At 41.8% G+C, this 72,089-nt stretch overlaps 3 pseudogenes; all 3 read right to left on the reverse strand.

Moving 5' to 3' along the window:
• Nucleotides 1-17,587: 17,587 nt before the first annotated feature.
• LOC148015415 (thiol protease aleurain pseudogene) lies at nucleotides 17,588-18,570 on the reverse strand (annotated as a pseudogene).
• Nucleotides 18,571-19,843: 1,273 nt separating this feature from the next.
• LOC148015416 (cysteine proteinase 2 pseudogene) lies at nucleotides 19,844-20,655 on the reverse strand (annotated as a pseudogene).
• Nucleotides 20,656-21,933: 1,278 nt separating this feature from the next.
• Nucleotides 21,934-29,911, reverse strand: LOC148015417 (cysteine proteinase 2 pseudogene; annotated as a pseudogene).
• Between the last annotated feature and the right edge of the window lie 42,178 nt (nucleotides 29,912-72,089).

Below are 72,089 nucleotides of genomic sequence, written 5' to 3' on the forward strand. Positions count from 1 at the left end.
ATGTCTCAAACTACTTTGACATGTATCTTGCTAAACATGGGATCAGAAGACAGCTCACATGCAGTTATACAGCGCAACAAAACAATGTTGCAAAGAGGAAAAACATGGTTTTGATGGAGTCAGTTAGAGCTATGCTGAATGAAAAATGTCTGCCAAATGGTTATTGGGCTGAAGCAGTGGTGACTGCTATATATGTGTTGAATCGAACCCCTAGAGCAGGGATTCATGATGTCACTCCGTATGAACGGCTATATGGTCATAAACCTGATATTTCACACTTGAAGGTATGTGGCAGCATTGCATATGTGCATATATCGGATGAGAAGAGGAAGAAATTGGATCCTAAGGCAGTGAAAAGTGTGTTTATTGGATATACACAGGAACGGAAAGCTTATAAGTGTTATGTACCTTCTACGCATGAGACACTCATAAGCAGAGATGTGGTATTTGATGAGTTAGCAACTTGGTATGGGAATCCTGTTGTAGTGCCTATTGATGGCTCACCCAGTATGAGTCATGCTGAAAATACTCCTGCAGAGAGTACTTCCATGACTGGTCAGACAGGTGATGTATCATCTACAATGAGTCCTTGGACAGGACGATTATGGAGTCGCACTATTGCATCCACTGACATGGATATGTCAATGAGGGGGAGAACAGATAAGGGAAAAGAAAAGGTTTTTGAAGATGTAACAAGTCCAGTCACTGCAGGTTATGATTCATCTAGCAGTGACAGCTTAGATAGTGAATTGGGGATTCCGTCTGTTATGACGCCAGGTGCTAGACAGAGCCGTTATGTGCCGCCTCATGAGAGGCAAGCTCACATTGAGCCACAGCTCAGGAGATCAGAGAGGGTCAGACAACCTATTGACAGGTATACTTACACTGGATATTCAGCCCGTCATTATGCTTATATGGCGAAAGTAACAGGTTTTAGAGAACCAAGTAAGTTTGATGAGGCAGTTTCAGATGAGAATTGGCGTGTTGCTATGGATGAGGAATATTCAGCTTTGGCTGAAAATTGTACATGGGATTTGGTACAGTTGCCTGAGGGCAAAACACCTATTGGATGCAAGTGGGTGTATAAGGTAAAATGTAAATCAGATGGATCATTGGAAAGATATAAGGCCAAGCTAGTTGCAAAAGGGTATGCGCAGCAATATGGTCTTGATTATGAGGAGACTTTCAGCCCTGTAGCAAAGATGGCTATAGTTAGAACTGTGATTGCTTTGGCAGCAGCTAGAGGCTGGAAACTATGGCAGATGGATGTAAAGAATGCATTTCTCAATGGAGAATTACAGGAAGAGGTTTACATGGAACAGCCTGAAGGCTATGTACATCCAGAAATTCCAACACATGTATGTCGGCTGAAAAAGGCATTATATGGGTTGAAACAAGCACCCAGAGCATGGAATCTTGCATCAGCAGTTATTTACAGCAACATGGTTTCCGATTGGGAGATGCTGATCATAGTTTGTTTGCGAAGAAGACAGATAGTGGCTATGTTTTCCTAGTTGTCTATGTTGATGACTTAATCATTACAGGAGATGATGAAAATGGGATTGCTGAAATAAAGACATGTTTACAGGCTGAATTTAAGGTCAAGGACCTTGGAGAGCTGAAATACTTTTTGGGGATTGAGGTTGTTTCTACACCTCAAGGCATATGGCTGCTACAGAAGCAGTATGCTCATGACATGTTACAGAAATATGGTATGGCTGATTGCAAGCCTATGGATACGCCTTTGGAGCAGAATGTCAAGTTGCAGATTGATGTTGGGACAGAGATTGAGAATGTTACTATGTATAGACAGATGGTAGGCAGCTTGATCTATCTCACGATCACTAGACCTGACTTGAGTTATGCTGTGGGGCTGATCAATCAGTTCATGCAGAAGCCTCGCAAACCGCACTTGGATGCAGTCAGAAGAATTTTGAGATATGTAAAGGGTACCATAGATCATGGGCTGTTTTATGCATATGGGAAAACCCTTGACTTGATGGGGTACACTGATGCTGACTGGGTTGGTTGCACATATGACGGGAGGTCAACCAGTGGCTATGCATTTGGATTGGGTAGTAGCATGATCAGTTGGCAGAGTAAGAAACAGCCTACAGTTGCATTGTCTAGTACGGAAGTAGAGTATCGTGGTGCAGCCTTAGCGGCCTGTGAAGCTAAGTGGTTACAGAAGTTGTTGAATGACTTGGGAGTACACTTGGACAGCAAAGTCAAGCCGTACTGTGACAATTTGAGTAGTGTTATGTTAGCAAGCAATCCTGTTTATCATGCAAGATCAAAACACATTGAGGTTCACTACCATTTCATCAGGGAAATGGTTTTAGCAGATCAGATTGACTTGGAGCATGTGAAGACTGAAGACTAGGTAGCAGACATCTTTACCAAATCACTTGGTAAAGATAAGTTCATTCACTTTAGACAGCTACTTGGAGTGATGCAGATGATTTGAGTTTTGTTTTTGAGCTTGAGGGGGAGTGTTAGAAATCAAGCTCACCGTCAGTGCGTCTTCATCTATGACCAACATCTATGACAGCTAGTGTGTACAGCTGTCTACATGTGACTACATTAAATAAGTCGGGTTCAGTGACCTGACTAGAGTTAGTCAGTCTAGTCTACACTAGGTCACTTTATCTTGTAGTGTGTGTGCTTTTCAGTTTAGTGTGTGGAAATGAAGGAATGAGCTTGAGAGCCTGAAGGCTCATGGATATGGAGTTTTTTCCCTTTCTCTCTCTCTACTCTTTGAAAAAATATGCATAGGATACATACAACTAGATTGGACAATCACCTTTCATGTTCACATTGACACTTCTAAATTCATTGTAAGAGCGATGTTGTGCCAATCTGGTGAACACAGCTTAGACTATCCTATGAGCTTTGTTAGCAGATAACTCACAAGTACATAAATGAATTATTCGATAACAGAGAGAGAGGGGTTAGTCATGGTATTTGCTGTAAAGAAGTTTCAGCACGATCTTTTGGCTACACCCTTTACCTTCTTTGTTGACCATCAAGACATGCTCTACCTTATTAATAAACCATGCACCACAGGATGCATAACTCAATCGCTACTTCTACTTTTAGAATTTGACTTCTTCGTGGTTGTGCGTAAGGGAAAGCAACATTATATGGCTGACCACATGTCTCACATCCCCACAGGAGAAGCCGCTAGGCAAGGCATTGCAGACAAACTACCTAATGCACATCTATTCAGTCTATCCAGCAAAAGATATTTGTTTAGAGTTGATTTGATGCCTTACTAGGCAGATGACATAGTCCAAGTGCTTGAGCACGGACTCCCTGAACGGCCAATAGAGAAAGCCTGGCTTAGGCAGCTCATTCTCAAAATTGAACCTTATCAATTGATAGTAGGCCAACTCTATTGGCTAGGCAAGATAGATTGTTACGTAGATGTGTGTGCAAGCATGAAATGCATGATGCACTCACAGAAGCACATGACAGAATAGTAGGAGAGCATTTCAGTAGAGACACAACAACCCGCAAGGTGCTGTAGCCTCAGCTATGGTTGCCTACTCTTTTCCAAGACACAGCACGATTCGTAAAGCACTATGATGAGTGCCAAAGAACCAAGGTACTAGTTCGCAAGGTCAAAATGGGGTTAAGTCCGATCATCACAAGGAAACCATTCAAGAAATGGGGATTCGACTTTATTGGGCCAATCACTCTCATAGCACAATACTCACAAGCAAAATACATCATTGTTGCCACCACATACTATCTCACAAAGTGGGTGGAAGCACGAGCTACAAGAAAGAATGACGCTAGGACCACTATCAAGTTCCTTTAGAAGTAGATAATCTCATGATTCGGTTGCCCATTGAACTTGTTAGTGACTAAGGCACACACTTCACCAATGAAGTGATTGCTTATCTCCTATCCACCTTTCTAATCATCCTCGAAAATCCTCACCGTACTATCCTCAGGCTAATGGCCAGGCTGAGTCTATGAATCAAATTCTAGTAAATGTTCTGACCAAAGTAGTCTCTACTTCATGCAGGGACTGGGATAACAAGCTCATGGAAGCCTTATGGGCCTACCACACAGCTTATAAAATGGATATGGAACAGAATCCCTTCATGTTGACCTAGAAAACTAAAGCAATTCTACCTGTAGAGTTCTTCGTTCCTAGCTTGAGAATTGCTCTTCAAGAGAGATGGTATGGAAAGGTGGCATGGACAAAGTGCTTAGTCGACCTACCACACAGCTTATAAAATAGATATGGAACGGAACAAACTCCCTTCATGTTGATCCGAGAAAATCACAAAAAATATTTGTCTAACATTTTGTTGATTTTTTGTACATTTGGAGCTTTGAAATAAAGAAGAGGGTGGGAACAACCTCTTGGGAAATCCAAGAAATCACTGGATGAAAATATTTCATGGACCGGTTTACCAAGGGGGGGTGAAGAGTAAAGATCAATGGAGGAAGGTGGAGGGAAAGTGTATAATGTGAAAAGGAAAGATATGAAATGGATTTGGAGCCATCCAAAGGGCATGTGAGGCTCATAATGTCATGACTTTGGAGCCTTATGACAATTCAACCAAATGGGACCCTTCTTGGAAGCATTAGTGGAAGAAAAATCAGGCACATGATTTTGTAAGATTTTTTAAAAATACTTCCACTCCGATCCAAAAAAACTTTTCAACATGAAAGTTGTAGCGCGTGAGCTGAAGTTTTGGCTGGTATTTTTTTATAATTTTTTGGAGCTATGAGTCGGGAGATATGGCCAAAATGGTGGATGCCAACTTTTTCCAACTGCAGTGGAGACCACCTCCCAATTTAATACACATCCATACTTTCTTCCCCACACTTAACACTTCCATAAAACATCATTCATTAGACCCCCAACCCTTTCCCCTCTCTTATCCTCTCTCTCAAGATAATAAACCATTAGATCTCCCCTCCTAAATCACCCTCAAATCATCCTTAGTTGTAGTAGTAATGTATGAACTCTCATTACTCTCTCTCTATTATTGCTAGATATGATCTTATTTTATGAAGATTCTCTATATTTTTTTATAGGAGAGCTCTTGGAATCAAGCTATGGGGGGGAGAATGGAGACAACTCACCTATGATGGAGCTTGATTAAGTACAAATTGGTCAACAAAACATCTAGATGGAGCTTCCATATTGGTGGAACCGCCTTAATGCATCTTTGGTGGTGTTAATTCCTATTACATCTTAACCTCCTCCCTAAACACCCTCAAGGCCTATATAAAGAGGCCTTCTCCTTTGTAATTTGTAAGAAGAAGAGGAGAAAGAGAAAAGAGGCCTCCTTCAGCCCTATTGAGCCTTCCCCATTCTCCTTCATGAGCTTATGGAATTCCTTCTCTTACTATAGCTTATGTATGCTCTACAATGTAATAAGCCCAGGATATGGGTGTCCATATTGTGTATATTGGTTATGTCCCGAGGGTTCTCCATCTCTTAAGTTTATTGATTCATCTATTTTTTCGTAGTTCTCTCATTCTCACTCACTCACTCTCTCTCTTCCTCTCTTAGTTTTCATCTCTTCTCCCTTACAATCTCCTCTCCCTCTTGCATAGCATCCTAGTCCGCTCTTCCATGACTAGGTGGTGCCCTTATCTCATTCACTTTGTGGCAGAAGGGAGTTTGGCATAGTATAGAGGCTGCCATACCGAATTTCCTTCGTCATAAATTGGTGCCCCCGCTGAGGACATTCTCATCCATGCGGGACGATACAACACATGGTGGTGCATCCTCTAAAACAAGTACTCCAAGTGGCTCTTCTCCAACGCCTTCACCAACTCTTTTTGAAGCTGATCGAAGTCCACGACTCCCACAATGGTCTCCCAAGGAAGCCAAAGAAAGGAAGTATGCCTATCGGATGACGACACGTATGCGGGTAAAAGGTGTTCACCTTAGAAATTCCATTCTCTCACAATGGAAAAAATCATGTTGCCATCAATTGCTAGGTTCTCATAATTGTGGTGAGTGTTTTGCAAACAAAGTAAAGGCTCTTCCGGAAGGTCCTCGTCTCCAAATCATCAAATCCCTCTCTCTCTCTGGCCTAATCCACATCAAAGGAGGACAATTATGCATGAATGGTGTGGAGTTTTGTAGAAGTGGAAAGTATGAAGACTACCTTCAACTGTTGTTAGCTCGAAGGTTGGGTGTGGTTGAAAAGGTGGCCATCACACCTTATGAAATATATGTCGCCGAGGATGGACACACTAAGGCAAGAACAATCACTGGTGAGCAAATTCTCCGTATAGCAAAGTTGGTGGGATCAAAAAAGAAACATTCTGGGAAAAATCCTTCATAATTCAAGAAAGTGCATTCCCTCTACTCCCTTAAGTAGTTTCTACTCATGAATAATAATAATGGCCCGAATTTCTACACCTTCCACTCTGTACAAAACATCCAAGTTAATGTATGCATCAGTAGGAAGATTTTCTTCCAACAGCGTCTTGTCATGTACTTTGGAGCTGAAAGATTAAGGGAGATTCTTGTATCACCAGAACCTATAATCTTCCCAATGCTAGACTACAATGCATCCTTCAATGTACATGTCTTTATCCTATTATAATAGTTTCTCATGAATCACAACGAGTTGTATGGACCTATCCGTCCACTTGCTATGCAAACTGTGCATATTGTAGCTAGCACAAAGCTTAGATTCCAAGGCATTATTAGAAGCATATTGGGGCCTAGACGTCTTGCTGAAATCAATGCATCTGTAAACCCATTCATCCTTCCCCTCATAAAATACAACTTAAGTCTAGACGTGTTCATCTTTGTACTCTACTAAGACAACATGGCATTTCCAAGCTTCTTTGGGCGCAATGGAGAAAATGCATTGGATTTTTTGGACAACCTTGAGATGGCCTTCCTTGTCTCTGGGAGGGATGATGAAGCATTAAAGTTGAGGGCTTTTCCTTTGGTGCTCAAGGAAGAAGCTAGAATGTGGTTCCAAACTCTAAATCCGGCCCAAAGAGCTAAATGGGAAGGATTGAAGGCAGCTTTCTTGCAGAGGTTTCAACAAACTAACTCAGCTGAAGAGTTATGGCAACGGCTTTTGGCCCTCCATCAAAGTGATCCTTATGGTTATGCAACTTATGAGGAAGGGTTTTTGAAGCTTTGGGGGCAGTGGTCAGACTCACTAAACCCTGGAGAGAGAGCTCCAAACTGCCTTCAAAAGGATCGATTTATTTCAGGTTTGTATCCCTTGCTTAGGGAGAAGGTAAAGGTGAAATTTCCAAACACTTTTGAAGATGCTTTGAGAATCACTAGGGAAAAGAATCGAAAGATTCTGTACCAAGCCCAAGCTAGCCAAACAGGTTTGGGAAACAACATCACACCTATGGAGGCCTCTCAAGTTTCCCCAAATGTATCTAATGCACCAGGCCTTGTTAGAGGTCAAGAAGACATGATCCAACAAATAAACAATCTTACTAATCAACTAGAGGGTTTGAGAGTGAATCTTGTGCAAGGTGCAAGAAGACCTATCGAGGGGAATGGTGGGAATCGACCACAAATGCGGCGACAAGCAAGGGAGATGTTGTGTTACAACTGTGGAGAAAATGGACATGGCATGTACAATTGTCCTCACCCTAGAAGATATGATCACCCTGCCAGAGGTCCTCGACAACAAGTAAGCCCTCCTCGTGCTAGGACTCAAGAGCAAGAGCAGTCACGACCTGCAATCTTACAACCACCTTATGTTCAAGCTGAAACCCCTGTTGTTCAACCAAATGTTAATGTCATAAAAATAGAGGAGGTGGTCAGGGATAGAAGGCTCCAAGAAGAAATAGCAAGAGGTAAGATGAAGGTAGATGTAGTAGAGACCATGCCTATCAAGCGGGTACGTGTCCAGACTGAGGCAAGTAAGGAAGCAACCAATGAGGCAAGTACATCACGGGCACCTGGAGATGAAGGGAAGAAGAGAAAGACTCGAACTAGGTCTAAAATTGATATCTCTGACTTCCCTTTGGGTTCTCGGACACAACCTTATGATCTGATAGCAGACGTGAGCTCTCAAGGGCCAAAAGTTACTTGGCCACAATTACTTCATGCCTCTCCAAAGCTACGACGACAATGGTCAAAAATGGTAAGCACAAGGGCAAGGCAAGGTAAAATGGTTAGTGCAATCAAGGCATATGGACTCAAAGATATAGTGCCTATAGTGGAGGCTCAAATTAAAGGTCAACGGATTCGAAAAACATACATTGATAGTGGAGCAGAGGTTTGTGTCATGACAGAAAAACTTATGCATCAATTAGGTTTAGAAGTAATGGAATCCTCAACCTTCAGGGCAAAGATGGCCAACAATGATGCGGTCACATGTGTGGGTGTAGTGAAAGCTTTGAGAGTATCTATTTTTGGAATCACTGCAGCAGTGGATGTTTATGTGATGCCAGTAAAGGGGGAAGGATATCCCCTCATCCTAGGGAGACCTTGGCTTATGGGCATCGGAGCTAGGCAAGATTGGGCAACAGGAAATCTGGAGTTGAGGCCACGTAAGGTGGGTGGCCACGATCAAAAGGTGGTTTACAACTTGAAGAGTGGGCGTCAAGAGAACCTTGAACTAGAAACGTCTGCCGATGAGTGGAGCTCAAGTGGATGTTCCTCATCAGTAGAAGAGGAAGAGAGTTCAAGTGGAGAGAGTGATAGCACTCTCGAAGTTATGGGCGTCACCTTAAAGGAACCTACCTTATCAGAAGACAACCCAAGAATCCAAGGAGAAGATGTGTGGGATGCTAGCCTAGAGAAGATGATATCCAAGGATATAAAGGATGAAGAAAGGGAGGGTTATGTGAATGTTCTCAAGAAGCATGCATCATTGTTTATTTCTGATTATACTCACATTACAGGTGTCACTGCAGTGAAGCATCACATCCAACTCAAAGAAGGAAGCAAACCTATAGTACAAAGATTGAGAAGACTGGAAGTTGTGCAACAGGATGCACTGTTGATGGAGGTGAAGAGACTCTTGAATGTAGGATTCATATACCCAGTGGAAGATTCAGAATGGGTCTCCCCAGTAGTAGTGAGGCCAAAGAAAAATGGTAAGTGGCGAGTATGCATAGATTACAAGCCACTAAATGCTGCAACAAAGAGGGACCACTTCCCTCTCCCATTTCAGGATGAAATCTTGAATGAAGTAGCGGGACATGAGCGGTATACGGTGTGTGATGGCTACTCTGGCTACTTCCAGATTCGCATTGCAGAGGAGGATCAAAAGAAGACCACTTTCATCACACCATGGGGCTGTTTTGCCTTTCGGGTCATGCCCTTTGGTCTCACAAATGCCCCAGCAACCTTTCAACGATTCATGAATATGGTTTTCCAACCTTACTTTGGTAAGTCCATAAGGGTTTTCATAGATGACTTTTGTATTTACAGCTCAAGGAACATACATCTACGCAAGGTTGATGAAGGATTTACTTGCTTAGCTAGGTTGGGTGGACAACTAAATAAGGATAAATGTCACATTGGGGAAAGCAAGGTTACACTACTAGGGCATGTAGTGTCAATTGAAGGAATTGAGGTAGATCCAAATAAGGTAGAAACATTGCTAGCTCTACCTTCCCCAACCTCCATCAAACAATTGGTCTCCTTCTTACAAAAGCTAAGATATTTGGGTAGATTTATACACTTACTCTCTCAGGCCATATACCCCCTGCAGCAACTGACACGCCAAGAAACACTTGTATGGAGTGAACAAAGTGAAGGACATTTTAAGGAGATAAAGAAAATGTTGGGGTCACTTCCTATAATCCTCCAGCCTTGTTGGGAAGAAACATTCTTTGTAAACCCTAGTGTGGGAGAAGAGGCCATTGGTGCTGCTCTCCTACAAAAAGATCCAAAAACATCCTTCATGAGGCCTGTGTATTTTGCCAACTGCCTCATGAAAGCCTCAGAGAAGGCTTACACCTCCATGGAACAACTAGTGTTGGCCCTCATGTTTGCAGTAACCAAATTTCGGCCATATTTACTTCCAAAGAGGTTTGTGATCATCACTGTGGAGGATATGTTTCCCTATGCACTACAACATATGGAAATCTCTGACAAAATAGCAAAGTGGGTGGTCCGACTTCAAGAGTTTGACTATACAGTGCAGGTTGAAAAAACAACTCGGGCATGCTTGGCTGATATTTTGACAAATAGGTGCTATGAGAAAAATCTCGTGGTGAAAAGAAAGAACCTTCCACCACCCCCATCCATAAAAACTCTTGTAGATGCTTATAGCCTCTACTTTGATGGTGCATACAAGAGAACTAAGGATAAGGCAGCCGCAGGCATCGTTGTTTTCTCTCCTTTAGGAGAGAAAATCTATTGTGAAGGAATCATCTTGGAAGGTGTCCACTCTAACAATGAGGCAGAATATCAAGCTTTAATTCATGGTCTTTGTTGGTGTCTTAGTAATTCAATCGAGAGATTGAGTGCTTTTGGAGACTCCATGCTATTGGTAAGGCAGATGCAAGGTACATGGGCATGCAAAAATACAAACCTCTCTAGTAAAATGAGAGAGGCCAAATCTCTTATGAGAAGATTTAGGGAGGCACAAGTACATCATGTGCCAAGAGACCAGAACAAAGATGCCGACCATCTAGCATCATCAAAGCTGAATGAGTCAATGGTGGGAGCAGTGGCTATCAAACCCCCACTTCGACAAGGCAAGGAAGACTTAGAAGATATTCTACATCTCTTAGAACAAGGAGAAGCTCCCAAACACTTGACTAAGGGAGAAAGACAGTGGCTAGCTCGGAAGGCTACAAGATATCGCATAGTAAATGACAGTTTGTATTGTCTTGGTAAGGATGGTGTGCTTAGGAAAGTGCCGTCAAAATGGGAAATTGAAGAAATCTTAAAAGCTTGCCATGATGATGTGTGTGGAGGCCACTTTGCACACGACATCACAAGTAGAAAGGTTCTACAAGCCGGCTTTACTTGGCCCAGTCTACACCGAGATGTCAAATATTGGTGTCAAACATGTGAAGAATGTCAGAAATCAGGACCACGACGGCTCATAGCAGAACCCCAAACCCCAATCAAGGTCTATGGACCCTTTGAGAAGTGGGGAATTGATGCCATAGGGCCTCTACCACGCACTCCATCAGGAAAAGAGTATATTATCATGGGGGTAGATTACATGACTAGATGGGTCGAGGCTATGCCAACTAGAAGAATCACTGCTAAGGAAGTGAGTAAATTCATCTTTGATCAGATTTGTTGTAGGTTTGGTACCCCTCTTGAAATACTATCAGATAGAGGACCAGGGTTTAGAGCTAATGTGGTGGGTGAACTCATGCAAAAGCTAAATATTCAACGACGACACTCTACCCCTTACTACCCTCAGTGCAATGGATTGGTCGAAAAGGTAAATGGAATGATTTGTAAAATCATCAGCAAACAGGTACATTCAAGGCCCCGGGATTGGGACAAGCACCTTAGTGGAGCTCTATGGGCTTACAGAACCTCCTTCAAAACCATGTTAGGGTTCACACCTTTTCATCTAGTTTATGGACAAGAGGCTCTTTTTCCTATTGAGGTAAAATTAGCTAGCCTTCGAGTATTAGGTGGCACAGTAGGCTCTCAAAAGGAGAAGTTACATCAAAGATTACTGGACCTAGAGAGGCTACAATTGGATCGTGAAGAAGCCATCAACCACTACTCCCAGGAAGCTGAGAAGCGTAGAAAAAATTTCAACAAGAAGCTAACAGATAAAAACATCAAGGAGGGATCTTTAGTGCTTCGATATGACAATCGCTTTGATAAAAGAAAGGATGGCAAGTTTCTCTACCGGTGGGAGGGACCGTTTTGGGTCACAAAAAAATTCAACAATGGCTCCTACAAACTTCAAGACATTGAGGGAAAAGTTCACAAGACCAGTGTAAATGGATGGCGCTTAAAACCCTATCACATCAGGGTGGGGTTAGCTCAAGATACCAAAGAGTGTCTAGAGGCATAAATACCTCTAGCCAGGTTGGGGGGGGCTATATGATCCGAGAAAATCACAAAAAATATTTGTCTAACATTTTGTTGATTTTTTGTACATTTGGAGCTTTGAAATAAAGAAGAGGGTGGGAACAACCTCTTGGGAAATCCAAGAAATCACTGGATGAAAATATTTCATGGACCGGTTTACCAAGGGGGGGTGAAGAGTAAAGATCAATGGAGGAAGGTGAAGGGAAAGTGTATAATGTGAAAAGGAAAGATATGAAATGGATTTGGAGCCATCCAAAGGGCATGTGAGGCTCATAATGTCATGACTTTGGAGCCTTATGACAATTCAACCAAATGGGACCCTTCTTGGAAGCATTAGTGGAAGAAAAATCAGGCACATGATTTTGTAAGATTTTTTAAAAATACTTCCACTCCGATCCAAAAAAACTTTTCAACATGAAAGTTGTAGCGCGTGAGCTGAAGTTTTGGCTGGTGTTTTTTTATAATTTTTTGGAGCTACGAGTCGGGAGATATGGCCAAAATGGTGGATGCTAACTTTTTCCAACTGCAGTGGAGACCACCTCCCAATTTAATACACATCCATACTTTCTTCCCCACACTTAACACTTCCATAAAACATCATTCATTAGACCCCCAACCCTTTCCCCTCTCTTATCCTCTCTCTCAAGCTAATAAACCATTAGATCTCCCCTCCTAAATCACCCTCAAATCATCCTTAGTTGTAGTAGTAATGTATGAACTCTCATTACTCTCTCTCTATTATTGCTAGATATGATCTTATTTTATGAAGATTCTCTATATTTTTTTATAGGAGAGCTCTTGGACTCAAGCTATGGGGGGGAGAATGGAGACAACTCACCTATGATGGAGCTTGATTAAGTACAAATTGGTCAACAAAACATCTAGATGGAGCTTCCATATTGGTGGAACCGCCTTAATGCAGCTTTGGTGGTGTTAATTCCTATTACATCTTAACCTCCTCCCTAAACACCCTCAAGGCCTATATAAAGAGGCCTTCTCCTTTGTAATTTGTAAGAAGAAGAGGAGAGAGAGAAAAGAGGCCTCCTTCAGCCCTATTGAGCCTTCCCCATTCTCCTTCATGAGCTTATGGAATTCCTTCTCTTACTATAGCTTATGTATGCTCTACAATGTAATAAGCCCAGGATATGGGTGTCCATATTGTGTATATTGGTTATGTCCCGAGGGTTCTCCATCACTTAAGTTTATTGATTCATCTATTTTTTCGTAGTTCTCTCATTCTCACTCACTCTCTCTCTCTCTTCCTCTCTTAGTTTTCATCTCTTCTCCCTTACAATCTCCTCTCCCTCTTGCATAGCGTCCTAGTCCGCTCTTCCATGACTAGGTGGTGCCCTTATCTCATTCACTTTGTGGCAGAAGGGAGTTTGGCATAGTATAGAGGCTGCCATACCGAATTTCCTTCGTCAATGTTGACCTACGAAACTAAAGCAATTCTACATGTAGAGTTCTTCGTTCCTAGCCTAAGAATTGCTCTTCAAGAGAGGTGGGATGGAAAGGAGACATGGACAAAGCACTTAGTCGAGCTGGAACGCCTATCATAGACTCGGCTTCTAGCCACCCATGCACTAATATGCAAGAAGGCAAGACACAAAAACTAGTTTGACAATCATGTCAAGCAGTGAGACTTTGAATAGGGCAACTTAGTACTACTGTACTCACTCAAGGGACATAAACAAAAATTTAAATTTTGGGGGCTAGGACCTTTCAGAGTTTGCGTCATCAGACAAAGTGGAAACGTAGAACTTGAAACCCTAGAAGGAGAGGGCATAGGCTTCTTCAATGGCATCTACATAAAGAGGTATTACCCTCCCACACACCCACTACATGAGCTTCTAATGCTAGAGTCCCTACCAATGTATGAGTGGCCACTATCACAGAGATAGACGATGAGGATGAGGAAGCCGTAGAACCAGCTTACCTAAGCATAACGGTAATTGCCAAGCAAACACATACCTTCAATGCATTGATGGATGAGGAAGTTGACTTTAATGTCATGACTCACAATCATTGGCTTCAAATCGGCAAACCATAGCTACAGCCCACTAATGCCAAACTCAGCCCGTATGGGGGCTGTTCACATGCACTCTTGGGGAAGTACAAGGTTGCCATCTCTACCAAGTCTAAAAGCATGCCAATGATCTTCTATTTGTTGCCAAACACTAAAGATGCACGTACGGAATCACTATTAGGACGCATGTTTAAAAAGCAAACTCATTGCACTGTCCAATACGAATCCTAGTGAATTCATCTTGCCACATGCAACGTACATATTGTCACAACTTTCAGCAATGGCTCCGTAACTCCATCAAAGTCTGCAAATCCACCGATAGAGAATCCCACTATCGAGTCTAAGGAGGGGGGTTGTGACTCGTCACAACCTGCCAAGCTTCAATGCCAACAACCCGCTGAACCCAAAGCAAAAGCCCATGAACACCAATTCAAATGGTCACCTAAACATCAAGCACCGCTTCTTAGGAGCAGACATCCACGCCCTCGCAAGGCTAAGGAAACACACTCAAAACCTAGGAGGCATAGAAGAAGCTACCGATATCGAAAAACGGTCAAGCGGTGATGGGTCCCAAAGACCTTATTGCAAGTGCACGGCTACTATGACGGTAACACTCGTATCTAGGTACCTAAAGCCAAGATGACCAAAGGCACTCCTCAAAATCCACCCTCAAACCTAACCACATGAAACATCCAGACAAGTCAGGCACACAGGCCATAAGAGAATCAGGCTGCTAAGTCCATAGAACCTCCAAAGCCGAGACCACCAATCTATCACCCAAAACCACAACTTGCTATTAACAAACTGCCCAAATCTAGTCCTGCTAGTGCCCCTCAGACCTCAAAAGCACCTAGTAGTGCAACACCCACAGCTCCAACCAATCCCATTGAACATGAGGCCAAGCCACAACCTTAGGAGCAAACCAAGCAACAACCATCAGCCTACTAAACTCTCTAGTTATATCAAACCTCAACCATCTACTTCTAGCCTTAGACCCTCTTATTGTTGGGAGACATGGATCTAGAGCAATGCTAGCTATGGCAGATGAAGATTATAAACATAAAACATAATTGAGATAAAGAATTGTAACTCAAGTGAATTAGGTTCCAAGATAGATTAGATTGGACACATAAACACAATCTTGAGTAACTCGAATTGAAAAGTATCATTCCATTGAAATGAGTTTTAAGTACATGCCTTTATAGCTTTTTGGATAGTACCACTTTTCCTCATCGTGCTCATGGGATTTTGGACATCTCTTCCTAGAGCATTCATCATTGCTTCTCTCTCATACAAAGCCACTTATGGGCAAGCCTTTATGGGAGTACATACAAGCATCATTTGCTATTCTCAACAGCCCCCCTCAAATGATGAGTCTACCCTTGCTGGCTTTTGCCCCCCCTGCATGCACACATGGACCATAAGTCTAGCTCTTTGGCAACCTAGTCAAGTTAAGGCTTGAAACTTTATATATTGGTAGGGTTTTTACATCCACTATGGGAAGCAGATTAAGATCCTCTTTAAAAAAAACATTTTTTTGGTTTACAGCAGTGCAAAATATTTTCTTCATCTTTTTTTTTGTTTTGTTGCTTCTTTGGCAACCTTTGATCTTCTTCATCTTTTTGGACTTCTTTATCTTCATGCTCCTTGGCTTTTGTTGTACTCCTTATCCCCTTTGTCAATATGTGGTATGAGCCTTTTACTCTAGTCTTATTGACACAATCTTTTGCCCAATGCTTTTGTGATGCATATACACAGGTACATTGCTTTGATGCTCCCCCAAAACCATTGTTGGATTTATTGTCACTAGATCTAAGCCATGTTCCTTCGAGAGCTTCCAAGCGTAAGTTCTACTAGTATTTTTGATAGCATATACCATGCATTTGATCACTGACAGTGTTCTGGGTCGCTGAAAAAGCTTTCATCGACAACATCATACACTTGAGCACCCACAGAGTCTCCATTGAACTCGCACACATCATATTCTATCTTATAAGGGTATGCTTAATGCTTCCTGTTCGTATGTGCAAAGGATGCAAATCAATGTGCCAATCGAGAGTCCCAAATGATGCTTGATATATCGACATCTTTCTTAGTCTCGAAGAGATGTTGGTTCCTCATAGTTGCGGAGACGAAACAACAGAAAAAAATAGTAGAAGGAGCATCCTGCAAAGAAGCTCCATTTTTGAGGCAGCCATCTCTCTGCTTTGAGGGAGTCTCCCATGGTTTCCTTTGCCAGGATGATCCATTCATGATTTGTCTGGACAATAAGGGCGTCTCCCTTCTTCTTGAGAAGCTAGTGGCCTTTGGTGGCACCGATAAGATGGGTCTTCACCACTCCTAGGACCATTGCAGTGGGAACAACATTTAGACAGTGGCCTTGATGTTTGATAATCCTCTATCTTCAAGATAGACAGTAAGTGGCTTCGAGAAGGGTCAATGAAGAAGGGAAGAGAAGAGACATGCTAATGCTTGCTTAAGCTTCTTGTGTGTTTCAAAGAAGATGGGAGGGGAGCTAGGTGGATTTTAAGTGAGGAGAAGGATACGAGATGGAGAATAGACCTAAGGTATGGATATGGAAAAGGCCTTAAGGTAGGTTCAACTCCTACTATCCATTCATAATAAAGCAGGGCTAAAGAAGGACTCTACTCTAATGAAGCTAGCCATAGCTCACCATGGCTCTAATACCATGTTGGGAAACAAGGATCTAGACCTATGCTAGCTATGGTGGATGAAGATTATAAGCATAAAATATAATTGAGATAAAGAATTGTAACTCAAGTGAATTAGGTTTCAAGATAGATTAGCTTGGACTCATAAACACAATCTTGAGTAACTCAAACTGAAAAGTACCATTCCATTCAAATGAGTTTCAAGTACATGCCTTTATAGCTTTTTGGATAGTACCACTTTTCCTCATCATGTTTTGGACATCTCTTTCTAGAGGATTCATCATTGCTTCTCTCTCGTACAAAGCCACTTATGGGCAAGCCTTTATGGAAGTACATACAAGCATCATTTGTTATTATCAACAACCCCCCTTAAATGATGAGTCTACCCTTGCTGGCTTTTGCCTCCCCTGCATGCAAACATGGACTAGGAGTCTAGCTCTTTGGAAGGCTAGTTAAGTTAAGGCTTGAAACTTTATATATTAGCAGGTTTTTTACATCCACTACGGGAAGCAGATTAAGATCCTCTATAAAAAAAAACATTTTTTTGGTTTGCAGCAGTGCAAAATATTTTCTTTATCTTTTTTTTTTTGGTTTTGTTGCTTCTTTGGCAACCTTTGATCTTCTTCATCTTGTTGGACTTCTTTATCTTCATGCTTCTTGGCTTTTGTTGTGTTTCTTATCCCCTTTGTCGATTTGTGGTACATGCCTTTTACTTTAGTCTTATTGACACAATCTTTTGCCCAATGCTTTTATGATGCATATACACAGGTACATTGCTTTGGCATTCTAGGTGTTTTGTTGTATTCAAGGTTTGCTATAAAAGCACTCCCAAAACCATTGTTGGATTTAGTCACCAGATCTAAGCATGCTCCTTTGAGAACTTCCAAGCGTCAGCTTCTACTAGTAATTTTGATAGCATATACCATGCATTTGATCTCGCTGACAATGTTCTGGGTCACTGAAAAAGCTTTCATCGACAACATCATACCCTTGAGCGCCCATTGAGTCTACATTGAACTGGCACACATCATCTTCTGTCTTATAAGGGTATGCTTCTTCGGTTTCGAAGACACCCGTGTACTTTACATACTCAAATTCATGAGAGGGAAAGCCTCCATTACATCTATAGTTGTTGTAATCTCCTGCACAATCTACTAGCTACTGCTCACAAAGCAGCACCATCTATCTAGTGGCTTGAGCATGTGCAACTTCCAAAGCACTAGTGGTACTAAATGTCCAGCATGAGCCACAATGCACTTGATTTTTTATAGGGCTCACAATGCCATCATCACGCCAATCTTTCCTTGTAGGAAGGTTAGTAGAGAAGCTCCTCAGGAGGTGGGTACCCTTGGTGGCTGAACAATTTTGTTGCCTAATTCTCAAGTAGGTGTTCCTAAACTCATCCCATGTAACATCAACAAATTGATTAACAACAAGAGCGTACGGGAGCTTCTTGATGTTGGTGGAATTGATAAGCTTAACATTGCAAATGAATGCAGAGAAGCGATGGCGGACCTCTATGGTGGTAGAGTAAAAATGCTTCCCGTTCCTGTGTGCAAAGGATGCGAATCCATGTGCCAATTGAGAGTCCCAAATGATGCTTGATATATCGATATCTTTCTTAGTCTCGAAGAGATGTTGGTTCCTCGTAGTTGCGGAGACAAAACAACAAAAAAAATAGTAGAAGGAGCACCCTGCAAAGAAGCTTCATATGTGAGGCAGCCATCTCTTTGCTTTGAGGGAGTCTCCCATGGTTTCCTTTGCTAGGATGATCCATTCAGGATATGCAGGAACTGGAAAATAAGGGCGTCGCTCTTCTTCTTGAGGAGCTAGTGGCCTTTGGTGGCACCGATCATACGGGCCTTCACCACTCCTAGGACCATTGTAGTGGGAACAACATTCAGACGGTGGCCTTGTCTGACATGTTTGATAATCCTCTATATTCAGGATAGACAGTAAGTGGCTTGGAGAAGGGTCAATGAAGAAGGGAAGAGAAAAGACTTGCTAATGCTTGCTTAAGCTTCTTGTGTGTTTCAAAGAAGATGGGAGGGGAGCTAGGTGGATTTTAAGTGAGGACAAGGATATGAGATGGAGAATAGACCTAAGGTATGGATATGGAAAAGGCCTTAAGGCAGGTTCAACTCCTACTATCCATTGATAATAAAACAGGGCTAAAAAAGGACTCTACTCTAATGAAGCTAGTCATAGCTCACCATGGCTCTGATACCATGTTGGGAAACAAGGATCTAGAGCTATGCTAGCTATGGCGGATGAAGATTTTAAACATAAAATATAATTGAGATAAAGAATTGTAACTCAAGTGAATCAGGTTCCAAGATAGATTAGCTTGGACTCATAAACACAAACTTGAGTAACTCAAACTAAAAAGTACCATTCCATTCAAATGAGTTTCAAGTACATGCCTTTATAGCTTTTTGGATAGTACCACTTTTCCTCATCGTGCTTATGGGATTTTGGACATCTCTTCCTAGAGCATTCAACATTGCTTCTCTCTCATACAAAGCCACTTACGGGAAAGCCTTTATGGGAGTACATACAAGCATCATTTGCTATTCTCAACAACCCCCCTCAAATGATGAGTCTACCCTTGCTGGCTTCTGCCCCCCCTGCATGCAAACATGGACCAGGAGTCTAGCTCTTTGGCAGCCTAGTCAAGTTAAGGCTTGAAACTTTATATATTGGTAGGGTTTTTACATCCACTATGGGAAGCAAATTAAGATCCTCTATAAAAAAAACATTTTTTTGGTTTGCAGCAGTGCAAAATATTTTCTTTATCTTTTTTTTTTTGGTTTTGTTGCTTCTTTGGAAACCTTTGATCTTCTTTGTCTTTTTGGACTTCTTTATCTTCATGCTTCTTGGCTTTTGTTGTGCTTCTTATCCCCTTTGTCGATATGTGGTATGTGCCTTTTATAGTAGTCTTATTGACACAATCTTTTTCCCAATGCTTTTATGATGCATATACATAGGTACGTTGCTTTGATGTTGTAGGTGTTTTCTTGTATTCAAGGTTTGCTGTAAAAGCACTCCCAAAACCATTGTTTGATTTATTGTCACTAGATCTAAGCCATGTTCCTTCGAGAACTTGAAAGCGTCAGCTTCTACTAATGTTTTTGATAGCATATACCATGCATTTGATCACTGATAGTGTTTTGGGTCGCTGAAAAAGCTTTCCTCGACAACATTATACACTTAAGCGCCCATTGAGTCTGCATTGAACTTGCACACATCATCTTCTGACTTATAAGGGTATGCTTCTTCGGTTTCGAAGACACCCGTGTGCTTAACATACTCAAATTCATGAGGGCAAGCCTTCATTACATCTATAGTTGTTGTAATTTCTTGCACAATCTACTAGCTACTGCTCACAAAGCAGCACCATCAATCTAGTGACTTGAGCATGTGCAACTTCCAGAGCACTAGTGGTATTGAATGTCCAACATGAGCCACAATGCACTTGATTTTTTATAGGGCTCACAATGCCATCATCACCCCAATCTTTCCTTGTAGGAAGGTCAGTAGAGAAGCTCCTCAGGAGGTGGGTACCCTTGGTGGCTGAACAATTTTGTTGCCTAGATTTCAAGTAGGTGTTCCTAAACTCGGCCCATGTAACATCAACAAATTGATTAACAGCGAGTGTATGGGAGCTTCTTGATGTTGGTGGAATTGATAAGCTTAACATTGCAAATGAATGCAGAGAAGCGATGGCGGACCTTTGCGGTGGTAGAGTTATAATGCTTCCCGTTCCTATGTGCAAAGGATGCAAATCGATGTGCCAATTGAGAGTCCCAAATGATGCTTGATATATCAATATCTTTCTTAGTCTCAAAGAGATGTTGGTTCCTCGTATTTGCGGAGACAAAACAACATAAAAAATACTAGAAGGAGCACCCTGCAAAGAAGCTCCATCGATGAGGTAGCCATCTCTCTGCTTTGAGGGAGTCTCCCATGGTTTCCTTTGCCAAGACGATCCATTCAAGATCTACAAGAATTGCACAGTAAGGGCGTTGCTCTTCTTTTTGAGGAGCTAGTGGCCTTTGGTGGCATTACTTAGACAAGCCTTCACCACTCCTAGGACCATTGCTGTGGGAACAACATTCAAACGGTGGCCTTGTCTGACATGTTTGATAATCATCTATCTTCAGGACAGACAATAAGTGGCTTGGAGAAGGGTCAACAAAGAAGGGAAGAGAAGAGACCTGCTAATGCTTGCTTAAGCTTCTTGTGTGTTTCAAAGAAGATGGGAGGGGAGCTAGGTGGATTTTAAGTGAGGAGAAGGATATGAGATGGAGAATAGGCCTAAGGTATGGATATGGCAAAGACCTTAAGGTAGGTTCAACTCCTACTATCCATTCATAATAAAACAGGGCTAAAAAAGGACTCTACTCTAATGAAGCTAGTCATAGCTCACCATGGCTCTAATACCATGTTGGGAAACAAGGATCTAGAGCAATGCTAGCTATGGCGGATGAAGATTATAAACATAAAACATAATTGATATAAAGAATTGTAACTCAAATGAATTAGGTTCCAAGATAGATTAGCTTGGACTCATAAACACAATCTTGAGTAACTCAAACTGAAAAGTACCATTCTATTCAAATGAGTTTCAAGTACATGCCTTTATAGCTTTTTGGATAGTACCACTTTTCCTCATCGTGCTTATGGGATTTTGGACATCTCTTCCTAGAGGATTCATCATTGCTTCTCTCTCATACAAAGCCACTTATGGGCAAGCCTTTATGGGAGCACATACAAGCATCATTTGCTATTCTCAACAGCCCTCCTCAAATGATGAGTCTACCCTTGCTGGCTTTTGCCCCCCTGCATGAAAACATGGACCAGGAGACTAGCTCCTTGGAAGCCTAGTCAAGTTAAGGCTTGAAACTTTATATATTGGTAGGGTTTTTACATCCACTAGGGAAGCAAATTAAGATCCTCTATTAAAAAAAACATTTTTTTGGTTTGCAGCAATGTAAAATATTTTCTTCATCTTTTTTTTTTGTTTTGTTTCTTCTTTGGCAACCTTTGATCTTCTTCGTCTTTTTGGACTTCTTTATCTTCATGCTCCTTGGCTTTTGTTGTACTCCTTAACCCCTTTGTCGATATGTGGTACGTGCCTTTTACTCTAGTCTTATTGACACAATCTTTTGCCCAATGTTTTTGTGATGCATATACGCAGGTGCATTGCTTTGACGTTGTAGGTGTTTTCTTGTATTCAAGTTCTACTATAAAAGCCCTTCCAAAACCATTGTTGGATTTATTTTCACCAGATCTAAGCCATGTTCCTTCAAGAACTTCCAAGCATCAGCTTCTACTAGTGTTTTTGATAGCATATACCATGCATTTGATTGCTGATAGTGTTCTGGGTCACTGAAAAATCTTTCATCGACAACATCATACACTTAAGTGCCCATTGAGTCTCCATTGAACTAGCACACATCATCTTCTCTCTTATAAGGGTATGCTTCTTCGATTTCCAAGCCACCAGTGTGCTTGACATACTCAAATGCCTGAGAGGGCAAGCCTCCATTACATCTATAGTTATTGTAATCTCTTGCACAATCTACTAGCTACTACCCTGATGCGCAGATCGGTCGCAGTATGCTCACGTAGTGAATCCCGGAAGGTCCCCAAGAACAATGAACTCTACCTTTTTGCACAAAAAACAATGTAAAGGCATGAACGACAAGAAGCAAGAGACCAATTGGGTTCAATCTCCCCCCATGCCTTGTGTGAGCGCTTCACAAAGCATGTATTTTATGTATATTTCCATCTTCATGCTCAATAATAGCCCAATTTACAAAAATATGACAAGCTTTTTAGCTTTTGAGTTTGCTTTCTACAAAAATAGGAAATAAAGCTAATGGATGGTGCCCATGGAATCTGGAACGCCCAATCTCAATGTCCAAATAGAAATAACATATCCGTGCGCACAGGCGCATACAAATAATAATCAATAATCAATGCCTCAATAGACATGACAAAATATAGGTGTGGCGCCTATCAAAATATAATCCAAAAGTCGAATACTCGCTAGACTCCAATGCTTTCCTCCGCCACTACTGCTATCTCTACACATCAACTGAAGTAGTCACAATCGTTAGTAAAATAATACAATTAAACCGACAAAAGTGAATACCTAGCAATCTTCAGCTACATAAATAAATCAACTCATTAGAAATAAATCCTAACCTTAATTTATTACGAGTGCGCACTCTAAACTCATAAACGGTTATTAATTTAATATGCATTTTGCGGAATCACCCGCTATGGAATCACCCACGTACACACTAAATTAATGAAACGCCCGAAAAGGACAGGTGTCCCCATCAACTTCTCGCACAAAGAATCCTCTTTGTGTATGAGCCCCGGTCATCTAAGTTTACGGAATCCACCGTAAAACCTCACGGAATCCACCATGGAATATGCCTCCTGGCATCATACCCCCGGGGTGGGATAGCAATTGACCTCAATTGCTATTAGCTCAATGTGGAGCTAATAGAGTGGGGAAAGCATTTAAGTCTCTAGTGTGCATCCATTGTGCTTCCTCTACAGGATGGTTCTTAAATTTTACTAGATATCTAGAATACCTTCGGCCAGTTCTAGTGGTCATGTAGTCAGTGTCTATGATGGCTTCTGGTTCAAGTATTTCAGTCTCTTCCTCTAATAAAGGTGGGTTTTCATAAACAGGGTGGACAGGTAATTGGCCTATAAATGGTCTCAATAAACTAATGTGAAATGTATTGTGAATTTTCCAATGAGATGGTAATTCTAACTTGAATGCATTATCATTAATCTTATGAATGATTCTAAATGGTCCATAGAATCTAGGAGCTAATTTGACAACTGGATGTCTATCTACACTTTGCAGTCTACGCTTTTCTATTCTGAGCCAAACATAATCATCAACTTTGAAATTCATGGCTTGTCTTTTCTTGTTGGCTTGTTTGGTATATGATTGTTGGGCTTTAGCAATCATATCCTTAACCTCATCAAAAATACTATAATGCATAGTAGCAATATCATCAGCACTCTGAATTCTATTAGACAAAGATGCAACAGGTGTAGATAATCTATATCCATAAATGACTTCAAAAGGTGCTTTCTTTGTAGATGTGTGTGGTGTATTGTTATATACAAACTGTAATAAATGCAAGTGAGTATCCCATCTCTAAGGTTTAGAGATAGTATATGCACGTAAAAGATCTAAAATGGTGCTGTTTGTGGCTTCTGTTTGTCCATTTGTTTCTGGATGAAATGCAGATGAGAAATCAATCTTTGTGCCTAGATTTGCAAACAGTGTTATCCAAAAATTGTTACAAAATCTAGAATCACGATCTGAAATGATAACTTTGGGCAATCCATGGTTAGTAAAAACAGTTTTCAAAAATAACTGTGCTGCTTGTGATGTTGTAAAGTTTTCTTACATGGAATGAAATATGCTTGCTTACTAAATCTATCTACAATTGTCCAAATCATGTCATGGTTAGATTTAGTATTTGGTAAACTAGTAATGAAATCCATAGAAATATGTTCCCAAGGTTTAGATGGAATAGACAAAGGCATTAATAATCCATACTGTTTACCATGATGTCTCTTTATTATTTGACAAATCAAACATTTAGAAACGAAATTAGATACATCTGCATCCATATGCGGCCAATAAAAATCTTCAGTTAATATGCGTAATGTAGATATGATACCTCTATGACCTTGATATGGGGGACAATGAATTTCATTCAAAACAAAAGATCGGAATGGAATAGTAACACACAGTCTCTTTTCAAAAAACATAAATCCATCATTATATGACAATGACTTAACAGGAATGAAATTATTGTGAATTAATTTTTGCCAATCAGAATGAAAAGTAATATCCTAGTGATATGTATCTTTCATAGCAATCAAAGAATCAAAAGATATGACAGAAATATTATGAATTGCAGGTCTTCTACTCAATGCATCAGCAACTACATTTTCTTTTCCAGGTTGGTATTGAATGATGGGATAAAAACTTTGAATGAAGGAAGCCCATTTGATATGACGGTCAGAAATTTGGGGTTGGCTAAGTAAATGTCTAATGCTTTGCTGGTCGGTCTTTATCATGAAATCTGAACCCATTAAGTAGTGTTTCCATTGTTTTAATGCTTGTACAACTGCTAATAGTTCTTTGTCATATGTGGAATATTTCAGCTCAGAGGGTTTCAGCTTAGAACTAGAATATGCTATTGGATGATTGTCTTGCATTAGTACAGCTCCTATTCTTGATCCGCTAGCATCGGTCACAACTAAAAAGAATGGTCTATTAAAGTCAGGCAATTGTAGAACAGGGGCATTGGTTAATGCACGTTTCAGTAAGTCAAAGGATTTCTGCTGAGTTTCAGTCCATTGATAAACAATTCCTTTCTTGAGAAGTTTTGTTAATGGTAAAGAAATTAATGAAAAATTACGTACAAACTTCCTATAGAAACTAGCAAGACCAAGGAATGAGCGTAACTCATGCACGTTTTTAGGAACAGGCCAATGCAATATTGCATCAATTTTCTTAGGATCAACTTTAATTCCTTATTTTGATACAATATGACCTAAATACTCAATTTCTGTCTTAAAGAATTCACTCTTTTCAGGATTTGCAAACAATTGATTTTCTTTCAGTAATTGAAAAACTAATGATAAATGCTCATAATGCTCTTTTTCACTTTGACTAAACACCAAAATATCATCAAAGAAAACAATCACACAATACTGATATTTCAGAAAGATACGGTTCATCATTCTACTGAAAGTGGCAGGTGCATTAGTCAATCCGAATGGCATGACTAAGAATTCGTAATAGCCAAATTGTGTTCTGAATGCAGTCTTAAATATGTCAGATTTATCTAGCCTCACCTGATGATATCCAGACTTAAGGTCAATTTTACTAAATATAGAAGATCCTTGCAGTTTGTCTATAAGGTCATAAACTCTAGGTATAGGATACCTATTCTTTACAGTGATCTTATTTAAAGCTCGGTAGTCAATACACATACAATAGGTATTATTCTTTTTCTTGACTAAAAGTACAGGTGTACCGAATGGAGAACTGCTAGGTCGAATTAAACCTCTATTTAGTAATTCTTCAACTTGACTCTGGATTTCTTTTTGCTCTATTTGATTGTGCCTATATGGTGCTTTGCAAGGTGGTTGTGTGCCAGGGATTAAATCAATCTTATGGTCTTCTGGACGTGAAGGAGGTAAACCTGGTGGTAGGTCTTCTGCAAAACAGTCCTTAAAATATGCAAGAAATTCCTTATGCCTAGGGTGCATATGATTTTCCTTTGCATGCAATTCATTCACCCAAATGAGATATGATTTAGTACTCTTGCGTAGTGCACGTTTTGCTTGTGTATGCGAAAGCAGTGGAAAAATGTAGATGCATGCATACCATATAATGTAATAGATTTTCCTTGAAAATTAATACTCATTGTGTGCATGGAATAATCTATATTTGGATTATGCTGGTGTCTCCAAGGCATTCCTAGAATAATGTCACTCGACTGTAATGGAACAACTAAGAAATTTCTTCTTTCAATATATGAACCAATTTGAATCTCTAAACCTTGTACTTCTTGTGTGCCATTGTACCTAGTGCCTAAAAATGTAGCTTTTATGCGATAATGCGTAGGTACAGTCTGTAATTTCAATTCCTTTACAAATTTTGCTGAAATAAAGTCATGAGTACTACCATCATCATGCAAGATAGTTCTTTCCTTTCCATGCACCAAACATTTCATAGTCAATAATGAATGTGGAGTAGGCATACCTGGTAAAGTGTCGAAAGTAGTAGTAGTATCATCCTCATCTTCAGTGAAATCAGGCATATCCTCATGCTCGTCTTCGTCCATGGCTCCAAGATAGTTGATATGTGCTGGTGGCTTCTTTGAATGACAATTTGTTGCGAGATGCCCAGGCTGGTGACACTTATAGCATACTATTGGTTTGTCTTTGGTTACATTATTTGCAATGGCTGGAAGTCTGGGTACATTTGGATTTTCTTGTGGAATAGGCTTAGGATTTGGATTGACATTGGATGGTAATGCAGGTGGTTTAGCCCAATTCTTGCGGAAAGATGGTGATGAGAAACGACCTGGATTAAACCTTCTAAAATTGGAATTGAATTGTTTAGATCCATAATTACCATTGGCTTGGAATTGCTCTGGTTGTCTATCTCTTCCGCGTAACTTATCTTCAGTGTCATGAGCTAGGGAGATGGCGTCTTCAAGGGTAGCAGGCTTGAACATGTTCACTTCAGCGTAGTAATGTCCAAGAAGTCCAGACATATACTTCCGCTTATGTGTCGTCTCTGGTACGTCTTCAAGCATGCGTAGCTGTAGGAGTGTATTCCAAAAACGCTCTGTATACTGTGGAATAGGCTCACGATCCCGTTGTTGAAGTAAATCCCATTGCTTGATAGCCTTCTCATGAAATTGCGGTGGAAGGAAATTCTGCATGAACTTCTTCTTAAAATCTTTCCAAGTAGCAGGACTTGCGTACTACAGTCCACCAAAGTGATGCTCTGTCTATCAAATGATTAGTAACACACTTGATTTTATCTTTTTCTGGGTAGGTTTCCTCATGGAAATAGTCATCAAACTGGCTAATGAATGATAAAACAGTCTTTCATTCTCGTATGCCATTGAAAGTGCAAAATTTGAAACTTCGTTTACTTATCTTGGATTCCTTGCGAATGGTTTGTGCTTCAAGAGTGGCGTCGATGGTATGTCGAATCAAATCTTCAGCTTGAGGTTCTTCTTTGTCGGTGGACGCTCTTTGTAATTTTGTCAATTGCGCTTGCAATGCTTGCCTAGCCCTTCGTTCTTCTTCCAATTGCAGCATGATTAGATCCAGCTTTTGTTCCATGGTAGGCTCAGGTAAGTCGTCTTCAGCCATAGGATCATCCATATGTAGGGTTGTCATCCTGTAAAACTCAATAAACCTTTCTCACTCAAAATCAAGTTAGCAGGATGAGCGTAGCTCAAATTCGGGGTTACAAGGTTATGTATTTTTGGGTATTTCTTTCTCAATTTTCAGAAAATCTACAATATTTCCGTCTTCGTTTGCTGAAAATACTTCAACGAACCTGTAGATAGGTAGAATACTTTGCCACGAACAACTTTCCAGTTCAAAATTTTTGCGCAGGAACAAGCCTTCTAGGAGTTTTGAGCACTAGTCAGTTTTGACTCCAGTTGACTATTCTGACTTGCAGAGTTGCAGACTTAGCCGACTTGTAGAGTTGCAGACTTGCAGAACTTAGGCCGACTTGATGAACTTGCAGGACTTGATTGCAGTCGACTTACAGAACTTGACTTCTAATGCGCAGGACCCGGAGTTTGGTGACTTTCTTGCCCTGTGTGACTTGCAGAGCTTAGCTTTGACTTAGGAGATTAAGCTTAAAAAGCTTAATGACTGAGTCGTCAGATTTCGTGGGGGGGGGGCCGTTTTGTGGACATCGCGAAAAACGCGGAAGGCTCCTGAGATACCACGACTAAAATTTTTGAAGCTTGAAGCTTTTTTTTAAAAGCTTCTAAGCTTAAGCTTAAGCCTTGTTGAAATAATTAACTTGGATATGAAGAAAGCTTATCTCTGGTTTTTCCACGACTTGATGAAGGAGATGGATGTGTGGTCCTCCGCCTGCACAGCCTGGTCCTTCGCGAACTGACAGTAGAAACAGGGGTTCTTGATCGCCAGAAGTCTGCCTGTATCGACGGTTCGCGACGAGATTGATTGTAGAGCCCGATCGTTCCTGGAGCTCCGCCTTCGCTCGAGATGGGTAGCGATTGGAAGCTCTTGATCTCAGCTCCGCTTTGATACCACTGATGCGCAGATCGGTCGCAATATGCTCACGTAGTGAATCCCGGAAGGTCCCCAAGAACAATGAACTCTACCTTTTTGCACAAAAAACAATGTAAAAGCATGAACGACAAGAAGCAAGAGACCAATTGGGTTCAAACTCCCCCCATGCCTTGTGTGAGCGCTTCACAAAGCATGTATTTTATGTATATTTCCATCTTCATGCTCAATAATAGCCCAATTTACAAAAATATGACAAGCTTTTTAGCTTTTGAGTTTGCTTTCTACAAAAATAGGAAATAAAGCTAATGGATGGTGCCCATGGAATCTGGCACGCCCAATCTCAATGTCCAAATAGAAATAACATATCCGTGCGCACAGGCGCATACAAATAATAATCAATAATCAATGCCTCAATAGACATGACAAAATATAGGCGTGGCGCCTATCAAAATATAATCCAAAAGTCGAATACTCGCTAGACTCCAATGCTTTCCTCCGCCACTGCTGCTATCTCTATACATCAACTGAAGCATTCACAATCGTTAGTAAAATAATACAATTAAACCGACAAAAGTGAATACCTAGCAGTCTTCAGCTACATAAATAAATCAACTCGTTAGAAATAAATCCTAACCTTAATTTATTACGAGTGCGCACTCTAAACTCATAAACGGTTATTAATTTAATATGCATTTTGCGGAATCACCCGCTATGGAATCACCCACGTACACACTAAATTAATGAAACGCCCGAAAAGGACACGCGTCCCCATCAACTTCTCGCACAAAGAATCCTCTTTGTGTATGAGCCCCGGTCATCTAAGTTTACGGAATCCACCGTAAAACCTCACGGAATCCACCGTGGAATATGCCTCCTGGCATCATACCCTGAAAGTAGCACCATCTATCTAGTGGCTTGAGCATGTGCAACTTCCAAAGCACTAGTGGTACTGAATGTCCAGCAGGAGCCACAATGCACTTGATTTTTAACAGGGCTCACAATCCCATTATCACGCCAATCTTTCCTTATAGGAAGGTCAGTAGAGAAGCTCCTCAGGAGGTGGGTACCCTTGGTGGCTGAACAATTTTGTTGCCCAGATCTCAAGTAGGTGTTCCTGAACTCGTCCCATGTAACATCAGCAAATTGATTGACAACGAGAGTGTATGGGAGCTTCTTGATGTTGGTGGAATTGATAAGCTTAACATTGCATACAAATGCAGAGAAGCAATCGCGGACCTCTGCGGTGGTAGAGCTATAATGCTTCTCATTCCTATGTGCAAAGGATGTGAATCGATGTGCCAATTGAGAGTCCCAAATGATGCTTGATATATCGACATCTTTCTTAGTCTCGAAGAGATGTTGGTTCCTCATAGTTGTGAAGATGAAACATCAGAAAAAATAGTAGAAGGAGCATCTTGCAAAGAAGCTCCATCTGTGAGGCAGGCATGTCTCTACTTTGAGGGAGTCTCCCATGGTTTCCTTTGCCAGGACAATCCATTCATGATTTGTCTAGACAATAAGGGCGTCACCCTTCTTCTTGAGGAGATAGTGGCCTTTGGTGGCATCGATCAAATGGGCCTTCACTAGTCCTAGGACCATTGCAGTGGGAACAACATTCAAACGATGGCCTTGTCTGCCATGTTTGATAATCCTCTATCTTTAGGATAGACCGTAAGTGGCTTGGAGAAAGGTCAATGAAGAAGGGAAGAGAAGAGACCTGCTAATGCTTGCTTTAGCTTCTTGTGTGTGTAACGTGTCCACTAGAATCCTCTAGGACACGTCTTGGCAGTCCATCGGAAGGCTGTCTAGAGAACTCCGCCCGGCACTCCCATGGAATGTTACGGGTTTTGTAATCTAGGTCTTTTCGCGTCTACCACGTAGCGGAAGTGTCCTGGCCGTTTCCCACTTAGGATCGACCGGAATTAAGGTTTTCTAGTTTGGTCATTAGCTAGCAGCAACTAGCGTCAGACCCGAGCGAACTACTTTACGCAGAAACGCCAGGTCCGAAGCGGATTCACGCTGCACTTGGTTCAAAGAGAATGGGAAACGAGAGGGATGCAAGGCTCGACCTCTCTGCCATAAGGCATAGTCCCATTCCGTTCCCCTAAAACAACGTGAATCGGGTAATAGTTAATTCTAAGTCATCGTTCTCGTTACTTGTTTCCGAGATGACGATCATCCTTTGTTCGTCGAAGATTTTGAGAAAAGTTCCCGGCTAACCGGGACCACCCATCCATAGGACGGACCCATGGTCCATCCTCCGCACTTTCCTCGGTTTGTTTTAGTTATGTAATTACCTACCACATTAATTTGACATATAACAAACAGCTTCTTTGATTAACCCTGTTAAACACTGGTTCCTTCACGTAATCTTATCACAGGACATAAAGAAAACAATGTCAAACAACTTCTTTATTATCATTTTATCCTTTTATCTTTGAAATACAAGGAGTTCCGCCCGTAGGCTTGTTCATAATCCGCCCGAAGGCTATCCAGTAATCCACCAGGGATCACTAATCCAAGCTTCTGCCCGTAGACTAGTATGCGGGCCTCGAGATCCAATCTCGAGTCATGTTAGCCTCTTGTGCAGGGCCCGGAAGGCGAGGGATTTACGGCCAGAGCCCCCTCTGGCACCCAAGCGTCCTCCTGCTCCAAGTAGAACTCAACGGAGAGACCTCTCACGGCGGGTTCGGTCCACGTTCCCGGCGCGGTTAACAACCCCCTTGGTTAGGGTCAGGCAGGCAGTCGGGGGTAACTAAAGCTGCCTCTCCCTTCAGGCCTTCAACCTGAAGTATTTAGATATCGTTTCATCCTTTAGTTCATTGAGCAAACAATGCAAACAGTGCTTTCTAAACTGTTACAAGCACAATCAATTCCAGTGGTCGTTTTAGCTGGCAAACTGTTAAGGAGTGACTCCTTTTCTCCGAATGCAACCCGCATTCGATCCGGAATCAATTGCAACTTGGCAAGATTCCTATCGTCCTTGGGTTAGGGTCATACCCTGTCAATACTTTAGGTTTAGTTTATGGTAAATTCCGGCGACCATGTCGCTTTAGTTTATTGATTAATCATTTTCGTCCAAGCAAATGCCTAGCTTCCCTTAACTTGACAAAGTTTCCCTAATGAGGATAGAGTAAAAGGATGACTACCCTTTTCCCCTTGCGAGTTTAAACTGGCGCAAGAACCTGCCAACCTTAATCCACGGAATGGCAAAACTTCTTACGGTCAAACCGCAAAGCTAAGTGACGTTGCAATTTATTGCACAAGTGTCGCCTCCATTCTAAGAGATCATTTCCCCTAAAGAATGGCGTATTCAGGTCACGGAATTAACTTCAGACAAGAAGGAGGGTTTAGGGTGTCTTTTTACCCACCCATCCTTAATTTCACTAAATCGACAGCGTTTAGTCCAACTCAAATCGAGTTTCATCATCTTGAACGCTTGGTCCTTAAGGTAGGAATCCTAGATTATTGTTTACATGAGCATCCAATTAGCTCAACATTTTGGGAATGTGGTTAGGATTATTGGCTTGAAGGTTTCGACTTAGCGACATTTGGACTTGGCCGAATCCTTAACCTAGTTAGTGTTCGGGGTGTCTATCGTACCATATGATTCCTCTGTGGCTAGGTGATTTGGGTAATTTATTATGCTTGTCTCGCGACAAGGATGAATCCTTCCTAGAGACAATAAACTAGATCTAAAAGAGGAAAAATAGTTGCAACTACCACAATACAAGTAAACATGTGATTCATCGCCTCTACGCATCACATGGTTCACAATAACTCTATCTTTCCTTGGTATCGTAAAATTCCATGATAATCTGGGTACTAACTTCCCTAGGACCTACTAGGACTTACATCAAATAATCATGCCTACAACCTTGTGTCTACACTTTAGAATCTCGTACTTTGATAAACCATGCGACCTTTCCTAAATACGGCTCCTGATAAATGAAATTCCTGCATGATGACTATGCAACACGCAACTTTCCCCTAGCTACAATGTAGTTAATGAAGTTCATACCAAACTAAAGCTAGTGTTAACTTATTCCATGTTACATGCTACTTGCAAGTCCATAAGATCATTTTCGTACTCTTCTATTTCTTTTCGGATAATATCTTATGGGTGTTAACTTTTCCTCATGAATCATTACAAGGAAGATGTTGCCTAAAATGCGGCACACGCTTATTCCTACCATGTCTAGTAACCAAATGCAATTATCAACTTCATTTCTTTGCCCTAAGTAATATATGTTTAGACTCATTACTATGATAATGTTCCAAAATAGCAACATGCAGCTAGTCTTCTAAGGCGGACAACTCTCGAAATGCAACCGTTTCAATTTCATGACATGCATCAACCTTATCTAATGTTTAAAGAGATAATTTGTCAAATGTATCTTTAACACTGCCACATGCATTAAAAATAAGCGTAAAATGCATTTTTCCCTTATGGAATTAAGCGTGCTTAAATATTTCTTTATGCGAGAATAAACTCGAAAAAAACATGGACTTGTGGGCTCGGGGAGATATCCACTTGTATGCTCGGGGAAGAAACCTCCACATGTGCGCCTTGTGACTTTGGCTTTGGAGCCATCGTAGATGTAGAGGATTTGGGCTCCAGGGTTTATCCTTACCCTTTATGGTTCTCTAAATTTCCTCCGAGTCTTGGCAAGTAGTCTCAAAATATGTTTACTTCTCCCTTATGTAGGAATACCCCTTTATAGGGTATGGATTTTAAGATCCCGGAAAGCTCGTGGAAACGGGGCTTATGGGACCTAGTGGGAAGGGGGGCTTAAGAAAGCCCCCTTAGAAGCTTCTTAAGAAGCTTCTAAGAAGCTTCCAAGCTTCTGCAGCAACGTCGGGGGGGGGGGGGGGGGGGGGGGGGAGGTCGTGAACCAGGCGGGCGGCGTACTGTGGCAGTCTGGCGGCCGTGGCGGCGGTTATGGCGGCTGGCGGCTGGCGTACTGTGGCGGCTGGCGCGGCGGCTTCCCTCTGTGTGGCGACGACGGCGGCCTGGTCACCTCCTTTACCCGAATGGCAGCAGCAGGGTCCCCTCCTCCCTCTCACAGCCCGTCCTCATGGCGGCGTCAATGGCGGCCAGCGGCATCGCGGCTACGGCACGTCCAGCAAGGCCTCCTTCCCTCTGATCGTACCCTCAGCATGGCGGCCCTCCTTCACGCTACCCTCCTCCTGCACGGCGACTTTCCACTCCCCTCTCCTTCAGCACGGGAGTTCATATAGGCAAGGGGGGGAGAAAGAGGGCCTCCACACACGTGGAGGACTCCTCCTCATGCAATCCGACTCACTCCTCCTTGGCCATTCCTCCCCACACTCCCTCTCCTCCAGCCATGCATCGGCTGGGGGAAGGGATAATAATTAAAAAAATTTGCCTAAAAATCTCCAAATTGCCCCTACCAAGAGGGTGTTTTTGTGAGACTTGTGGTTTTGAACTCCCGGTTTTGATTTACCAATGCGGAGGACCCCATTTCACGCGTGCGGGTCACACATTACACTGCCAATAATTTCAATGCAAGAGATAACCTTTGCACAAGGTTTACGTCGTGTGCGGGACGTCAATATTCACGGGTGGGAATATTACATTCTCTCCCCCTTAGAAGAATCGAGATGTCCTCATCTCGGGATAAACTGGGGATATTGAAGATTGAGAGAGTTTTCTTCCATCCAGGTAGCATCCTCTTCGGGATAATCTTTCCACTGGACGAGGCATTCTCTCAAGGTTCTAGATCTCAATTGTCTCTCCCTGACATCTAAAATCTTTTCCGGTCTTAGTTCAAGGACTCCTTGACTAGGCATTACAACTTGTTGGTCATCAAGTACATGATTTGGGTTGGGTACATACTTTTTTAAGAGACTAATATGGAATACATTATGAACTTTTAGGTTATCAGGAAGTTGCAATTTATAAGCATTGGGTCCTAGGCATTTGAGGATTTTATACGGACCACAATACCTTGGACTTAGCTTCTTGCATTCACCTAGAGATAAAGAGCTCCTCTTGGGGCGTACCCAAATGAAAACCATGTCTCCTTCTCCAAAGACCCTCTCTTGGTGCTTCAAATCCGCATATGCCTTTTGTCTATCTTTGGCTGCTTGTATGTCTTGCCTTATTGACTTTATTTGGTCATCCATGTCCTCCAACATTTGTCTTGAAGCTTCCACTCTTAGGGTAGGATCTGAAAAATTTAGGGGACTTTGACAATCATGACCATACAATGCCTGGAAAGGGGTCATTTGAATGCTCTGCTGGTAAGAAGCATTGTAGGCAAATTCTACTAACGGCAAGTATTGAATCCACCTCTTCGGCTCCCGACAGCAGTAAGCCCTAAGCATATCCTCAATGATTTGATTTACTCGCTCTGTTTGTCCATCTGTTTGGGGATGGTAGGCAGTGCTAAAACAGAGTTGAGTTCCAATAGCTTCAAAGATAGCTTTCCAGAAGTGTGAGGTGAAAAGAGAGTCTCGATCGCTAATGATCCTTCTAGGTAACCCATGTAGCTTGAATATTTCTTTGATAAACACTCTAGCAATGTCGGACGCTTTATAGTTTGTCTTTACTGGAATCAGGTGTGCAACCTTAGTAAGCATGTCAACTACAACCATAATGGAGTTGTATCCTCCTTGGACTTGGGGTAAGCCCACCACAAAATCCATACTGATGAATTCCCATTTCATTTGGGGAATGTCAAGTGGTTGCAATTTTCCTGGCATCATGACATGTTCAGCCTTGATACGTTGGCAAGACAAACATTCAGTGACATATTTGAGGACGTCACCTTTGAGCCTCTCCCAATGGTAGCTCTTCCTAATTGCATTAAGAGTTTTTGCATAGCCAGGATGTCCTGCGAAAGGGGAATCATGAGCTTCCCATAATATCTTCTGCTTAAGTGACTGACTTGTTGGTATACATAGCCTTGTTCTGTAGTAAATAAGTCCATTGTCAATAGAAAATTCATGATACTTGGCCTGTAACTTCAGATTCTGATCCTTGGTAGATATTTCTTTTATCATTGCTTGGTAGGCTAAGTCATGGCATGCTTCCTCTCTAGCTAGTTCGAGTATAGGGTTGCTTGGCATGGATACCTTTGTAGCCAGAGATCTGGCCGTTGATGGATTCTGCAAGATTAGGGAGTTTAGGAATGCCTTGCGACTGAGTGCATCGGCAACTACATTCTCTTTCCCTGGTCGATACTTGATTTCAAAATCATATTCCTCCAATACTTCAATCCATCGACGTTGCCTCATGTTGAGCTCGTTCTGGGTAAAAATCCATTTGAGGCTCTTATGATCGGTCACTAGAGTGAACTTGTTTCCCAACAGGTAGTGCCTCCAAAGCTTTAGAGCATGGATGACAGCTAATAACTCCAGATCGTGAGTGGCATAATTCTTTTCGTGACTCTTCAATTTCCTTGAAGAATATGCTACTGGATGACCTTCCTGCATGAGTACACACCCCAAGGCAAGAATGCTGGCATCAGTTACTACCTCGAACTCCTTATTGAGGTCGGGAAGTTTCAGAATAGGTGCTGATACCAAACATTGCTTCAATTGGTCGAAGCTATTTTGCTCGGGAGTTGACCATGTGATAGAAGTCTGCTTCTTTAGTAAGTCGGTAAGAGGTGCTGCAATCAAAGCATAGTTTTTGATAAAGATCCTATACCATCCTGTCAAGCCAAGAAAACTACGTATCTCTTTGACGGATACTGGTATTGGCCATTCAAGCACATCTCTGACTTTGGCTGGATCTACTGATATTCCTTCTGATGATACTATGAATCCTAGATATTCAATCTGACGTTTGAAGAATGCACACTTCTTCATTTTTGCATATAGCTTATGAGACCTCATTGTCTCCAAAACAATCCGTAGATGAGGTTCATGATCTTCTTCTTGTTTAGAGTAGACTAAAGTGTCGTCGAAGAAGACAAGCACGAAATCATCAAGATATGGTCTAAAAATATCCTGCATTAATCTATTGAAGGTGGCAGGTGCATTTGTAAGGCCGAATGACATAACCAAGAATTCAAAGTGCCCATATCTTGTATTGAAGGCCGTTTTTGGAATATCCTCATCCTTGATCCTGATTTGATAGTAACCTGACCTGAGATCAATTTTGGAGAAGATCTTTGCACCTTGAAGGCGGTCAAGAAGTTCATCTATTCTAGGAATAGGATACTTGTTCTTGACTGTTGATTGATTCAACCCACGGTAATCAATACATAGTCGAAGTGTCCCATCTTTCTTTTTCTGGAATAGGACTGGAGCTCCCCATGGTGAATTGCTAGGCCGAATGTAGCCTTGGTTTAATAGTTGCTTGAGTTGTTCCTTCAACTCCATAGCTTCCGGAATGGACATTCTATAAGGTCTCTTTGCAATAGGCGCAGCTCCAGGTATTAGCCTTATTTCATGATCAACTTATCTTGGAGGTGGAAGTTCAGTTAATTCCTCAGGGAATACGTCAGCATATTCTTTTAGCCAAGAGGGTCCCTCATGAGACTCTTGCTTTTGATCTAACTTGTTGAGTTTGATCAAGTAAACAGGTAATCCTTTCCTAACCCCTTTTATGATCCGCGATACTTTGGCTAACTGGATTCTTGGCACTCCCGCTTCACCTTGAGTCGTAACAAACTCTCTTTCAGAGTTTCGGAAAGAAACTTGACCCTTTCCACAGTGGATGTGAGCGTCATTAGGCTTAAGCCAATCCATCCCGAGTAGGCACTCATGGATACCTAAATTCATGACTCTGAATTTGACTGAGGTTTTCTTTCCTCCCAGATAGAACTCCTCCTTAGCAGTTTGCCTAGCGCAAGTTACCTCACGACCGTTTGCCAATTCCACAAGTAGGGTAGGTGCTTCTACTGTGGCTATTCCTAATCTCTTAGCACACGCTGGTGAGATAAAGGAATGCGTACTGCCACAATCAATCAAGGTTTTGAAACCTTTACCTCGATAGTCCGACGGAGTTTGAATCACCGAGAACTGGCGATTCGGCCCCTTCTTGTGTAAAGCAGCATGGACCGTCGCTCTTTCGAATTCCGCTTCCATAGTCGGGTCATCCTCTTCTTCTGCATCACATCTTAGCCTATTGGTAATGCAGGCAGCTCTTCCCCTTCCACGGGCGGCGGCTCCCTGACCGCGGCCAGCACCTTGACGGTGTCCTTCGCTAAGCTTGGGACATTGCCTTTTGAAGTGACCGAGCTCATTGCAGTGGAAACATCGGATGTTTCGGCCATTACCGTGAGTAGGAACAAAGTTGTTGACGTTATTTGTCCTTGCTTTCTTCCTTTGTCCCTGATTGTGGCCTTGAACTCTCTTAACCTGGGGTCTGAATGCTCCTCTGCTTGGATCGCTATAAGACCAATTCTTAATACTCCTTGGTTTAGCTTGCACTTCCTGAATTATAGGTGCCACTCGAATGAGTGCATCCTGAAGATCTGATGGACGCATAGATTCGAGACGGGTATTTACAGGTGGATTTAAGCCCGCGCAAAATTTGGACACCTGCCGTGTCATGTCCATTTGTGGCGCATACTTTAAGAGTGAGACAAATTTAGAGTAGTATGCGTCAAGAGTGAGTCCTAACTGTTTTAGCTCATAGAACTCATTCATTTTCTGTGTACGATATGCAGGCGGAAAATATCTCCCTTGCACGGCTTGCTTTAACTTCTCCCAGGTAACGGACCCCTCTGAAATCCCTTGATCCCTGCACCATTGTTTCCACCATAGTCTGGCTTCACCGGTGAGTTTTAATTTGGCGAGCATGGCCTGATTGGTAGGTGCAGTGCCAGCTGCTTCGAAGTAGTCCTCCATAGATTCAATCCAAATCTCAGCGTCCGACTGGACGAATCTGCCTCTCTCGTCAAACTCGGGTGGCTTAATCTGTTTGAGGAGGAACTTCTTCTCCTGGATCACAGTAGTACTTGATGTAGGGGGCGAATTTGGAACTTGTACCTGGGGTTGTGCCTGAGTAAAAGTTTTCATAACATTATTGTATGATCATTGACTTTAGCTTATCTTTAGTTCAGCTATCTCGTAAATCATGAAGCTACTTAACTTTTTGCAACAACCCTGATGCACAATCGGATAGTGATAAAAAGAAGTCCTTATTTATATTTATATGGCGTAGCCTTATACAACATCTCGTGTGATGATAATCCAATCATTACATTTAGTTTGGGGAGAATAACATTGTATTGTATTTGTCTACAGGAACTGTGTAATAGTAGGGTTTTGGGTCATGAATCTTTAGGAATCGATAATTCATCGGAAGCTCAGGATATCCTTTCCGCTGGAATCCATACTTCCCATGGCGGCCCAATACCTTAATCCTATCAGCTGGAATTACACGGGTTACTTCCTCATATACATATGAGTTTAATTCAACTCTCCGACCTTGAATATGCAAAGTCGAATTTACGTGAGCTTCCACAAAAATGAACAGCTTCACGACTTTCAAATCTTCCAACCACTTGATCCTCTTCAGGTTGGTCTGTAGATAAGCGAACCGGTGGGCAGCTATGTAGTAGATTCCTGAAGACCCAGTCCATCTTCGTTCTATATATAAAGGTGATGGATTATAAATCTGCTCCAAGATGTTCATCATTTCAATTCTCTGCCTATAATGCGAAGAATGCATTGCAGTCATAAACATGATCCGGAACACCAAAAACTTGTTCCACGCCTCGTAATTCTGCAAGACAGTATTGAAGATGAGGAAATGTTTGGGCAGGAACAATTTCTTTACTTCATTTTTTTAAAAATGAAATCTCATGAAAACAATTCCATTGTTGGTCGGCTCTGATACCAACTGTAACGTGTCCACTAGAATCCTCTAGGACACGTCTTGGCAGTCCATCGGAAGGCTGTCTAGAGAACTCCGCCCGGCACTCCCATGGAATGTTACGGGTTTTGTAATCTAGGTCTTTCCGCGTCTGCCACGTAGCGGAAGTGTCCTGGCCGTTTCCCACTTAGGATCGACCGGAATTAAGGTTTTCTAGTTTGGTCATTAGCTAGCAGCAACTAGCGTCAAACCCGAGCGAACTACTTTACGCAGAAACGCCAGGTCCGAAGCGGATTCACGCTGCACTTGGTTCAAGGAGAATGGGAAACGAGAGGGATGCAAGGCTCGACCTCTCTGCCATAAGGCATAGTCCCATTCCGTTCCCCTAAAACAACGTGAATCGGGTAATAGTTAATTCTAAGTCATCGTTCTCGTTACTTGTTTCCGAGATGACGATCATCCTTTGTTCGTCGAAGATTTTGAGAAAAGTTCCCGGCTAACCGGGACCACCCATCCATAGGACGGACCCATGGTCCATCCTCCGCACTTTCCTCGGTTTGTTTTAGTTATGTAATTACCTACCACATTAATTTGACATATAACAAACAGCTTCTTTGATTAACCCTGTTAAACACTGGTTCCTTCACGTAATCTTATCACAGGACATAAAGAAAACAATGTCAAACAACTTCTTTATTATCATTTTATCCTTTTATCTTTGAAATACAAGGAGTTCCGCCCGTAGGCTTGTTCATAATCCGCCCGAAGGCTATCCAGTAATCCACCAGGGATCACTAATCCAAGCTTCTGCCCGTAGACTAGTATGCGGGCCTCGAGATCCAATCTCGAGTCACGTTAGCCTCTTGTGCAGAGCCCGGAAGGCGAGGGATTTACGGCCAGAGCCCCCTCTGGCACCCAAGCGTCCTCCTGCTCCAAGTAGAACTCAACGGAGAGGACTCTCACGGCGGGTTCGGTCCACGTTCCCGGCGCGGTTAACAACCCCCTTGGTTAGGGTCAGGCAGGCAGTCGGGGGTAACTAAAGCTGCCTCTCCCTTCAGCCCTTCAACCTGAAGTATTTAGATATCGTTTCATCCTTTAGTTCATTGAGCAAACAATGCAAACAGTGCTTTCTAAACTGTTACAAGCACAATCAATTCCAGTGGTCGTTTTAGCTGGAAAACTGTTAAGGAGTGACTCCTTTTCTCCGAATGCAACACACATTCGATCCGGAATCAATTGCAACTTGGCAAGATTCCTATCGTCCTTGGGTTAGGGTCATACCCTGTCAATACTTTAGGTTTAGTTTATGGTAAATTCCGGCGACCATGTCGCTTTAGTTTATTGATTAATCATTTTCGTCCAAGCAAATGCCTAGCTTCCCTTAACTTGACAAAGTTTCCCTAATGAGGATAGAGTAAAAGGATGACTACCCTTTTCCCCTTGCGAGTTTAAACTGGCGCAAGAACCTGCCAACCTTAATCCACGGAATGGCAAAACTTCTTACGGTCAAACCGCAAAGCTAAGTGACGTTGCAATTTATTGCACAAGTGTCGCCTCCATTCTAAGAGATCATTTCCCCTAAAGAATGGCGTATTCAGGTCACGGAATTAACTTCAGACAAGAAGGAGGGTTTAGGGTGTCTTTTTACCCACCCATCCTTAATTTCACTAAATCGACAGCGTTTAGTCCAACTCAAATCGAGTTTCATCATCTTGAACGCTTGGTCCTTAAGGTAGGAATCCTAGATTATTGTTTACATGAGCATCCAATTAGCTCAACATTTTGGGAATGTGGTTAGGATTATTGGCTTGAAGGTTTCGACTTAGCGACATTTGGACTTGGCCGAATCCTTAACCTAGTTAGTGTTCGGGGTGTCTATCGTACCATATGATTCCTCTGTGGCTAGGTGATTTGGGTAATTTATTATGCTTGTCTCGCGACAAGGATGAATCCTTCCTAGAGACAATAAACTAGATCTAAAAGAGGAAAAATAGTTGCAACTACCACAATACAAGTAAACAAGTGATTCATCGCCTCTACGCATCACATGGTTCACAATAACTCTATCTTTCCTTGGTATCGTAAAATTGCATGATAATCTGGGTACTAACTTCCCTAGGACCTACTAGGACTTACATCAAATAATCATGCCTACAACCTTGTGTCTACACTTTAGAATCTCGTACTTTGATAAACCATGCGACCTTTCCTAAATACGGCTCCTGATAAATGAAATTCCTGCATGATGACTATGCAACATGCAACTTTCCCCTAGCTACAATGTAGTTAATGAAGTTCATACCAAACTAAAGCTAGTGTTAACTTATTCCATGTTACATGCTACTTGCAAGTCCATAAGATCATTTTCGTACTCTTCTATTTCTTTTCGGATAATATCTTATGGGTGTTAACTTTTCCTCATGAATCATTACAAGGAAGATGTTGCCTAAAATGCGGCACACGCTTATTCCTACCATATCTAGTAACCAAATGCACTTATCAACTTCATTTCTTTGCCCTAAGTAATATATGTTTAGGCTCATTACTATGATAATGTTCCAAAATAGCAACATGCAGCTAGTCTTCTAAGGCGGACAACTCTCGAAATGCAACCGTTTCAATTTCATGACATGCATCAACCTTATCTAATGTTTAAAGAGATAATTTATCAAATGTATCTTTAACACTGCCACATGCATTAAAAATAAGCGTAAAATGCATTTTTCCCTTATGGAATTAAGCGTGCCTAAATATTTCTTTATGCGAGAATAAACTCGAAAAAAACCTGGACTTGTGGGCTCGGGGAGATATCCACTTGTATGCTCGGGGAAGAAACCTCCACATGTGCGCCTTGTGACTTTGGCTTTGGAGCCATCGTAGATGTAGAGGATTTGGGCTCCGGGGTTTATCCTTACCCTTTATGGTTCTCTAAATTTCCTCCGAGTCTTGGCAAGTAGTCTCAAAATATGTTTACTTCTCCCTTATGTAGGAATACCCCTTTATAGGGTATGGATTTTAAGATCCCGGAAAGCTCGTGGAAACGGGGCTTATGGGACCTAGTGGGAAGGGGGGCTTAAGAAAGCCCCCTTAGAAGCTTCTTAAGAAGCTTCTAAGAAGCTTCCAAGCTTCTGCAGCAACGTCGGGGGGGGGGGGGGGAGGTCATGAACCAGGCGGGCGGCGTACTATGGCAGTCTGGCGGCCGTGGCGGCGGTTATGGCGGCTGGCGGCTGGCGTACTGTGGCGGCTGGCGCGGTGGCTTCCCTCTGTGTGGCGACGACGGCGGCCTGGTCACCTCCTTTACCCGAACGGCAGCAGCAGGGTCCCCTCCTCCCTCTCACAGCCCGTCCTCACGGCGGCGTCAATGGCGGCCAGCGGCACGGCGGCTACGGCACGTCCAGCAAGGCCTCCTTCCCTCTGATCGTACCCTCAGCATGGCGGCCCTCCTTCACGCTACCCTCCTCCTGCACGGCGACTTCCCACTCCCCTCTCCTTCAGCACGGGAGTTCATATAGGCAAGGGGGGGAGAAAGAGGGCCTCCACACACGTGGAGGACTCCTCCTCATGCAATCTGACTCACTCCTCCTTGGCCATTCCTCCCCACACTCCCTCTCCTCCAGCCATGCATCGGCTGGGGGAAGGGATAATAATTAAAAAAATTTGCCTAAAAATCTCCAAATTGCCCCTACCAAGAGGTTGTTTTTGTGAGACTTGCGATTTTGAACTCCCGGTTTTGATTTACCAATGCGGAGGACCCCATTTCACGCGTGCGGGTCACACATTACACTGCCAATAATTTCAATGCAAGAGATAACCTTTGCACAAGGTTTACGTCGTGTGCGGGACGTCAATATTCACGGGTGGGAATATTACAGTGTGTTTGAAAGAAGATGGGAGGGGAGCTAGGTGGATTTTAAGTGAGGAGAAGGATATGAGATGGAGAATAGGCCTAAGGTATGGATAAGGCAAAGGCCTTAAGGTAGGTTCAACTCCTACTATCTATTCATAATAAAACAGGGCTAAAGAAGGACTCTACTCTAATGAAGCTAGTCATAGCTCACCATGGCTCTGATACCATGTTGGGAAATAAGGATCTAGAGCTATGCTAGCTATGGCGGATGAATATTATAAACATAAAACATAATTGAGATATAGAATTGTAACTCAAGTGAATTAGGTTCCAAGATAGATTAGCTTGGACTCATAAATACAATCTTGAGTAACTCAAACTGAAAAGTACCATTCAATTCAAATGAGTGTCAAGTACCACCTTTCCTCATCGTGCTTATGGGATTTTGGACATCTCTTTCTAGAGCATTCATCATTGCTTCACTCTCATACAAAGCCACTTATGGGCAAGCCTTTATGAGTGTACATACAAGAATCATTTGCTATTCTCAACACTTATGAGCGGTGATGAATTCTAACTTTGGGCACGAGCTTAGCTGAAAATACGAGGGATGACTTGGTTGCTTGCCTTAGACACTTGGATGCTACTTTCATGACACTGGCTAAAAGCTACGATCGACTAGACTTAGATCTTTTGGAAGAGTCTATAGCAACAGAAGTGCGTACACTCCTTGTCTCTTGAAAGGAGTCAGAATTCGTATTCGTTAAGGCTTTCGAAGTAGCTGAGGAGTTAATTTCCACTGAGATATCCAGAGAATGTGCATTGAAACAACATCTCATTACATCCGCATTAGGAGAAATATGGACTCTCGTTTTTTTCCCTTAAGGGGTTTCTCTCACCTCTCTCTCTCTAAAAAGAGATTCCAAAATAATGTTAGAATAAGAGATCTTCTACAATCAAGCAAATCTCATATTTTTATTTTCAATAGATTTCACCTATTATTGTATTCTCAAAGTGTAGGATAAGGTCACTTTTTCTCAAAATCCTCATAACTAAAAAAATACAATTCTATTTTTTGTAAAAACGGAGCCAATCATTAATGTATGACTCTTTAATGCCCTCATGACTTTTCAACATGAAAATATATTAGAATCATTCTCATTCTTGCTTCTTAAAAGGGCGGAAGTTAAAAAACGATATAAAATGACGTACATATCATATTTTCAGATTATTTTTTACCTAGAGACACCTTTTTGACTCGAGATTTTCCTTGTAAATTTTTATTGTTTTTGGACAAGTATACATCCATTTCTGGGCATTTCTTCATTCCCTCTCAAAGCTCTAGTTTTATCTGAAATTTTGTGTACTCTTTTCCTTCCCTCCAGAATATGGTTTCTTGCATACGCATTCTTCTGAAGCAATACTCAGTACTATCTGCAACACTCTCTACCTTGCTACAAGCAATTTCAAGAGTGGTGTTGATACCATTTGCTGAAATCAAATAATCTCTATCTACAACACTCTCTACCCTACTACAAGCAATCTCCCTCCTCAGTACTGTGCTATAAGATATCTTCCTCTTCAACACTCTATACTGCAAACAATCAAGTGATAATGGAGGTATCTTTATTTTTTTAATCCCTATGATGTTTTTATTATTCATAGTTTTTGTTTAATCCTTAAGTGTCAATTCATAGAGAGAGAGAGAGATAGAGAGAGAGATGGGGGGAGAGAGAGAGAGAGAGAGAGAGAGAAGGGAGGGGGGAAAGAGAGAGGACTGTGTGAGATGAACTAGGAAAATAAGTGATAGAGTGACAGAGAGTAAATTAGGGTAGAAGATAAGATGATGTTATTGTTCTCCACTAGCCAAGCTTCTGTATAAATATGTTTAAATATATTTGATCAATTCTTCTTTTGAGAGAGAGAGAGAGTGTGTGTGTGTGTATTTTGGATAGAACATAACATAAGATTGGATGCTGATTAGAGGTAGATTAAAAGCTAAGATTACACGCAAATTAGGGGTTGATTAGGGTCTATCATGATTGAAATCAAGAAAAAGAGACAAGATCCAACTAGGTAAAAAAGAACACAGATATAGTGAATCAAAGAGATGTAATTGTGTGATTTGAGCCAATCCAGAATTAGTTGTATGCTGCTAGATTGATGCTGACCTACTGCTCCCAGATATTTAGACGTTCTTGCTATTGATCAGAAAATTGGCATCGACTCCTTAACTTACTATTAATCAAAGGGGTGTAATTGTGTAATGTTAAAATTGGCATATATTTTTCTTTACAGGATACAGGTGTACGACGTACCAAGAGAAAGAGAGATATTCACTTTCAATTGGAGGATAAATATGCACCAATGTTCAAAAGAACTGTAGAAAATGATGATGCAATAAGATACAAGATGCAACAAGAAAGAAATGCAAGGGAAAAAAACGTGGACCTTTGGGTTGATGGGTGCATTTATCCACCCGATCCAGTCACACAAAGGCCACCACAATTTGAAGGGCTTACATAATTTGTAAAGTTCGTTTGTGAAGGCAATGAAGGATTGTATGGATACACATGCAGACTTGTCACACAAGGATTAGCAAGGGTTCATCAAGCCTTGACAAATATGCATACAAGATTACAAGGGAATATGCAGTCTTTGATGGAAAAGAATAGATTATTAACTGAGAAGGATAGGGAGAACCAGAGCCTACAACGAGCAATGTCTATCATTGAAGATGCTATGTAAGCTACACATATGCAAAATATGGAGTTATAGTCTAAAGTTATGGACTTGGAGAAGGAGAATCAAAACATAAAGAGGAAGCTCACAAAAACTTTGGAGATTGGGCCCACTTGAAAAAACAAAGAAGCGCGTCAGTGCATCCAATTAGTTAAACCAATTCACCAATTAACCAAAATAAGTGGACAATATCATAGCCAGATATATGCTCAATTTGCTACAATGAGAAATATGTTCCCTCATGCAGAGAATGATACAATTGCTAAAGTCCTAAGCAAGGATATGGTAAAAAATGCATTGGAAAATCATAAATTCACGGACATTGTAGATGGTGCCACAAGTGAACATCTTAGGGATGTGAGCAACTTGTTTACTGCTACAGATGCTCAGGTGTTATGTAACAAGGTGGGAATGAGTTTTGAGTCATATAGTATGTTCTATCAACAATTGGATACATTATTTAAGCAAGTCTTCAAAACTATGCGAGTAATGCCTCTGTCAAAACCATTTCACGTGAAGAAGGCTCGAAAACAACTAAATGAGAAAAATTTAGAACTAATTGGTGAGCCAACGCATCTAGAAAATACACACATATTGAAGAATGGTTCCAAAGAAGTTGCATTTGTATTGAATGCATCCAACAACTTTGTATTGGATATATGTAGGGTTCAGATTGCTATGGTCAAGTTCTACAATATGTCTATGGAAGAATGTAGAAGCAAGCTTAAGTTTGTCCTCAAACTTGATGAGAGCGAGATTATTAAGGGGCAAAAAATTGAACGTGTGAGTATAACACTTATGAATCGAGCATTGGATCCCAACATAGATGAAAACCATCCTTTATACTTCACTGTATAGTCAGAGAATGAAATATGGTGGCTTGCAGCATTTGAAGTACCAAAGGAGGACCAGGAAGTACTTAAAGTTTTTTTAAACCTCACAAATATACCCTACCAGTGTTATTCAATAGCAAAATAATGGAGAAATTTTACACATCGAGGGATTTGGGGACTATCAAGTTGAATGGCATCTTGCAGGTGATTTAAAAACATTGAAGTGTATGTTTGGTTTATCAAATGCAGCGAATGCAAAATTTCCGTGCATATACTACATGCAAACTAGGAAGAAAGGGAAAGATGGAAAGAAAGAATGGCTTGCCAAGGCAGGACAACAAGGTGCTCCAACAGTGATCAAAAAGTCATGAGAAATGGAATGCTAGTTCCAATGGATCCAAACTGGCGCCCTATTTTTTTAACAAGGGTTCACTTTTGCACATTGCATTTTTTTGTTAGAATAATTGAGAAGCTAGTATATGAATATATATGCTTTGCATACAAGATGCAGCCTCTGTCAGAAGTTGATGCTATATGCAAGAAGGTAGAACAAGTCCTCTCTGAAGTTGGATTGCATAGGGGCCAAGTAGAAATAAAAAAGGACGAGATAAAATTAGAAAAGAGTGGAAATATCCTTGTAAACCATGCTTTGGTGGACCCAAGGCTAGGAAATTTATATCTCCACCTCAAGATGAGGAAGGCAATATACTTGTAAAACAACCAGAGAAGTATGAAGCATGGAAAAAGTTGCACCTTGCTGTTCCAGATTGGAGCAATGGGGGATAAATGAGGATTGCTAAGGCAGAAGTGTGGATACACCTAGATAGATTAGCAGCTCTCTTACAAAAGTTGAGATTTAGGTATGGTGATGCCAATACATTTAAAGAGACAATTGCTAAATTTCATAAGTCCATAGTGGAGGCATGGACTACATATAGTATAACACACTATAATGGTCAGTATTCTCACCATTACAAAAAAAGATCATCATTTGGAATTATTTTGTGTTTCTAATATCTCTTCTTGTGCAGCATATACTTGAAGCACATGGTCCATACTTTGCAGATCAAGGAAGTTTGGTAGTATGGTCAACTCAAGGCATGGAATGATCTCATTGGCAAGCTCTCTATGCTTTTCAAAAGGCAACTGATCATGGAGGTGGCATCAATGATTCCAATTCTATGAGGCAATTATTACAATGGTGATATAGGAGACTAGAGATACGATACGAGGAAAAGAAAAGAAGTTCAAAACCTCTCAAGCAAAATTTATAAGTAGGGGAATATATGAAGTGATAAAAGCAAGATATGAAAACACCACAGCTAGACAACGCCATGCAAAATGGTTGGCAACCCAAGAGAGAGATGGCAAGAAATGGAGACCTAGATAAAGATAATACTTTTGATGCATTTAGAGTCCACAAGAGAGCATAGGTACCCAGGATATGACACATCAATACTCCTATCTTTAACAAGAGATGTCTTGCAAATTTTGTTTAAAATTTTGAAGGTTTGTCACTATGTTTTTCAAAGTTGATTTCGAACTATGTTTTTTAATTTTAACGTTCATTTACACTACAGTAAGTTTAAAAGTTTCGTACTTAAGTCAAGTCTCTCCTTTCATTTTTTCCCATTACTCTTTACTCTACTCTCCATCTTTCTATCCTTCATTATCACAACCATGGCACATTCCAAGCTTCCTATCAAGAAGGCGCCTGCAAGAGCAAGAGCTCAACACTCTTTTGAATCTAATGAGCGTACTGTGAGTGACAAAGGTCCCTTGGTGGCCGACAACGGTGGCCCTACTGCAACTAATAATAGTGATGCTACTATGTCCAACAATAGTGGCCCTAGTGTGGTCAATAATGATGGTTCGCCATTGTCCAAAAATGGTGGTCCACGTGCTCCAGTTGCTCCACCTCCCACTACTGCTCTAGCTGGTAATACACGTCCTCCAACACATAAGAAACGAAGATGGAGACCAGGCACAGCTGCGCTATGTGAGATAAGGAAATTCCAAAAGAGTGCCAACTTGATTATTCCTAAGGCACCATTCTCTAGGTTGGTGCGAGAAATACTGCAAGATCTTCAGTTAGGGCATCATCACAAGTTCTTTTCAAGGAACGAGGCAAGGAATGTGGGGCAATGGTCAAGCCGAGCCTTGCTTGCTCTCCAAGAAGTAGTTGAAAGTTACTAGATTGATCTAATGGGTGATTCTCAAGTTTTAGCCATTCATGCCCGACGTATCAATATTAAGCCCATAGATATGGTTCTTGTTCGTAGGATCCGCAACAAGTTTGGTTGTAGATTGTAAGGAGCTTAGTTTTGATTTATCTTTCCAGTAGACCTTCAAATATTTGATAGTAGTGGTCTACAAAATGGAGCTAAATTTTGCCTAGCTCTAGTTGTACTTCATACAATGCACTATCTACCATGTATTTCATGGTTTCGTAATGCTAAATCTGATATTTGTTATTCTATTTTTCCATAATTTGCATTGTGTGTATTTCCAAGCTTTTAATTTTGAAAATAGTTTTGTTAAGGTGTAACGTGTCCGCTTGTCCACTATGGGACACGTCTTAGCAGCCCATTGAGAGGGGAGTCTAGAAAGCGCCACCTGACACTCGCAAGGATTGTCACAGGGTTTGCGATCTAGGTCTTCCCGAGTCTGCTCCGAAGCAGAAGTATCCGTCTGTTCCCACTTAGGACTGACCTGAAGTCAGGGTTTCTTTCCTGTCAGCCAAGTCTCTAGAAAGTAGCTAGTGTTGAGCTCTAGATGACCCACTTTGAGTAGGAACAACAGAGTCGAAGCGAATTTATGTTGCACTTGGTTCATGGAGAATGAGAAACGAGAGGGATGCGAAGCTCAACCTCTCTACCCATAAGGCATAGTCCCATTTCGCTCCCCTAAAACAGCATAAATTGGGATTCTAACTCTAATGACTCTAGGTCTTCACAGTTTCATTATCACGTCTTTTGAGAAAATTTCCCAACTAACTGGGACCACCCTTCCGTAGGACGGACTCAAGTCATGTCCATCGCACTTTCCTCGGGTTTCTTAGTTATCTAATTACCTACCACATTATGTTTGACATGCAAAAGCAGCTTCCTTAATTACCCAATTTAAACAATGGTTCCTTCACGCAACTTAGGCATTGACACAAAAACAATGTCAAGCAAGTTTCTTTTTCAAATATCTAATCTTTATTTATCATAGTCCTAGAATACATCGAGTATCATGCTCGAAGGCTATCCCAGCAATCAACAGGATTGTTGCTCCAAGTTTCACCCGTAGACTAGTACATGGGCCTCGAGATTCCATCTTGAGTCACGTTGGCCTCTTGTGCGAGATCCAGAGGCAAGAAATTTATGGCCAGAGTCTCCCCTTGCACCCAAGCGTCCTCCCGCTCCAAGCAGCACCCACGGAGATACCTCTCGTAGCGGGTTCGGTCCATGTACCCAGTGCGGCTAACAACCCCCTTAGATAGGGCAAGGCAGACAAATGGTGGTAACTGAACCTACCCCTCCCTCCAGGCTATTAACCCAAAGCATTAAGTGTTTGGCCTTAAATTAGTTCCTTGAGCAAAGAAGTTCAAACAATGTACCTAAGTGTATAATCACGATCATTTCTGTGGTCGTTCGTACGACCAACTGCTAAGGTGTGATTCCTTCTTACCGAATGCTCCCAGCATTCGGTTCAGGATCGTTTGCGACTTGGAGAGATTCCGGGGACTTGGCAAGCTAGGTTGCTTGTTTTCCCTTTTTCTTTGGATTAGGGCTTATACCCTACCGACCCTAATTATCCTTACCTTAGGTTTCCTTGTAAAATAGATAATGGACAACCCCGTCGTCCTTGGTTGGTGATCCGAGAAAATCACAAAAAATATTTGTCTAACATTTTGTTGATTTTTTGTACATTTGGAGCTTTGAAATAAAGAAGAGGGTGGGAACAACCTCTTGGGAAATCCAAGAAATCACTGGATGAAAATATTTCATGGACTGGTTTACCAAGGGGGGGTGAAGAGTAAAGATCAATGGAGGAAGGTGAAGGGAAAATGTATAATGTGAAAAGGAAAGATATGAAATGGATTTGGATCCATCCAAAGGGCATGTGAGGCTCATAATGTCATGACTTTGGAGCCTTATGACAATTCAACCAAATGGGACCCTTCTTGGAAGCATTAGTGGAAGAAAAATCAGGCACATGATTTTGTAAGATTTTTTAAAAATACTTCCACTCCGATCCAAAAAAAACTTTTCAACATGAAAGTTGTAGCGCGTGAGCTGAAGTTTCGGCTGGTATTTTTTTATAATTTTTTGGAGCTACGAGTCGGGAGATATGGCCAAAATGGTGGATGCCAACTTTTTCCAACTGCAGTGGAGACCACCTCCCAATTTAATACACATCCATACTTTCTTCCCCACACTTAACACTGCCATAAAACATCATTCATTAGACCCCCAACCCTTTCCCCTCTCTTATCCTCTCTCTCAAGCTAATAAACCATTAGATCTCCCCTCCTAAATCACCCTCAAATCATCCTTAGTTGTAGTAGTAATGTATGAACTCTCATTACTCTCTCTCTATTATTGCTAGATATGATCTTATTTTATGAAGATTCTCTATATTTTTTTATAGGAGAGCTCTTGGACTCAAGCTATGGGGGGGAGAATGGAGACAACTCACACATGATGGAGCTTGATTAAGTACAAATTGGTCAACAAAACATCTAGATGGAGCTTCCATATTGGTGGAACCGCCTTAATGCAGCTTTGGTGGTGTTAATTCCTATTACATCTTAACCTCCTCCCTAAACACCCTCAAGGCCTATATAAAGAGGCCTTCTCCTTTGTAATTTGGAAGAAGAGGAGAGAGAGCAAAGAGGCCTCCTTCAGCCCTATTTAGCCTTCCCCATTCTCCTTCATGAGCTTATGGAATTCCTTTTCTTACTATAGCTTATGTATGCTCTACAATGTAATAAGCCCAGGATATTGGTGTCCATATTGTGTATATTGGTTATGTCCCGAGGGTTCTCCATCTCTTAAGTTTATTGATTCATCTATTTTTTCGTAGTTCTCTCATTCTCACTCACTCTCTCTCTCTCTTCCTCTCTTACTTTTCATCTCTTCTCCCTTACAATCTCCTCTCCCTCTTGCATAGCGTCCTAGTCCACTCTTCCATGACTAGGTGGTGCCCTTATCTCATTCACTTTGTGGCAGAAGGGAGTTTGGCATAGTATAGAGGCTGCCATACCGAATTTCCTTCGTCATAAATTGGTGCCCCCGCTGAGGACATTCTCATCCATGCGGGACGATACAACACATGGTGGTGCATCCTCTAAAACAAGTACTCCAAGTGGCTATTCTCCAACGCCTTCACCAACTCTTTTTGAAGCTGATCGAAGTCCACGACTCCCACAATGGTCTCCCAAGGAAGCCCAAGAAAGGAAGTATGCCTATTGGATGACGGCACGTATGCGGGTAAAAGGTGTTCACCTCAGAAATTCCATTCTCTCACAATGGAAAAAATCATGTTGCCATCAATTGCTAGGTTCTCATAATTGTGGTGAGTGTTTTGCAAACAAAGTAAAGGCCCTTCCGGGAGGTCCTCGTCTCCAAATCATCAAATCCCTCTCTCTCTCTGGCCTAATCCACATCAAAGGAGGACAACTATGCATGAACAGTGTGGAGTTTTGTAGAAGTGCAAAGTATGAAGACTATCTTCAACTGTTGTTAGCTCGAAGGTTGGGTGTGGTTGAAAAGGTGGCCATCACACCTTATGAAATATATGTCGCTGAGGATGGACACACTAAGGCAAGAACAATCACTGGTGAGCAAATTCTCCGTATAGCAAAGTTGGTGGGATCCAAAAAGAAACATTCTGGGAAAAATCCTTCATAATTCAAGAAAGTGCATTCCCTCTACTCCCTTAAGTAGTTTCTACTCATGAATAATAATAATGGCCCGAATTTCTACACCTTCCACTCTGTACAAAACATCCAAGTTAATGTATGCATCAGTAGGAAGATTTTCTTCCAACAGCGTCTTGTCATGTACTTTGGAGCTGAAAGATTAAGGGAGATTCTTGTATCACCAGAACCTATAATCTTCCCAATGCTAGACTACAATGCATCCTTCAATGTACATGTCTTTATCCTATTATAATAGTTTCTCATGAATCACAACGAGTTGTATGGACCTATCCGTCCACTTGCTATGCAAACTGTGCATATTGTAGCTAGCACAAGCTTAGATTCCAAGGCATTATTAGAAGCATATTGGGGCCTAGACGTCTTGCTGAAATCAATGCATCTGTAAACCCATTCATCCTTTCCCTCATAAAATACAACTTAAGTCTAGACGTGTTCATCTTTGTACTCTACTAAGGCAACATGGCATTTCCAAGCTTCTTTGGGCGCAATGGAGAAAATGCATTGGATTTTTTGGACAACCTCGAGATGGCCTTCCTTGTCTCTGGGAGGGATGATGAAGCATTAAAGTTGAGGGCTTTTCCTTTGGTGCTCAAGGAAGAAGCTAGAATGTGGTTCCAAACTCTAAATCTGGCCCAAAGAGCTGAATGGGAAGGATTGAAGGCAGCTTTCTTGCAGAGGTTTCAACAAACTAACTCAGCTGAAGAGTTATGGCAACGGCTTTTGGCCCTCCATCAAAGTGATCCTTATGGTTATGCAACTTATGAGGAAGGGTTTTTGAAGCTTTGGGGGCAGTGGTCAGACTCACTAAACCCTGGAGAGAGAGCTCCAAACTGCCTTCAAAAGGATCGATTTATTTCAGGTTTGTATCCCTTGCTTAGGGAGAAGGTAAAGGTGAAATTTCCAAACACTTTTGAAGATGCTTTGAGAATCACTAGGGAAAAGAATCGAAAGATTCTGTACCAAGCCCAAGCTAGCCAAACAGGTTTGGGAAACAACATCACACCTATGGAGGCCTCTCAAGTTTCCCCAAATGTATCTAATGCACCAGGCCTTGTTAGAGGTCAAGAAGACATGATCCAACAAATAAACAATCTTACTAATCAACTAGAGGGTTTGAGAGTGAATCTTGTGCAAGGTGCAAGAAGACCTATCGAGGGGAATGGTGGGAATCGACCACAAATGCGGCGACAAGCAAGGGAGATGTTGTGTTACAACTGTGGAGAAAATGGACATGGCATGTACAATTGTCCTCACCCTAGAAGATATGATCACCCTGCCAGAGGTCCTCGACAACAAGTAAGCCCTCCTCGTGCTAGGACTCAAGAGCAAGAGCAGTCACGACCTGCAATTTTACAACCACCTTATGTTCAAGCTGGAACCCCTGTTGTTCAACCAAATGTTAATGTCATAAAAATAGAGGAGGTGGTCAGGGATAGAAGGCTCCAAGAAGAAATAGCAAGAGGTAAGATGAAGGTAGATGTAGTAGAGACCATGCCTATCAAGCGGGTACGTGTCCAGACTGAGGCAAGTAAGGAAGCAACCAATGAGGCAAGTACATCACGGGCACCTGGAGATGAAGGGAAGAAGAGAAAGACTCGAACTAGGTCTAAAATTGATATGTCTGACTTCCCTTTGGGTTCTCGGACACAACCTTATGATCTAGTAGCAGACGTGAGCTCTCAAGGGCCAAAAATTACTTGGCCACAATTACTTCATGCCTCTCCAAAGCTACGACGACAATGGTCAAAAATGGTAAGCACAAGGGCAAGGCAAGGTAAAATGGTTAGTGCAATCAAGGCATATGGACTCAAAGATATAGTGCTTATAGTGGAGGCTCAAATTAAAGGTCAACGGATTCGAAAAACATACATTGATAGTGGAGCAGAGGTTTGTGTCATGTCAGAAAAACTTATGCATCAATTAGGTTTAGAAGTAATGGAATCCTCAACCTTCAGGGCAAAGATGGCCAACAATGATGCGGTCACATGTGTGGGTGTAGTGAAAGCTTTGAGAGTTTCTGTTTTTGGAATCACTGCAGCAGTGGATGTTTATGTGATGCCAGTAAAGGGGGAAGGATATCCCCTCATCCTAGGGAGACCTTGGCTTATGGGCATCGGAGCTAGGCAAGATTGGGCAACAGGAAATCTGGAGTTGAGGCCACGTAAGGTGGGTGGCCACGATCAAAAGGTGGTTTACAACTTGAAGAGTGGGCGTCAAGAGAACCTTGAACTAGAAACGTCTGCCGATGAGTGGAGCTCAAGTGGATGTTCCTCATCAGTAGAAGAGGAAGAGAGTTCAAGTGGAGAGAGTGATAGCACTCTCGAAGTTATGGGCGTCACCTTAAAGGAACCTACCTTATCAGAAGACAACCCAAGAATCCAAGGAGAAGATGTGTGGGATGCTAGCCTAGAGAAGATGATATCCAAGGATATAAAGGATGAAGAAAGGGAGGGTTATGTGAATGTTCTCAAGAAGCATGCATCATTGTTTATTTCTGATTATACTCACATTACAGGTGTCACTGCAGTGAAGCATCACATCCAACTCAAAGAAGGAAGCAAACCTATAGTACAAAGATTGAGAAGACTGGGAGTTGTGCAACAGGATGCACTGTTGATGGAGGTGAAGAGACTCTTGAATGCAGGATTCATATACCCAGTGGAAGATTCAGAATGGGTCTCCCCAGTAGTAGTGAGGCCAAAGAAAAATGGTAAGTGGCGAGTATGCATAGATTACAAGCCACTAAATGCTGCAACAAAGAGGGACCACTTCCCTCTCCCATTTCAGGATGAAATCTTGAATGAAGTAGCGGGACATGAGCGGTATATGGTGTGTGATGGCTACTCTGGCTACTTCCAGATTTGCATTGCAGAGGAGGATCAAAAGAAGACCACTTTCATCACACCATGGGGCTGTTTTGCCTTTCGGGTCATGCCCTTTGGTCTCACAAATGCCCCAGCAACCTTTCAACGATTCATGAATATGGTTTTCCAACCTTACTTTGGTAAGTCCATAAGGGTTTTCATAGATGACTTTTGTATTTACAGCTCAAGGAACATACATCTACGCAAGGTTGATGAAGGATTTACTCGCTTAGCTATGTTGGGTGGACAACTAAATAAGGATAAATGTCACATTGGGGAAAGCAAGGTTACACTACTAGGGCATGTAGTGTCAATTGAAAGAATTGAGGTAGATCCAAATAAGGTAGAAACATTGCTAGTTCTACCTTCCCCAACCTCCATCAAACAATTGGTCTCCTTCTTACAAAAGCTAAGATATTTGGGTAGATTTATACACTTACTCTCTCAGGCCATATACCCCCTGCAGCAACTGACACGCCAAGAAACACTTGTATGGAGTGAACAAAGTGAAGGACATTTTAAGGAGATAAAGAAAATGTTGGGGTCACTTCCTATAATCCTCCAGCCTTGTTGGGAAGAAACATTCTTTGTAAACCCTAGTGTGGGAGAAGAGGCCATTGGTGCTGCTCTCCTACAAAAAGATCCAAAAACATCCTTCATGAGGCCTATGTATTTTGCCAGCCGCCTCATGAAAGCCTCAGAGAAGGCTTACACCTCCATGGAACAACTAGTGTTGGCCCTCATGTTTGCAGTAACCAAATTTCGGCCATATTTACTTCCAAAGAGGTTTGTGATTATCACTGTGGAGGATATGTTTCCCTATGCACTACAACATATGGAAATCTCTGACAAAATAGCAAAGTGGGTGGTCCGACTTCAAGAGTTTGACTATACAGTACAGGTTGAAAAAACAACTCGGGCATGCTTGGCTGATATTTTGACAAATAGGTGCTATGAGAAAAATCTCGTGGTGAAAAGAAAGAACCTTCCACCACCCCCATCCATAAAAACTCTTGTAGATGCTTATAGCCTCTACTTTGATGGTGCATACAAGAGAACTAAGGATAAGGCAGCCGCAGGCATCGTTGTTTTCTCTCCTTTAGGAGAGAAAATCTATTATGAAGGAATCATCTTGGAAGGTGTCCACTCTAACAATGAGGCAGAATATCAAGCTTTAATTCATGGTCTTTGTTGGTGTCTTAGTAATTCAATCGAGAGATTGAATGCTTTTGGAGACTCCATGCTATTGGTAAGGCAGATGCAAGGTACATGGGCATGCAAAAATACAAACCTCTCTAGTAAAATGAGAGAGGCCAAATCTCTTATGAGAAGATTTAGGGAGGCACAAGTACATCATGTGCCAAGAGACCAGAACAAAGATGCCGACCATCTAGCATCATCAAAGCTGAATGAGTCAATGGTGGGAGCAGTGGCTATCAAACCCCCACTTCGACAAGGCAAGGAAGACTTAGAAGATATTCTACATCTCTTAGAACAAGGAGAAGCTCCCAAACACCTGACTAAGGGAGAAAGACAGTGGCTAGCTCGGAAGGCTACAAGATATCGCATAGTAAATGACAGTTTGTATTGTCTTGGTAAGGATGGTGTGCTTAGGAAAGTGCCGTCAAAATGGGAAATTGAAGAAATCTTAAAAGCTTGCCATGATGATGTGTGTGGAGGCCACTTTGCACACGACATCACAAGTAGAAAGGTTCTACAAGCCGGCTTTACTTGGCCCAGTCTACACCGAGATGTCAAATATTGGTGTCAAACATGTGAAGAATGTCAGAAATCAGGACCACGACGGCTCATAGCAGAACCCCAAACCCCAATCAAGGTCTATGGACCCTTTGAGAAGTGGGGAATTGATGCCATAGGGCCTCTACCATGCACTCCATCAGGAAAAGAGTATATTATCATGGGGGTAGATTACATGACTAGATGGGCCGAGGCTATGCCAACTAGAAGAATCACTGCTAAGGAAGTGAGTAAATTCATCTTTGACCACATTTGTTGTAGGTTTGGTACCCCTCTTGAAATACTATCAGATAGAGGACCAGGGTTTAGAGCTAATGTGGTGGGTGAACTCATGCAAAAGCTAAATATTCAACGACGACACTCTACCCCTTACTACCCTCAATGCAATGGATTGGTCGAAAAGGTAAATGGAATGATTTGTAAAATCATCAGCAAACAGGTACATTCAAGGCCCCGGGATTGGGACAAGCACCTTAGTGGAGCTCTATGGGCTTACAAAACCTCCTTCAAAACCATGTTAGGGTTCACACCTTTTCATCTAGTTTATGGACAAGAGGCTCTTTTGCCTATTGAGGTAAAATTAGCTAGCCTTCGAGTATTAGGTGGCACAGTAGGCTCTCAAAAGGAGAAGTTACATCAAAGATTACTGGACCTAGAGAGGCTACAATTGGATCGTGAAGAAGCCATCAACCACTACTCCCAGGAAGCTGAGAAGCGTAGAAAAAATTTCAACAAGAAGCTAACAGATAAAAACATCAAGGAGGGATCTTTAGTGCTTCGATATGACAATCGCTTTGATAAAAGAAAGGATGGCAAGTTTCTCTACCGGTGGGAGGGACCGTTTTGGGTCACAAAAAAATTCAACAATGGCTCCTACAAACTTCAAGACATTGAGGGAAAAGTTCACAAGACCAGTGTAAATGGATGGCGCTTAAAACCCTATCACATCAGGGTGGGGTTAGCTCAAGATACCAAAGAGTGTCTAGAGGCATAAATACCTCTAGCCGGGTTGGGGGGGGCTATATGATCCGAGAAAATCACAAAAAATATTTGTCTAACATTTTGTTGATTTTTTGTACATTTGGAGCTTTGAAATAAAGAAGAGGGTGGGAACAACCTCTTGGGAAATCCAAGAAATCACTGGATGAAAATATTTCATGGACCGGTTTACCAAGGGGGGGTGAAGAGTAAAGATCAATGGAGGAAGGTGAAGGGAAAATGTATAATGTGAAAAGGAAAGATATGAAATGGATTTGGATCCATCCAAAGGGCATGTGAGGCTCATAATGTCATGACTTTGGAGCCTTATGACAATTCAACCAAATGGGACCCTTCTTGGAAGCATTAGTGGAAGAAAAATCAGGCACATGATTTTGTAAGATTTTTTAAAAATACTTCCACTCCGATCCAAAAAAAACTTTTCAACATGAAAGTTGTAGCGCGTGAGCTGAAGTTTCGGCTGGTATTTTTTTATAATTTTTTGGAGCTACGAGTCGAGAGATATGGCCAAAATGGTGGATGCCAACTTTTTCCAACTGCAGTGGAGACCACCTCCCAATTTAATACACATCCATACTTTCTTCCCCACACTTAACACTTCCATAAAACATCATTCATTAGACCCCCAACCCTTTCCCCTCTCTTATCCTCTCTCTCAAGCTAATAAACCATTAGATCTCCCCTCCTAAATCACCCTCAAATCATCCTTAGTTGTAGTAGTAATGTATGAACTCTCATTACTCTCTCTCTATTATTGCTAGATATGATCTTATTTTATGAAGATTCTCTATATTTTTTTATAGGAGAGCTCTTGGACTCAAGCTATGGGGGGGAGAATGGAGACAACTCACCCATGATGGAGCTTGATTAAGTACAAATTGGTCAACAAAACATCTAGATGGAGCTTCCATATTGGTGGAACCGCCTTAATGCAGCTTTGGTGGTGTTAATTCTTATTACATCTTAACCTCCTCCCTAAACACCCTCAAGGCCTATATAAAGAGGCCTTCTCCTTTGTAATTTGGAAGAAGAGGAGAGAGAGCAAAGAGGCCTCCTTCAGCCCTATTTAGCCTTCCCCATTCTCCTTCATGAGCTTATGGAATTCCTTCTCTTACTATAGCTTATGTATGCTCTACAATGTAATAAGCCCAGGATATTGGTGTCCATATTGTGTATATTGGTTATGTCCCGAGGGTTCTCCATCTCTTAAGTTTATTGATTCATCTATTTTTTCGTAGTTCTCTCATTCTCACTCACTCTCTCTCTCTCTTCCTCTCTTAGTTTTCATCTCTTCTCCCTTACAATCTCCTCTCCCTCTTGCATAGCGTCCTAGTCCGCTCTTCCATGACTAGGTGGTGCCCTTATCTCATTCACTTTGTGGCAGAAGGGAGTTTGGCACAGTATAGAGGCTGCCATACCGAATTTCCTTCGTCAGTTGGTCAACTTGCTAGTTATCTCCTAGATCCCTTGAAGTACATATGTACCTTTATCTTTGATCTTAATTCATCAAGATTGTCTATCCCCTTGACCATGGTTGGTCAAGATGGTTCTGTTTAGAACGGTTCCTACTCCGTCTTAAGTATAATCTTCTTAAGCCCTCTTAATAATGCTCACATGCACTAAGCTTTTACCTATCCCTCTTGAAGTCACCAAGGACTTTGCATGGGACTCATGGATCTCAGTCCCATTTGGTAAATTACAAACAATGTTGAATTTTCCCAGCAGCTTTAATGCATGCAACGTAATGCCATGCCTTCATTTCAATGCTTATAATTTTGTTATAATCCATACGATATTTTATGCCACAGATGCGAATGTATTTTCTATGTATGCAATCTTAACATTATCCTTTATGTAATTATTTACACGATCTATAACCTTCTTGAATGATCTGATCTTTATAACTTTATGTGATTATTGTATGAGTCTAGCTGCACTTTAATATTTTCTACAGTTTATTACATGTACCTTAGAATCCATCTTGTGATACGGAGATGCACTTTGCTTCTTTCGATGTCCTCTGAAATGTATTTTGCAAGAACTTGTGCAAGGAGCAATGCACTTTATGCAAGAATTCATGCAAGAAATTTTTTGGGGTAATTTACGATGCAATTACCTAATCAATTTCACCTATTATGATGTCATCTTACAACGAAATTTATATTGTTTGTTGCAAACATCACAACTAAATTCATATCAAGGCAATACCCATCAATCGTGCAATCAATGTGATGCAGGTGAATATGATTTTCACCATGATAATTATAATCTATGATTTAATAATAGAGCAACCTGGGTTTGGAGTGATGTCTTGATTCGAGTGGTATTTATGCCTGATGATAGACCATTCGTGGTTGCAGTACTGTCTTGATTCAAGCCGCCATCCACTCTTGCGGGATTTTCGGCTATCCTTGTAGATCTACGCTTTGGGGCCATACTCAAAGATGCACGTATGAGAGATATAATTCTCGTGCTCTCCTATGCAACTTTAAGTAAATTCTTGCAGTCTCTCCTTGAGTGGAGAAAAGATAATGAAAGGGGGGTGTATATTCGGAAATATTAGAGGGGGTGTATAACCTCTCTTTAAGGGGGGAAATAAGAACCCTCCAAAAGCTTCTCTCTCTCTCTCTCTCTCTCTCTCTCTCTCTCTCTCTCTCTTCTTACCATCACAGCAGCGTGCCGGGGCGTCTCCTTGCAATGATGATGAGGAGGGGGGGATTGCTATCAGGCAAAGGGGGGGGGGGGACTCCCATTTATAATGGGGAGGGGGTGGTATATTGGGGGGGGGGGGGGGGGGGGAGACGGTCATCTAACGGCTGCCACCCCTCCACCTGGGGGGTGCATGCCCCCCCTTCTCTCTCTTTAATCCCTCTCTCTGTCTCCCCGACATGCTGTCGGTAGCAGGGAGAGTAAAAAATTTTGAGTTAAATTAAAAAAATTTTAAGGGGGGGTTCTTAGGGGAAAGGTACGGGGGGAGATATTACATCCTCTCCCCCTTAGAGGAATTGAGATGTCCTCATCTCGAGAAGACCTGGAGGTATTGTTGGTTGAGAGTATTTTCATCCATCCAGGTGGCATCCTCTTCTGGATAATCTTTCCATTGGATGAGGCATTCTCTCAAAGTCCTTAATCTCAAATGCCTCTCCCTAACAACTGGGATTCTATCAAGCCGTAGCTCAAGGACTCCTTGGCTAGGAATTACAATTTGTTGATCCTCAAGTACATGATTCAAATTAGGTAGATACTTTTTCAATAGGCTAACGTGGAATACATTATGAATCTTTAGAGTTGTGGGCAGCTGTAGTCTGTAAGAATTAGGCCCTAGGCACTTGATGATCTTATAAGGTCCACAATACCTTGGACTTAGCTTCTTGTACTCTCCCAAGGACAGTGAACTCTTTTTAGGGCGTATACGGATGAAGACCATATCACCTTCGATGAAGGATCTGTTTTGCCGTTTCAAGTCAACGTAAGCCTTCTGTCTATCCTTGGGAGCTTGAATGTCTTGTCTTATTGATTTGATTTGATCATCCATGTCTTCCAGCATCAGTCTTGAGGCTTCTACCCTCAAAGTTGGATCTGAGAAGTTCAAGGGGATACGACAATCATGCCCATACAATGCTTGAAAAGGGGTCATCTAAATACTCTATTGGTAAGAAGCATTGTAAGCAAACTCAACCAGTGGTAAGTATTGAATCCACTTTTTGGGTTCGTGACAATAGTATGCCCTAATCATATATTCAATTACTTGATTGACTCATTCTGTTTGACCACCAGTTTGGGGATGATAAGTTGTACTGAAACAGAGTTGATTCCAATAGCCTCAAAGATAGCCCTCCAGAAGTGTGATGTGAAAAGAGAGTCACGATCACTAATGATTCTTCTGGGTAACCTGTGAAGCTTGAATATTTCCTTGATGAATAATCTTGCGATGTCTGAAGCTTTATAGTTCGTCTTGACAGGGATGAGATGGCCTTGGTGAGCATATCTACTACAACCAAAATAGAGTTATATCCTCCCTAAACTTGGGGTAAGCCAACAATAAAGTCCATACTAATGAACTCCCATTTCATTTGTGGAATGTCAAGTGGTTGTAATTTCCCAGGGATTTTAACATATCTTGCCTTAATGCGTTGACAAGACAAACATTCTGTGACATATTTGAGTACGTCTCCCTTGAATCTTTCCCAATAATAATTCTTTCTGACCGTATTAAGGGTGTTGGCATAACCAGGATGTCCTGAGAAAGGGGAGTCATGGGCTTCCCAAAGTATCTTCTGCTTGAGAGTTTGGCTTGAAGGGATACATAATCTTGTCCTAAAGTAGACAAGCCCACTACTGATGGAGAATTCTTGATACTTCGTCTTTAGCTTCGGGTCTTGATCCTTGATGGGGATCTCCCTTAGCATTTTCTGATAGACTGGGTCATGATATACCCCTTCTTTTGCTAGCTCAAGAATCGGGTTGTTTGGCATTGACACCTTTGTGGCTAGAGACCTTGCTGTTGATGGATCTTGCAAAATAAGAGAATTTAGAAATGCCTTGCGACTAAGTGCATCGGCAACTACATTCTCTTTTCCAGGCCTATATTTGATTTCAAAATCATATTCTTCTAGGACTTTGATCCATGGACATTGCCTCATATTGAGCTCATTCTGCGTGAAAATCCATTTAAGACTATTGTGGTCCGTTACTAAGGAAATTTTGTTACCTAGCATGTAATGTCTCCAAAGTTTGAGAGCGTGGATGACAGCCAATAGCTCCAGGTCATGGGTAGCATAATTCCTTTTATGGCTCTTCAATTTTCTTGAAGAATATGCTACGGGATGACCTTCTTGCATTAAGTACACATCCTAAAGCAAGTGAGCTAGCATCAGTTACCACTTCAAACTCCTTACTAAGATCAGGAAGTTTCAGGATGGGTGCTGATACTAAGCTTTGCTTTAGTTTATCAAAGCTAGTCTGTTTAGCAGGTGACCATACAATTGCTACTTGCTTCTTTAGTAGATCAGTCAGAGGTGCTGTAATCAAAGCATAATCTTTGATGAAAATTCTGTACCACCCTATCAACCCAAGAAAACTTTGTATTTCTTTTACAGAAGTTGGTGTTGGCAATTCTAGAACATCTTTGACCTTAGCAATGGATCTACTACTGAAATTCCTTCTGCTGATACAATGACTCCTAGATATTCAATTTGTTGCTTGAAAAATGTGCACTTCTTCTTCTTGGCATAAAGCTTGTATGCTCTCATTGTTTCAAGAACAATACGAAGCTAGGGTTCATGATCATTTCCCTATTTTGAGTAGACTAGGGTATTGTCAAAAAAGACAAGTAGGAAGTCATCAAGATAGGGCCTAACGATATCTTGCATTAATCTGTTGAAGGTAGTAGGAGCATTCGTCAGCCTGAATGACATCACTAGGAATTCGAAGTGTCCATACCTTGTACTGAATGCAGTCTTTGAGATATCTTCTTCTTTGATCCTTATTTGGTAATATCCAAATCTGAGATCTATCTTTGAGAAGATCTTCGCCCCTTGAAGATGGTCAAGTAATTCATCTATTATTGGAATGGGGTATTTATTTTTATGGTTGCTTGATTCAACCCTTTTTAGTCAATGCATAGGCGAAGCGTTCCATCTTCTTTTGGAATAACACGGGAGCTCCCTATGGTGAACTGCTAGGACGGATGTAGCCTTGATCTAACAGTTGCTTGAGTTGCTCTTTTAGTTTGATAGCTTTCAGAATGGACATCTTATACGGCCTCTTTGCGACTGGTGGAGCTCCTGCCACAAGTTTGATTTCGTGGTCGACTTCCCTTTGGGAAGGAAGTTCTGTCAGATCTTCAGGGAATATGCTTGCGTATTCCTTTAACCATGAAGGTTCTTCTCCAGATTTATGATTCTAATCTAGCTTATTTAGTTTAATCAGATAGACAGGTAGACCCTTTTGAACACCTTTTATTATCCGTGTTACTTTTTCCAACTGTATTTTTGGCTTACCAGTCTCACCTTGAATTGTGACTAGTTTCCCTTCAAAATTTTGGAAGGAGACATGGCCCTTCCCACAGTGGATGTGGGCATCATTGGGTATTAGCCAATCCATTCCGAGTAAACGTTCGTGGATACCTAGGTTCATTACCCTGAATCTCACAAAAGTTGGCTTCCCACCCATTAGGAATTTCACCTTAGTAGTTTGCCTAGTACAAGTGACCTCACGACCATTTGCTAATTCCACAAGTAAAGTAGGTACATCTATTGTGACTATCCCTAATCTCTTTGCACAAATTGGTGAGATGAAGGAATGTGTACTGCCACAGTCAATCAAGGTTTTGAAGCTTTTACCTTAATATTCTGATGGAGTTTGAATCACCGAGAATTGGCAATTCGGACCCTTCTTGTGAACAGGGGCGTGAACCGATGCCCTCTCAATGTCAGCTTCCATGGGTGGATCTTCTTCACTGTCTAGCTCCTTGTTGGAAACACTGGAGGTTCTCCCTCTGGCCATAACGGTGGTTCCTTAGCCATGAATGGCTTTGTTTTGACCTTGGAATTGCCCTTGGCGATGCCCTCTACCAAGCTTGGGACATTCCCTCTTGAAGTGTCCGGGCTCGTTGCAATGGAAGCAATGTGGGTTGCGATCATTGCTTAGTATTAGAACAAAGTTGTTAACAACATTGACCCTAGCTTTCTTTCTTTGGCCCTTATTCTGACCCTGTGCTCTCTTAGTCTAAGCCTTAGACATGCCCTTATTCTGATCTTTGTAAGGCCAAATCCTGTTGTTCCTTGGTTTGGTCTGCACCTCATGTATTATTGGAGCAGCTCAAATGAGTGCATCTTGTAGGTCCATTGGGCGCATTGATTCCAATCGAGTGTTTATGGCTGGATTCAACTCAATATAGAATTTTGACACCTGCTATGTCATATCCATTGGGGGTGCATACTTTAGGAGTGAAACGAACTTCAAATAATATGCTTCAAGGGATAATCCTAATTGCTTTAAGTCATAGAATTCATTCATCTTTTGTGTCCGGTAGGCAAGTGGCAGATACCTCCCTCGCACAACTTCCTTAAGCTTATCCCAAGTGATTGTCCCTTCCGAGATCACTTAGTCTCTGCACCACTATTTCCACCAAAGTCTCACTTTGCCGGTAAGCTTAAGTTTGGCAAGCATGGCTTGGTTAGCAGGGGCAGTTCTTGCTACCTCAAAATAGTCCTCCATGGACTCAATCCAGATCTTGGCGTCAGCTTGAACAGTCCTTCCCTTGCCATCAAACTTGGGTGGCTTAATTTATTGAGAAGGAAATTGTTCTCTTGAGCCATAGCTGGACTTAGTGCAGAAGTCAGATTTGGAATCTGCACTTGGGGTTGCATCTAAACAATAAGATTTCTTATGTTAACATCTTATCATACGTTCCCATATTATGTTAATATGGCTAGCACACCTTTTTAGCTAAGTGATTTAATCACTTAACACCTTAGTTAATGTTTATGATCAAGATAGACAATTGTAAAAAGTCTTATTTATTCATGAGGGAATATCCCTTTGAGTGCATTTATTTTGGATAAGTAGGACTGGTTGATTAATACATCAGTTTGGGGAAAATAGGATTGTGTTACAATCAGCTACAAGGATGGAATAATAATATGGAGTGGGGTCATGGATTTTTAGGAAATGGTAAGTCATAGGAAGCTTGGGGTATCCCTTCCTTTGATACCCGTTCTTCTCATAGTGCCCTAACACTTTGATTCTGTCACAGCAGAGATCACGCGGGTTACTTCTTCATAGACATACTTGTTCAGCTTGACTTGTCAATCGCTAACATACAAAGTTGCATTTACGCGAGCTTCGACAAAGATGAATAGCTTCACGATCTTTAAATCCTCCATCCACTTGATTCTCTTCAAGTTGGTTTGAAGGTACGTGAGTCAGTGGGCTGCTATGTAGTATATTCCTAAGTCTCCCGTCCATCTCCGCTCGGCATATAGGGGCGAAGGATTATAGATGCGGTCCAGAATATTCATCATGCCAAGCCTCTGATGATAATTTGAAGCATACATTGCAGTCATGAACATGACCTGGAACACCAAGAACTTGCTCCATGCTTCGTGACTCTGCAACCCAGCATCCATAAGTGAGTAAAGAAATGTTTTCAACAGAACACACTACTCTATTCTACTCACCTTCCCCTGTTTATCCCCTTATTCCCTTTATTTTCCTCCATTAAGTTTCCTTGTAATCTTTAGATCTCATTGGTTTGCTTTGATACCAACTGTAACGTGTCTGCTTGTCCACTGTGGGACACGTCTTAGCAGCCCATCGAGAGCGGAGTCTAGAAAGCGCCACCTGGCACATGCAAGGAATGTCACAGGGTTTGCAATCTAGGTCTTCTCGAGTCTGCCCCAAAGCGGAAGTATCCGGCCGTTCCCACTTAGGACTGACCTGAAGTCAGGGTTTCTTTCCTATCAGCCAAGTCTTTAGGAAGTAGTTAGCATCGAGCTCCAGAAGACCCACTTTGAGTAGGAATAACAGAGTCGAAGCGGATTTATGTTGCACTTGGTTCATGGAGAATGGGAAACGAGAGGGATGCGAAGCTCAACCTCTCTGCCCATAAGGCATAGTCCCATTCCGCTCCCCTAAAACACCATAAATCGAGATTCTAACTCTACTGACTCTAGGTCTTCACAGCTTCGTTATCACGTCTTTTGAGAAAAGTTCCCAACTAACCGGGACCACCCTTCCGTAGGATGACCCAAGTCACATCCACTGCACTTTCCTCGGGTTGCTTAGTTATCTAATTACCTACCACATTATGTTTGACATGCAAAAGCAGCTTCCTTAATTACCCAATTTAAACACTGGTTTCTTCATGCAACTTACGCACTGACACAAAAACAATGTCAAGCAAGTTCCTTTTTCAAATATTTGATCTTTATTTATCATAGTCCAGGAATACATCAAGTGTCATGCCCAAAGGCTATCCCGCAATCAACAGGATCACTGCTCCAAGTTTTTGCCCGTAGACTAGTACACGGTCCTCGAGATCCCATGTCAAGTCACGTTATCCTCTTGTGTAGGATCTGGAGGAAAGGAATTTATGGCTAGAGCCTCCCCTGGCACACAAGTGTCCTCCACTCCAAGCAGCACCCACGAAGAGACCTCTCGCAGCGGGTTCGGTCCATGCACTCGACGCAGCTAACAACCCCCTTGGATAGGACAAGGCAGACAATTAGAGGTAATTGAACCTGCCTCTCCCTCTAGGTTATTAACGTGAAGCATTAAGTGTTTGGCCTTGAATTAGTTCCTTGAGCAAAGAAGTTCAAACAATATACGTAAGTGTACAATCATGATCATTTCTATGGTCGTTCGTATAACCAATTGCTAAGATGTGATTCCTTCTTACCGAATGCTCCTAGCATTCGGTCCTAGATCGTTCACGACTTGGTGAGATTCCAGGGGCTTGGAAATCTAGGTTACTTGTTTCCCCTTTTTCTTTGGGTTAGGGTTTGTACCCTACCGACCCTAATTATCCTTACCTTAGGTCTCCTTGTAAAATAGAACATGAACAACCCCGCCATCCTCAGTTGATCAACTTGCTAGTTATCTCCTAGATCCCTTAAAGTACCTATGTACCTTTATCTTTGATCTTAATTGATCAAGATTTTCTATCCCCTTAACTATGGTTGGTCAAGATGGTTCTGTTTAGAACAATTCCTACTCCGTCTTAAGTATAATCTTCTTAAGCCCTCTTAATAATGCTCACATGCACTAAGCTTTTACCTATCCCTCTTGAAGTCACCAAGGACTTTGACATGGGACTCATGGATCTCAGTCCCATTTGGTAAATTATAAACAACGTTGAATTTTTCCAATAACTTTAATACATGCAACGTAATGCCATGCCTTCATTTCAATGCTTATAATTTTGATATAATCCATACGATATTTTATGCCACATGCGAAGGTATTTTCTATGCATGCAATCTTAACATTATCCTTTATATAATTATTTACACGATCTATAACCTTCTTGAATTATTTGATCTTTATAACTTTATGTGATTATTGTATGAGTCTAGCTGCACTTTAATCTTTTCTACAGTTTATTACATATACCTTAGAATCCATCTTGCGATATGGAGATGAACTTTGCTTCTTTCAATGTCCTTTGAAATGTATTTTGCAAGAACTTGTGCAAGGAGCAATGCACCTTATGCAAAAATTCATGCAAGAAATTTTTTGGGGTAATTTATGATGCAATTACCTAATCAATTTCACCTATTATGATGTCATCTTACAACGAAATTTATCTTGTTTGTTACAAACATCACAACTAAATTCATACCAAGACAATTACCCATCAATCGCGCAATCAATGTGATGCACGTGAATATGATTTTCACCATGATAATTATAATCTATGATTTAATAGTAGAGCAATCTGGGTTTGGAGTGATGTCTTGATTCGAATGGTATTTACGCCTGATGATAGACCATTCGTGGTTGCAGTACCGTCTTGATTCAAGTCGCCATCCACTCTTGCGGGGTTTGCGGCTATCTTTGTAGATCTATGCTTCGGGGCCATACTCGAAGATGCACGTATGAGAGATATAATTCTCGCACTCTCCTATGCAACTTTAAGTAAATTCTTGCAGCCTCTCCTTGAGTGGAGAAAAGATAATGAAAGGGGGGTGTATACTCGGAAATATTAGAGGGGGCGTATGACCTCTCTTTAAGGGGGGGATACAAGAACCCTCCAAAAGCTTCCCTCCCTCTCTCTCTCTCTCTCTCTCTCTCTCTCTCTCTCTCTCTCTCTCTCTCTCTCTCTCTCTCTCTCTCTCTCTCTCTCTCTCTCTCTCTCTCTCCTTACCATCAGAGCAGTGTGCCGTGGCGACTCCTTGCGATGATGATGAGGAGAGGGGGGGTTGCTATCAGGCGGGGGGGGGGGGGGGGGCGGCATTGCTAATCATGGGGGGAGGGGGGGTGTCGTTGAAATCACAATCATGGGGGGAGGGGGGGTGTCATTGAAATCACAACCCGGGGAGGGGGGGTGCTGAAATCACGGCCCGGAGGGGCGGCGCCTGCTGATCACAGGGAGGGAGGGGGGGCTGCTGAAGATGACAAGGGGGGGCTCCCCTTTATAATGGGGAGGGGGTGGTATATGGGGGGGGAGACGGCCGTCTAACGGCCGCCACCCCTCCACCTGGGGGGGTGCATGCCCCCCTTCTCTCTCTTTACTCCCTCTCTCTCTCTCTCTCTCCCCAACATGCTTTCGACGGGGAGAGAGAGGGAGAGTAAAAAAACTGAGTTAAATTTAAAAATTTTTAATGGGAGTTTTTATGGGGAAGGTACGGGGGGAGATATTACATAAGGATAAGTTCAATGCGCAATCACACACACATGAGTGATGAATTACACATGGGGCTGATGCACTATATCTTTACTGTATTTAACGATTTGGCAACACTATATCCGATATGCGATATTCCATTTGACCCATGACTTATATTTTGTGAATTTTTAAGTTTCTAATATTCCACGTAGTTTGGCTGACAACACATTTAGTATGCAATTGCGTACACTCGGTGCGGTGATGAGTTTTTCTGTTATCAATGAAGTATAATCCAGTTAATGCATTTTCAAAAAATGATTGAACCATCAATTTTATGAATCGAAATCTGGTGAAACTTCACCCACATACCGGGCATCATAAAAACTCATGGATATTTAAAAATTGGCCCCATCAAAAGTCTCTAGGACACCTGTCTGGAGGCTGGCGTCTGGGGCCCTAAATCCCCAAATTCATGGCCCCAAATGCCAACCTCCGGCAGGTGTCCTAGAGACTTCTGGTGAGGGAGTTTTTTTTTTGTAGTTGATGTACCCTAGAGGAGTTCACATGTAAAATTTCACATCAATCGGATCATTGGTCATATTTTTCCAAAGCATGGATACATTAATTCAAATTAAAGGGCTTTTTGAAAGTTCTGCTATAAGTTTAAAGTTTCACCTCATTTTACACATTTCACTTTTGAGTTTTGGGTTTTCTCTCCTAGAAGACATGGCATGCACCAAGCAAGCGGCCCGAAGACACCCCCTAAGAAATCCTATGCAGAGGCCACCTCCGCCAGCTCCACCACTACCACCACTACCACGCAAGCATCACAAGCGTCGATGGAAGCCAGACATATTGGTTCTTTGTGAGATCTGCTATTACTAAACACCATATTGGGGAAAATGGGCATTTTCCATAAGTTTGAGACACATGGTCAAATCTTTGGATTTGTCATAACTTGAACACTGTAACTCCAAATTGAGCACTCTATAGCTCACTAGATTCCATTTTTCAGACACTTTCCAATGATATGTCACATCAAATGGTTTTGAGAAACTTATGGGCATGTTATCCGGGTGCCACCTTTTTAGTATTCAAAAAATGGGAATTGGGAGATTCCCAAACTCACTAATATTGTGTTATTAGAAGACCACGCACCTCCTGATACAAAAGGCTCCATTCCAGAAGCTAGTGCGTGAGATTATGGACGGCATGTTGAGATATCGAGCTCCACTCGTGATATGCCAGGGTGACCGTTGTGCATTTATGTCACCGACTTGTCAGTTTGTAGATGCGGTTGGTACACTGCCCATGAATAATAGCTAGATGACAGCTATCCTTATCTACTCTAGTTCGTGGCTCAGTTAGTATGCCACCTTACTTAGTTGAGTTTGGTTTGAGACCCATATATAGGGTTCTTCTATTTCTATGTACTTGAGTTCTTTTGGCTTACACAAAAACTAAGAAGAGGAAAACTGTTTTCAGCCTCCACCTGTGTGTGTATTCCCCCATTGTGCAAGCAAGAAAGCTACAAGTGAAACTCCTTCCTTCTCTCCCACAATCTTGACATGGTATCAGAGCCTTGTTTGTGGTAAGGAGCTCAAGAAAGCAAGCCAAGTTCGCAGTGTTCTGGTAAGAGGACCAGTGTTGCTTTCATTTTTCTATTCTGGGAGCAAGTCTCTGCAGATAGTATAGCCGGAAAGTGCAAGAGTGCATTGTCTCAGATTGAGACGCCCTTCGCGGTGTAGCAGGAGGGCAGTATATGCTGCGGGCAAGGGCTTTAGCCCTTGGTTGCTCTGTTTTTTTGATTTGAGGCCATTTCGGGGCCCGTTTTGGAGGCGGAAGTTTTTTGCACGCACTCAGGAAAAGGTCCAGTTTTATGTTGTGCGACCACTGTTCTACAGGTCGGTGAAAAGTTACTGTAGAAATTGCATCGTATGCCTATGCGCAGAGACATTGGGAGTTACAAAATCATCCTTCTTTCCTGTTGATGCAAAATCGTCACTGGGAAGTGTCTATGTGGTCAAATATCACTTTCGTCAGTTTTGCAAATTTTCCCTTGTGAGGCTAAAGCTGTGTTCTTTGCAGTGATAGAATTTTTTGCAGTGTTCTGTAATGGTGTCTGATTCTCTTTCACAGATTGTCACTGAAAAGCTTGACAAGAACAACTTCCAAGCATGAAAGTTCAGAATGACGAATTTCCTTATGGGAAAAGGATATTGGGAATTTATTGTAGGAAATGAAGAAGAACTAGTTCTTCCTGATGTTCCCAATCAACAGCAAATGTAGGCATTTAAATCATGGCATGAGAGAGCCAGAAAAGTTATGTACTGGCTGTCCATTAGCATTTCAGACTCTATGATTGTGCATATTCAGGATGCAAGTACACCAAAGGAGGCATGGGATACTCTGTCAAAAATGTATAGCACAAATACTCAAGCCAG

Source organism: Lygodium microphyllum, chromosome 24 (assembly GCF_053477565.2).
Source record: "Lygodium microphyllum isolate KBCC chromosome 24, Lygodium_microphyllum_v1.1.10, whole genome shotgun sequence".
Classification (NCBI taxonomy): Eukaryota; Viridiplantae; Streptophyta; class Polypodiopsida; order Schizaeales; family Lygodiaceae; genus Lygodium; species Lygodium microphyllum.